Genomic DNA, 60,948 nt, shown 5'->3' on the forward strand with positions numbered 1-60,948 from the left:
TGGAATGATAGATGTGCAAAAGATGATGTGCAAATAGAGATACTGGGGTGCAAATTAGCAAAAATAAATAACAATATGGGGATGAGGTAGTTGGATGGGCTAATTACAGATGGGCTGTGTACAGGTGCAGTGATCGGTAAGCTGCTCTGACAACTGACGCCTAAAGTTAGTGAGGGAGATAAGATTCTCCAGCTTCAGAGATTTTTGCAGTTCGTTCCAGTCATTGTCAGTAGAGAACTGGAAGGAATGGTGGCCAAAGGAGGTGTTGGCTTTGGGGATGACCAGTGAGATATACCTGCTGGAGCGCAGACCACGGGTGGGTGTTGCTATGGTGACCAGTGAGCTAAGGTAAGACAGGGATTTGCCTAGCAGTGATTTATAGATGGCCTGGAGCCAGTGGGTTTGGCGACTAATATGTAGTGAGGACCAGCAAAACAAGAGCGTACAGGTCACAATGGTGGGTAGTATTTGGGGCTTTGGTGACAAAACGGATGGCACTGTGATAGACTACATCCAATTTGCTGAGTAGAGTGTTAGAGGCTATTTTTTAAATGACATCGCCGAAGTCAAGGATCGGTAGGATAGTCCGTTTTACGAGGGCATGTTTGGCAGCATGAGTGAAGGAGGCTTTGTTGCGAAATGGGAAGCCGATTCTAGATCTAACTTTTGATTGGAGATGCTTAATGTGAGTCTGGAAGGAGAGTTTACAGTCTAACCAGACACCTAGGTATTTGTAGTTGTCCACATACTCTAGGTCAGACCCGCCGAGAGTAGTGATTCTAGTCGGGTGGGCGGGTGCAAGCAGCGTTCGGTTGAAGAGCATGCATTTAGTTTTACTAGTGTTTAAGAGCAGTTGGAGGCTACGGAGTGTTGTATGGTGTTGAAGCTCGTTTGGAGGTTTGTTAACACAGTGTCCAATGAAGGGCCAGATGTATACAAAATGGTGTCGTCCGCATAGAGGTGGATCCGAGCGTCACCAGCAGCAAGAGCAACATCATTGATATACACAAAGAATAGAGTCGGCCCGAGAATTGAACCCTGTGGCACCCCCATAGAGACTGCCAGAGGTCCAGACAACAGGCCCTCCAATTTGACACATTGAACTCTATCTGAGAAGTAGTTGGTGAACCAAGCGAAGCAGTCATTTGAGAAACCAAGGCTATTTAGTCTGCCAATAAGAATGCGGTGGTTGACAGAGTCGAAAGCGGGGGGGGGAGGCGGGGTAGTGGTAGCCAGGTGGAAAGCATGGCCAGCCGTAGCAAAATGCTTGTTGAAATTCTCAATTATTGTAGATTTATCGGTGGTGACAGTGTTTCCTAGCCTCAGTCCAGTGGGCAGTTGGGAGGAGGTGCTCTTATTCTCCATGGACTTTACAGTGTCCCAAAACTTTTTGGAGTTAGTGCTACAGGATGCACATTTCTGTTTGAAAAAGCTAGCCTTTGCTTTCCTAACTGATTGTGTATATTGGTTCCTGACTTCCCTGAAAAGTCCTCTATCCATCTCTATGACAACAGTCATACCTCAGATATAAAGTAAATATTTTTTAAAGTTGCCGAAATGCCACTTGCGTCCAATTATATCAGTGCATTCATAACAACCTAACCATTAGGAAACTTCTATTCCATAAAAAAAGCCTCATGCAGCTAATTAGCAATTACTTTTTTTGTTGACCAAATTCTACTCTCTCTCATTAACCTCCATACAAAAAAATCCTCACTTCGTGGGATTATTTTCGTTGACAGATTTTGGGCTGAGTAAAACCTCTCGCTTCGCCTTTTCCTCTCTGGTGTCCATATAGAAAGCTGATGCAACTCTCGGGAAGCATTTCCCGGTTGCACACTTTTTATGAACTTGGGTTTCACAACTTCATCTAGCGCACCACTGAGATATACAGTATATTAAGGTCAGTGACTATACTAGACACTCTGGCTATCACACTCACAGAACCTATGTAGCCAAGCCTACTGACTGAAAATAATGAATTTACCTTACATGCAAGTGGATGCTATCCTATTGGAGGGTGGCAAAATATTTTGCAAAAACTTGTCTAATTGTTACTAATCTAATTTATTTTACTGTATTCAAAATGTGTGTATTGTAAAGAAAAACATTGGCATATGTGAGGTTGTGTAATCTATTCCAAGTAACCTTAGTTTAATTTCAAATTTCAAATTGTATTTGTCACATACACATGTTTAGCAGATGTTATTGCGGGTATAGCGAAATGATTGTGCTTCTAGCTCCGACAGCGCAGTAATATCTAACAAGTAATATCTAATCAATGTGGGCATCTGTGTTTTGTGGAACCTGAATCACCTGTTGGTCTAGTTTCATTTAATGTTGAGTTAGGCCTACTCTGGGGATTTCTCCTGGGTTTTTCTTCTACCCTGTAGCAAAAAAAAAGGAAAATCACTGAGATTTGTGCTCTGGAGTTTGGAGCATTGTGAAGAACATTAAAATCATTCAAAATACTTCACCAGAAAGCATGATTTAGCCACAGAGGATCATTAGCTTCTTTAAAAAAATAGCTTTGGATTGTTTCAATCACAAGCATATGCCTAGTTGGGAAGCACCTCAGTTTGGACAGCGCATGTAGCAATAGGCCTAGCTGATTATTGAGATGTGGTTGTCAGTGAAAAGCAATGCATCTAAAATATGTGTGAAGATAATGTGTCTTGAATATCATTTGAAATGTTGAGACAAGAAGAACGGGAGGGGTGTGTGGCGACGATATTGGTGCATCTCTCTCCAGAATGCGCTCAGCTCTCCAGAATGTGTTGAGCTGTCTCCCGCCAATTTTTGCGCATACCTTGTTTGTATTAATTGTTTGACAGAAATCATACCCATATGAGGCATTTGACATCATATGATTCAAAACGCAGCGTCATATGATGCAAAATGCATCATATGGGGATGATTTCTGTATTTTGAAAGTTACATATCTTGAAAACTTGAGCGCTGACAAGCAAAACATGTTGGGACTATGTCAGCAATGGACTAATGTGTCTGGTTGCCCATTTGGGGATGTCTGATTTCTGATTGTCTTAACTCACCACCACTAATAAGCTGAGTTTGTCAGTAATTTTTTCTTCAGCTCACAAAGTAAGTCAATTAAGTATATATATTTGTTTTACATCCATTGTGAATGATAATAGTTCCTCACAGTATTTGAAAAATCTTTCCAACACTCTCCCCCTAGATAATCACCAGGCCTCGGTGTGAAAGTGTTATGATTTAACTGGATAGAACCCAAATGCAGACAAGTACACCAAGCCAGAGAAGTTTTAACAGGTTTATTATAATGTTCAATAGTCCAGGTTTCCAATAAATGGGGAAGAGCAAGTCCAGGTTACAGGGAGGGTACAGATCCAGGTCAGGGCAGGTGTGGTACCGTAATGTCCTAGTGTCCGTGGTGAGTCCAAAGGAGAGGCCCGATAGTGGAGAGCAGGATGGTGGTGGCAGGAGTGAAGCGGAGGCAGGAGTCAGGTTCCAAATATATGGTTGTCTTGACTATGATCTGACGATGAGTGGAAAGTTTGACCGGGTCTTAAAGGCTGAGGTGATTATGGTGAATGAGCTGCAGCTGGAACCCTGACTCCCGCACACCAGACTTCACTCCTGCAATCAAGGACAGACAGAGGGGAGGGGAGAGCAGAGAGAGAGCTACCTAGCAGCAGTAGGCCTAACAGTACCCCCTCTACGGACGCCACCTGGCGGCCGACAGGGTTTATCAGGATGTAACCTATGAAACTCACGAACCAGAGCAGGATCCACAATGAAGCTCCTGGGCACCCAGGAACGTTCCTCAGGACCATAACCCTCCCAATCCACCAGGTACTGGAAACCACGACCCCGGCGGCGAACATCCAGAAGTCGCCGGACAGTGTAGACCGGACCCCACCCACGATCTTGGGCGGAGGAGGGGGACGAGAGGGCGGGCACAAAGGGCTAACCGACACAGGCTTAATCTGGGAAACATGAAAGGTGGAATGAACCCGTAGGGAGGCAGGAAGCTGTAGCTTAACCGCGCAGGGGTTAACAATAGACAGTATCTTGAACGGTCCTATAAAACGAGGCGCCATCTTCTTCGACTCCACCTTCAATGGAAGGTCCCGTGACTTCAGCCATACCTCTTGACCAGGAGAGTAACCGGGAGCCTGGGACCGGTGACGGTTGGCTTGCCTCTGCATGTACGCCGAAGCTCGGGACAGAGCTACCCTGGCCTTCCTCCAGACCTTGCAGCAGCGGCGCATGTGGGACTGCACCGAGGGTACCGCAAGTTCCCTCTCTTGGGAAGGGAATAGGGGAGGTTGATAACCCAGAGCACACAGAAAAGGAGACAAACCAGAGGAAGCGTTAGTCAAGGTGTTATGAGCATATTCCACCCAGGGGAGCATGGAGCTCCATGACCCAGGGTTAGACCCAGTGACACAGCGAAGTGCGGTCTCCATCTCCTGGTTCGCTCTCTCGGCTTGCCCGTTGGTCTGGGGGTGATATCCAGAGGACAGGCTGGATGTAATGCCCAAAGCTTTACAGAAAGCTTTCCACACCTGGGAGACAAACTGGGGACCCCTGTCAGAGACAATATCCGTGGGTAGACCATGAGAGCGGAACACATGTTCAACCAAAATATCAGCCGTCTCTCTGGCAGTGGGCAGTTTAGGTAGGGCCAAAAAATGAGCGAACTTAGAAAAACGATCAATCACCGTAAGAATGACAGTCTTACCAGATGAGGGGGAAGTCCAGTGACAAAATCCATAGCGATATGCGACCAGGGCCGGCTGGGTATAGGTAGAGGTCGTAGATGACCAGCGCTGGCCTGGGTGGAGTTTTTACTTCGTGCACATACCGTACAAGCAGCAATGAAGGTTCGAGTGTCCGCCTCCATCGTGGCCCACCAGAACTTCCGTCGCACAAAGTCAAGGGTCCGCGAAACTCCAGGGTGACAGGTAAGGGGAGACGAGTGAGCCCACTGAAGTACCTGGGAGCGAGCAGACTCAGGGACAAACATCCGGTTAGGAGGACCCCTCCCAGGGTCAGCTTGATGATGTTGAGCCTGTCTAACAATCCCCTCGATGTCACATGTGATGACTGCAATACTGCAGGTAGGAGGCAAAATGGGTTCAGGGTTACTACCAGTATCAACAGCCGAATGAACACGAGACAGGGCGTCAGGCTTGACGTTGCGTGACCCAGGACGGTAAGACAGAGAAAAATTGAATCTCCCAAAAATAGTGCCCACCTGGCTTGACGGGGGTTGAGCTGCTTCGCTGACTGGAGGTAAGCCAGATTCTTATGATCCGTCCAAACGATGAAGGGTTGTTCCGCCCCCTCCAACCAATGTCGCCACTCCTCGAGAGCCAGCTTAACGGCGAGCAGTTCACGATTTCCAACATCATAATTCCTCTCTGCCTGAGAAAGTTTCCTTGAGAGAAAAGCACAGGGATGCAGTTTGTTATCTTCAGGAGAACGTTGTGACAACACTGCACCTACCCCAGTGTCGGATGCATCCACCTCCACGACAAACTGGCGGTCGGGGTCCGGCTGCATCAGAATGGGAGCCGAGGCGAAGCGATGTTTCAGTTCTTCGAACGCTGATTCGGCCCCTTCATTCCAAGCGAACGGTCGTGAGATGGAGGTGAGAGCGGTGAGTGGCGCCGCAATGCGGCTGTAGTCCTTGATGAACCTCCTATAGAAGTTCGCAAACCCCAGGAATCGTTGAAGTTGTTTTGCGGGTAGAGGGAGCTGGCCAGTCCGTGACAGCAGAGATCTTAGCTGGGTCCATCCGCAGCTCCCCCTGAGCTATGATGTAACCCAAAAAAGAGGTCTCAGACACATGAAATTCACATTTCTCCATCTTCACAAACAGTTTGTTCTCCAACAACCTTTGCAACACCTGGCGCACATGCAGTTCATGTTCCTGGGAGGACTCTGAGAAAATCAAGATATCATCCAGATAGACAAAAACAAACCGATTCAACATGTCCCGAAGGACATCATTGACTAGTGCCTGAAAAACAGCAGGGGCATTAGACAACCCAAAAGGCATAACCCGATACTCAAAATGTCCCAAGGGTGTGTTGAAGGCAGTCTTCCATTCATCACCCTTACGAATGCGCACCAGGTGATACGCATTTCGTAGATCCAGTTTCGTAAAGATGGTAGCACCATGAAGGAGGGGAAAAGCAGAATTAATCAAAGGCAGAGAATACTTGTTCTTAATGGTGATGTTGTTAAGTCCACGGTAATCAATACAGGGTCTGAGGGTCTTATCCTTCTTAGCAACAAAAAGAATCCCGCTCCTACAGGTGACGAGGAAGGACGCATAATACCTGCCGCCAAGGAGTCCCGAATGTAGTTCTCCATAGCCTCCGTCTCCGGCCGGGAGAGATTGTACAGGCGACTGCTGGGGAGCGGGGCTCCTGGCTGGAGGTCAATGGCGCAGTCGTAAGGCCGGTGAGGAGGAAGAGAAGTAGCTCTGTGTTTGCAGAAAACGGATGCCAGGTCATGATACACGTCAGGAACAGCAGAAAGATCCATGGACTCCAGTGGAGGTTGAGGCACAGTACTGGCAGGAGTCTGAGCAGAACACAAACAATTCACATGACAAAATGTGCTCCATGAAACAATGCTACCTGTCACCCAATCAATGTGTGGATTGTGTTTTATGAGCCAGGGGATACCAAGGACCAGGGGAGTCTGTGGGCAGTCGATAATATGGAATTGAATGTTCTCCTGATGATTTCCCGACACTCTAAGACAAACAGGAACAGTCTGATGGGTAATGCGGGTCAACAATTGTCCATTTAGACCCTTAGCCTGCAGCGGACAGTCCATAGGAACAGTCTCCAAATCCATTTGTTGAGCCCACTCTCTATCCAAAAAGCTTTCGTCGGCACCAGAGTCAATCAGCGCACTAACAGAGAAATTCTGGGACTGCCACTGGAGGGATGCCTGGAGCAGAATGCGGGGAGAAGAGGAAGAATCCGCTGCTCGGCTCACCAAAACTTCTCCCATAAATGATGAGCCGGCCCTTTTCCCGGACGAACTGGGCAGGAAGGAACGAAATGACCAGCTTCTCCACAATACAGGCAGACCCGAGCCTGAATACGACGTGCACGCTCCTCTGAGGACAACCGTGCACGACCCACTTCCATGGCTTCGGGTTCAGTGCTCCTCGTATCGACTCGGGAAGACACGGCTCTCTCCGTAGGGACGATGCAGGGAGGAGTTTGTTGATGACAGACAGGTTGCTTGGAACTAACACTCCTCTCCCGGCGGCGCTCCCGAATCCGATTATCCAACCTGATAGTGAGTGAAATAAGATTATCCAGCGTAGGCGATTCATCATATGACACCAATTCATCTTTTAAAGTCTCCGACAAAGCATTGATGAACACTCCTTGTAATGCCTCGTCATTCCAACCACTCACTGCTGCTAAAGTCCGAAACTCCACTGCCATCTCCGCCACACTACGAGCCCCCTGCCGAAGAGAAAACAACCGTTTCGCAGCCTCCTTGCCTCGTGCGGGGTGGTCAAAAACCTTCCTCATCTCCGTGGTGAAGGCCACGTAAGCGTTGCAAATGTCCGACTGACTCTCCCAGACCGCGGATCCCCAGGCACGAGCGGAACCGCTAGTAGAGTTGATAAGGTAGGCAATACGGGCTCTTTCTGAGGCGTAGGTGAGGGGCTGTTGTTCAAACACTAACGAGCATTGAGTCAAAAAATCGCCACAGGTTCCCATGTTCCCGTCATAGCGCTCTGGAGCAGGAACAAAAGGCTCTCTGATCTGGGCTGAAGGGGTAGTAAGGGCAGACACTTGATTGGTGAGTAATTGAACCTGATTAAGCAGCACCTGACTGTCCTCAGCAATCGTCTTAAACAGGGTATCATGTTGGCCAAGTAGAATGCCCTGATTGGCTATGGCAGTCCAAATTTGAGTGCACTCTGGGGTGGTATCCGAGCTACTGTCTGCTGGGTTCATGTTGGTCAGATCATACTGTTATGATTTAACTGGATAGAACCCAAATGCAGACAAGTACACCAAGCCAGAGAAGTTTTAACAGGTTTATTATAATGTTCAATAGTCCAGGTTTCCAATAAATGGGGAAGAGCAAGTCCAGGTTACAGGGAGGGTACAGATCCAGGTCAGGGCAGGTGTGGTACCGTAATGTCCTAGTGTCCGTGGTGAGTCCAAAGGAGAGGCCCGATAGTGGAGAGCAGGATGGTGGTGGCAGGAGTGAAGCGGAGGCAGGAGTCAGGTTCCAAATATATGGTTGTCTTGACTATGATCTGACGATGAGTGGAAAGTTTGACCGGGTCTTAAAGGCTGAGGTGATTATGGTGAATGAGCTGCAGCTGGAACCCTGACTCCCGCACACCAGACTTCACTCCTGCAATCAAGGACAGACAGAGGGGAGGGGGAGAGCAGAGAGAGAGCTACCTAGCAGCAGTAGGCCTAACAGAAAGAGCAAAATGTCATGCTCTGAGGATCCCATATATCCAGTGGAAACGTCATAAAATACCTGAAGACCTTTCCCTTTGCCATAAACCGTTGTGTCTGTCCGGAGCTCACTGGAGCGGGAAACTGTAATGGCCCGGAATAGGCTAGTTGATTCAATGTTGCTAGTGACAGCTTTGGGCCAGACCTTTATTGGGCCGGACCCAGTTTATTGATTTGATGCAATGTTGCACTTCACTAGTGATAGCTAAAATCAAGACTGATAGAAAGGTTTATGTATTTTTACTTAGTTGACAATGTAAGTTATAGGCCTACAACTACATTGGCCTATAGGTTATCTCTTAGTTCCATGTGCTCATTTCTTTAGCTGCCAATGGCTCATGGTGAATCAATGTGTTCATATGGCAGAGGCTGGTGCTCTCCCATTGGTGGAATTTTAACTTAGATTTTTATCATTTTAATTCCGATTTGACAATGATTTTGAGAAACTAAAACGTTATTATTTAAATGAAACTGTTCCACGAAAATGTGCATATGAAAATCATAACTTGAATTCAGATCGGTAGAAATGGTAGGATAAATTGTAAGCTTCTCCAAACTTGAAACTCAAACTTGAAACTCACGCGCCGCCTAGGAATAGAACGTTGTGAACAGCGCGCACATTTGTTGTAGGCTACTGCATAATTACAAGGGGTGTGTGTGTGTGTGTGAGAGAGAGAGAGAGCGAGAGAGAGAGAGAGAGAGAGAGCGAGAGAGAGAGAGAGAGCGAGCGAGAGAGAGAGAGAGATAACGAGAAGGGGGTTGTAACTAAGATTGTGCCTAATAAAACTGAGCACAAATGGACAGCTATGCGATCCATCGCGGAGAAAAGCGCTCACCTCGATCCAGCACCAGCGGATGGAAAGCGCCACTTGCTGAGCGGCACCCAGCACCGTGTTGCTTGCTAGACTAGTTGGCTAGTACGCCTACGTGTTTGATATGGGCAGCAGCAGAGAATGCCATGTTCCTTATTTGATATCGTTCCCATTCCCTTTACGCCAAGTTTAGAATTGTTAAATTATAGAAAATAGAAGTGAAGAACTATTGCGAGCACTACTCCAGATTACATTTTAGTCATTTAGCAGACGCTCTTATCCAGAGCGACTTACAGTTAGTGAGTGCATACATATTTTCATACTGGCCCCCCGTAGGAATCGAACGCACAACCCTGGCGTCGCAAGCGCCATGCTCTACCAACTGAGCTACACGGAATCACTTGATATCCACCACAATGGGGAAAGACTAGAAGATGGAGAGTGGAGAGGGTCAGACCCGACTTAACTCAAACTGTCTATCCGACAGCAGAGCGTGTCCGACTCCAAACCAACCACACTGAATAGATAACAGCATATCATCATGAGCGCAAAGCTTACTAAACAGAGCTGAGAGCTCTCCATGCAGAATGGGGCCCATATATACATATCCCATATTTTTTTCCCTCTCCCCTACCACAATCCCATTATCATTTATATAAATAATGCAACGGAAAAATAGTTTAATTGTTTTTTATTGCAACAACACAAATTCTTGCAGCTTTACAATCTCACCACCAGGGGGTGCTGTAGCACCCCAAGCACCTCTACATCCCGTGGCTATGGTTAAAACAAGATTATTGGTTCAATAATCTCAAGCAGGATGGCAGTAGAACAGAACAGGTCCTGTTATTGGTCAGGTAGGCACTAGGCCCGGAGTGACAGGCCTGCTCATGGGACCTGGCTCTTGTAGCCATAGTTGAGTTCTGCACCTCCACTAAGCAGCAGGTCTATCCCAGTGCAGAACGTAGCATCAGCAGCCAGGTACAGAGCAGCCAACCCACTCTCAGCTTCTGTCCCCATTCGACCAAGCAGCTGTTGGAGATTAGGAAGAATGTTACAGATAAGGCATCAGGTTCATCAAGATGAGAGATGCAAGTGAAATTAGGAAGTCTCTACCAACCCTCCCTTTTCAATGCATTCTGAAATATGTCATTGTAACAGATCTTATATTTCATCTTATATCTTATCTTGTATGGCTCCTGTCCAGTGAGCACTTGCCTGAGCGTTCTCTCCCTCTTTAATGGTAGCCAAGGTATCTGCAGTCTGTCCAGCCAGCTCCTCCCACAGAGGTGTCATCACATTACCAGGGGAGATGCTAAAAGAGATTACACATTTAGACTGCAGCAAACAGAGCTAGAGATCAGAGAAAAAGTGGAAAAATACAAAAGTATTTTAAAAACAGGACAGACGGAGGGAAAGAGAAAAAAGGAAGTAGAAAATAATAAAAGTTTGTAAAAGGAGACAGATGCCAGTTCTACTCACCAGTTGACTCTCACTTGGTACCGACTCTCATCCACAGCCATGGCTTTTGTCATGGCAATGATCGCCCCCTTGTGGAGGAAAAGAGACACATCAACCCTGTTTGGCCTACTTCTCCAAGCCTGTGGGATAAAGTACTGATGCATACTGTTATCTAGACGTTTAGTTCACCTTTGTGGCTACATATGGTGCTGCATTTTTCTGACCAATGGAGCCCACCAGACTGGACAAGTTAATGATGTTCCCCTGGCGCTGTCGCAGGTGGCATATGTTACGGAGTCTAGTTGATAGGTAATCGACTAGTTGGACTGTTCCCCAGACTCCACGCGTAGGGATTTGTACAAGGCTTAACAAGGCTATTGAACTGAACATTGGTGTCTGTCTTTATTCCTTAATCCAACATATCATACAGAAACATGGTATCAGAAGTGGCTCGGAAAACACACGTTTGTTATTTTTGTAGCTAAATACAGTATAGGCGCAGTTACGTTCCATATGCGAACACAAGCCGTTTCCTACTCACAACACTGATCAACTCGTGTTAGCTGGCTAGCTAGCATCACTACCTACCTCCATGACTGAAGACAAAGAAATCTCCTATTCCATTGCTATGGCAGCGAACATTCCGCCACCAAATCACATGGTTCTCACAGGGGACTGGAATACTAATTGGGACAACTTCAGGGATGAATTCGAGGACTATGCGCTGGCGACCGGTCTACATGAGAAACCCAACGAGGTACAAGCGGCAACTCTGAGGAGTTTAATGGGCAGCGAATGCAGGCATATCTACCGGCACAATCTCACCCTCACGGCACGACAACAGTGTGATGCAAAGGCTATATTGGATGCATTGGGGAATTACTTCAAACCCGCCAGAAACGTAATTTACGAGCGGTTCGTTTGGAAGCTGCAAACAGGAAGAGGGTGAGTCAGTACACAACTTTGTAACCCGTTTGAGAGAGAAATCCGCCACTTGTGAATACGGGGGATTGAAAGATGAACTGATTCGTGACAAAATAGTACTGGGAATTGCAAATGAGAATACGCCGGCGTCTACTGAGAGAGAGAGGCTTAACATTAGTAACTGCCATCGAAATGTGCCGCACTGCTGAAGTCACTGACATGAGAATGAGAGCAATGGAAACGGAAACCCCACGCTCCGACGTTGATACTGTTCACGCTGTTGCTAGGCAGACATTCAGACAAAACCAATCGAGGCAGAGTAATTCACCACGAACGGTGAACACAGAGAGCCCCGTAGCATGTAAATACTGTGGGAATACACACACACGTGGCAAAGAGCACTGCCCGGCCTATGGAAAACCATGCAGAGCTTGTGGAACTAATAATCACTTTGCAAAAGTGTGTCTCAAAAGCAAAAGAAGGGTGAGTGAGGGCAAGATTCACTGTGTTGATGATGTTACTCAATGTTCAGAGCTGAACAGTGAAAGTGACATTTACATGCATGAATCCATTGGGGCTGTACACTCAAGAGGGAAGAAATGGTTTGTGACACTACGATTACACAACAAGCAACAACAATGTCAACTGGATTCGGGTGCTACATGCAACGTAATGAGCTACAAAGACAAAATCAATCTGGCACCTGACACACATCTATTTCCCAGCGATACTAGACTAAAGCTGTACTCAGGAGAACTAATGAGCTCTATGGGCACCTTTGAGACCGAATGTGTTATTCGGGGACGCAAACACAAGCTGGAGTTCGAGATTGTGAAAACCAGTCAAAATCCTCTCCTCTCAGGCTCTACATGCGAACGCCTGGGACTGATGCAGTTCACTGTACCAAATGACCTGCACATTGTGGATCATGTCCAGCATGGACCCCTGTCCAAAGAACAACTACTCAGCAGATATGACGATGTATTCAACATGCCCGTTGAATCAGTGCCTGGGGAGGTACACTTTGAAGTGGATGAGAGCATTACTCCAGTCCAGTGTGCTCCTCGCAATGTGCCCATTGCAATGAAAGTGGCTGTGAAGGCCCAGCTGGACAAGTACGAGGCCGATGGCCACATGACATCTGTGACTGAACCAACTGACTGGATCAGCAATATGGTCATAGTGAAAAAAACCAGAGAAGCTGAGGGTCTGCATCGACCCAAAGCATCTGAACCAAGCACTGAAACGATCCCACTACATCATGCCGACACTAGAGGATGTCCTCTATAAGCTTCCCAAGGCCAGGATTTTCACCTTGGTGGATGCCCGAGATGCATTCCTTCAATGCAAGCTGGACGAAGAAAGCAGCTTCATGACTACCTTCTGGACCCCCTGGGGTCGGAAACGCTGGCTCAAGCTCCCGTTTGGTGTCTCAGTGGCGCCTGAGGTATACCAACGCAAGCAGCACGAGTTACTGGCTGGGCTCAAGGGCATTGAACCCATCGCCGATGATATCCTGATCGTAGGCTGTGGTGAAACAGACGAAGAAGCAGAACGCGACCACGATGTGAAGCTCCTGGCACTGATGGAGCGCTGCCGATCAGTTAAGCTTCGTCTTGGCCTGAAGAAGCTGCAGTTCAAGGTGAAAGACGTCCACTTCCATGGCCACATTCTCTCGGCAAAAGGCCTGAAGCCGGACCCAGACAAGGTCCAAGCGATCCTCGACATGCCAAACCCGTCTGATGCAAAAGGAGTACAGCGTCTCATCGGCTTTGCAAACTATCTTGCAAAGTTCATGCCACACCTATCAGCAGTCTGTGAGCCTCTGCGCCGGTTGCTGGACAAAGACACACCATGGCACTGGCTACCCAAGCACGAGGCCGCAGTGCAGGAGATGAAATCTCTGGCTTCATCCATGCCAGTGTTGCGCTACTACGACGTCACGAAGCCTGTCACAATCCAGAGCGACTCTAGCCAAAGGGGACTTGGATGCTGCCTTATGCAGGAAGGCCAGCCCGTTGCGTTTGCCTCGAGAGCGCTCACCCCCACCGAACAAAACTATGCACAAATTGAGAAAGAGTGCCTCAGCATCGTCTTCTCCTGCCAGCGATTCCATCACTTCTTATATGGTCGAGAGCTGGTCACCGCTGAAACTGACCACAAACCACTCATTGCCATATTCAGTAAACCTCTCCTCAACGCGCCCAAGAGGCTTCAAAGTATGCTCCTGACTCTGCAAAACTACAGCCTGAAGGTCATTTACAAGCCAGGACCTGAGATGTACATCAGCGACACACTGAGCAGGGCAACAGCACAATGTACAGGTAGAGGCACTGCCTATCAGCGGCAGGCCATCTGCTCGCTACAGCAGGAACAACAAGATGTTCAACAGATCAATCAGGCAGACTACTTAAACGTGACAGATCACCGCCTAGCCCAGATCAGGCAACATACTGACAAGGACGAACACCTACAGTCACTGAAGTCCATGGCTCTAGCAGGTTGGCCATATCTGAAAGAGGAGACACCTTTCACAGTGAGAGAATACTGGACCTTTCGAGATGAGATCAGTGTGCAAAATGGCGTCTTGTTCAGAGGTCAGAAGGTCATTATTCCCAAATCACTACGTCCAGAGATGCTTACCCGCATACACTCCAGTCACGTCGGAGGTGACGCATGCTACCGTCAGGCTCGTGAAACATTATACTGGCCAAACATGCAAGCAGAAATTAAAGACTTTGTCAGCAACTGTACCACATGCAACGAGTACGCTCATGAACAGCAAAAGGAAACCATGATGTCACACGAACTGCCCACAAGGGCCTGGCAAATCATCAGCATGGACTTATTCAGCCACAGACAAAAGGACTATCTTCTCCTCGTTGATCATTACTCTGACTTTTGGGAAATTGAACTGCTCCCTGACTTGTCCGCAGAGACGGTCATAAAGCGCTGCAAGGCGCAGTTTGCAAGGCAAGGTCAGCCTGACAAGGTAATCACGGACAATGGCCCACAATTCACTGCACAGTTCAAGCGTTTCGCCTCAGAATGGGAGTTTGACCACGTGACCTCCTCTCCAAGACACCCAAAAGCAAATGGCAAGGCAGAATCAGCTGTCAAGATTGCAAAAAACCTGTTAAGCAGGGCCTTGCGCGACAGCAACGACCCATGGAAAGCGATCTTACAGTGGAGGAACACACCCACCGAAAACATGGACAGCAGCCCAGCACAACGCCTTCTGTCCAGACGTCTGAAGACTACTATCCCCGTAGCTAACAAGCTACTTGAGCCCTGCGTCATGGTTGGCGTCACAGACAAACTGCGTCACAGAAAGCAGCTCGCTAAGTGCTTCTACGACCGGACTGCTCGAGACCTACCAGAGCTGGAGGTGGGTGAAACTATAAGGATGAAACCGCTGCCGGGAGACCACACAGGACTTTGGAGGCTGGGCACATGCCTACAGAGAGTTGCACCACGTTCTTACCTGGTGGATGTTGGTGGCTCCCTCTATCGTCGCAATCGGGTGGATCTGCGCGTAGCAGAGCAGACAATCCAGAACATGCCATACACTCACTTAGATGAGCTGGATCACAGTCCAGGCCTAAGGGTAAGGGGTGCAGAATTGAGACATGAGCCAACTGAAGGTGAAGCTTCTACCCCACCAAACTCTCCAGCTCGTGGCCCTAATCCTACCCCTGTCAGAGCCAATACTTACTCACGGGTGGGTCGGCTGTGCAAGCCACCGGACAGGCTTACTCTGTAAGCAAGAGACTTAACTTGTTGTCTGTTAATTTAAAAAAAAATATTTCAAAAAATAAAATAAAATAAAAAAAATAAAATAAAAAAGGAAGATGACAGCTGAAGTAAAAAGAAAATGTCATGCTTTTCAATTGTTATGACTTGACTGTTAAGAACGCAATGTTATGCCGTTATGTTTGCACTTTCTATTGAAAAGGATGATGTTACGGAGTCTAGTTGATAGGTAATCGACTAGTTGGACTGTTCCCCAGACTCCACGCGTAGGGATTTGTACAAGGCTTAACAAGGCTATTGAACTGAACATTGGTGTCTGTCTTTATTCCTTAATCCAACATATCATACAGAAACAGCATACTGAGGAGGGGAGAGAGGTGAGGAGATCCCGTGATGAAACAAAACATATTATAAGCCATATAATAACACTTTATTAAGGCTCATACATGCTTATAACAAGTAATAAAGCATTATACCTGAAGGCTTTCAGTAAAGTCAATATAATGAGTGAATGATTTACTTTGGAGGCCAGGAAGTAACTAATGAGGTTAAGATTCAAAAGATCTCTGAACTCATCTGCAGTAGTGTCATCTGTGGGTTTATGAGGTGGGTCTGAGAGGGGATGAAAGAGAGGGAACTCAATTAATACAGCATAAACACTATCCAAATGGCTATGGAGTATGGGAATTGTGTGGTCCTCTGTAGCTCAGCTGGTAGAGCACGGCACTTGTAACGCCAAGGTAGTGGGTTCAATCCCCGGGACCACCCATACACAAAAATGTATGCATGCATGACTGTAAGTCGCTTTGGATAAAAGCGTCTGCTAAATGGTATATTATTATTAGAAGAGGGGGAAAAAAACATACATTTCATATACACAAAAAAGTGTTAAGTGGTTCAAAATCCACCTCCAGGAACTTATGCAGGTCTTAAAAAACGATGAAAACCAGTATAGCATTAAAAATACATCTGCGTTGCGGCTTGCCCCTTTGTCAGGATGTGATCGGTTTGATGGTGCAAGCTGCAACGCATATACACTGAGTGTACAGACCAGGTAAATACAAGTCCCCTGTAGCTCAGTTGGTAGAGCATGGCGCTTGCAACGCCAGGGTTGTGGGTTCGTTTCCCACGGGGGGCCAGTATGAAAATGTCTGCACTCACTAACTGTAAGTCGCTCTGGATAAGAGCGTCTGCTAAATGACGTAAATGTAAATACAGGTGAAAACTATGATCCCTTATTGATGTCACTTGTTAAATCTCCTTCAATCAGTGTGGATGAGACAGGTTAAAGAAGGACTTTTAAGCCCTGAGACATGGATTGTGTATGTGTGCCATTCAGAGGGTGAATGGGCAAGACAAAAGATGTAAGTGCCTTTGAACGGGGTATGGTAGTAGGTGCCAGGCGCACCGGTTTGTGTCAAGAACTGCAATGCTGCTGGGTTTTTCACCCTAAACAGTTTCCCGTGTGTATCAAGAATGGTACACCACCCAAAGGACATCCAGCCAACTTTGGGAAGCATTGGAGTCAACATGGACCAGCATTCCTGTGGAACGCTTTCGACACCTTGTAGAGTCCAGGCTGTTCTGAGGGCAAATGGGGGGGTGCAACTCAATATTAGGAAGGTGTTCTTAATGTTTTGTTCACTCAGTGTATGTGTTTTTAATGCTTGAATATGCCTGTTTAAATAACGGCTTGCCTTTTTAAGTGCCTGGACGTGGATTAGTATACCACCTATCACCTGATTTGTGGATATAGAATTTCCTTTCTTTCTTTCCTTAACAACATCAGTTCTCGTACAAAATTATAGCAGATACTCACGCCACCCAGCATTGTTGACCAGACAGTCTATTTTACCATAATGCTCCACTGTCACTGCAATCAACCTCTGCAGAGAGAATATCATACGTTGAGTTGACTGCACTCCGTCATTGACCACCACACTGTTGTAAGACATTTATAATTGCTATCTCCAGGTATGTGTACCTATGATCCCATTACCTATGTACCTACCTAACTTGCTACATAGAGCCTAAGCTGAAAAACCAGCTTGACACACCACTAAAATAACATACAAGCATACCCACGTCCCTCAGTCAAACACACAAAACAGGTTATAGCAATGTCACTATGATGATTGATGATTGGACGGGAGGCAAGCATAAAAAACATGGGAGGAAACCAGGGCACAGGAAACAAAGAGAGCTTCAAATAATGACCGACTGGGCCTTTAATAGTGATTTCTAAGCAGTTTATAAGCAGACCTTCAAATGAGGGACAAGGGGCTTGCTAGAGCTGTGAGTAAACTCAGTGGAGAAGAGTCCTTTCGCAGGCAGAGATAATCCAACAAAGACTAAAGATAGGTGGAGTGTAGATTACAATGCAAAACGTAATAGTAAGCGTTCTGATAAACCACAGGTCATGTGATCCATTGAGGAATGAGGATATAAACTCTGTTGAAATGGTGTGCATATGAGTGATAATTTGACTCTCATTTCACTGCTCTATAAGATCAATCATTGCCCAGAAGCCCTACCTTGATGTCCTCCTCTTTGGAGATGTCACAAGGGACAAATGTGCATGACCCTGGCCCTGCCCTGTTCAGCTCGGCCTCTAGAGCCTGTCCTTCTGCCACTATAAAAAAAAAAAAAGGAAATTCAAAAAAATAAGAATACAGTAAACTTATGAATATGCAATGTAAAGATGATGTAGAAAGGGATTTTATTATGATTAATAAAGTCTCCAACAATGGATTACTGATGAATGAAGATTCTGAGACACATTATTGATACCTGTGTGGTGATTCTGATGGTTTCTCGTAACTGATGGCTTCTACAGTTGTGGCTAGATGGAGCAGCATAAAGAAGTTACTTTATGTAGCGGGTTAGGATAACTAATGCAGCAGCTTAGGATAATTAACGTAGCAGGTTAGGATAATTAAAGTAGCAGGCTATGATAATTAACGTAGCAGGTTAGGAGAAAAGGGTTAGGCTTAGCTACAATACTACAGTTGTCACCGACGCAACTCGAACATGCAACTTTTGGTACATAGCTGTACTCCATCTAGCCACAACCGTAGAAGCCACCAGTTCCACCACACCTGAAAAGGTATACTTTAATCTGAGCAAAAAAAATCTAAGAAATGTGCAGACACTCACCCCCTCTTGCACAGAAGACAACTTTGGCTCCATTCTCCACTGAGAAAAAAACAACAGAATAGCAAATTATTGTTGCACCAGTACCTCACTCTGCTCAAATCCCAACAAACTAACTTCAAAAAGCAACTTTGATTCTTACCAAATACTTTGACAATCCCTCTACCAATCCCTTTAGACCCGCCGGTCACAATGACAACTTTTCGCCGTAACGCAATGTACTGCCTGACTTGTTCACTAGAGCCACTGAGTCTCGGGTGATGATTTCACTGATGATACTTTCGCAAAGAACCGCCACTACCTGATTGATTGTGTTAGTCGAATGCCACAAACAAAGTTACTTGCCCTCTTTCCAAGCTACACTTTTTTATTATATTTCTTTACATGTATCCATGCAGTAAAATATATAATTGTATCCCTCCCGTTGTCTTTTTGTCTTTTACATGTCTACGTTTACTTTCTCTTCATCCTCCAAGTTCCTCAAAAATCATGGGGTTTGTTGTCGTCTGTGAAGACTGGCGAGCGGCTTTGTGGGACTTGTAGTTTAAGCTCCTTGCAAATTCTAATGCACATTCTGGTGCTGCAACCTGCTGTGTCAACATGCATACCGGTATCTCAGTCTATGTATGAGGCATTTTCTGAAATGGAAAAAATAAGCAATTACATTCATCAATCAACCAAGAAGTAAATGGGATGGTTTTTGCAATTGTTTAATTAATATATATATTTTTTAAATACTTTAAATGCTTTAATGCTCACTTTCCTGTAGAATACACCTAATATCAGTGTTATAACTGTTATACATTTTAATTGGGATGTTTTTCCTAATTTGGCACATTTCTCTAAATAGTTAACTCAACCATCAACTCTTATTTTACATTTGAGTCATTTAGCAGACGCTCTTATCCATAGCAACTTACCGGAACAATTAGGGTTAAGTGCCTTGCTCAAGGGCACATCAACACATTTTTTACCTAGTCGACTAGGGGATTCGAACCAGCGAAGTTTCGGTTACTGGCCCAACGCTCTTAACGGCTAGGCTACCTACCGCCCCATGTAACTTTTTTCTAGCTCAGAAATAATGCTGTTGACATCTTACCTGTTGTTGTCACTATATGTCACTTTCATTTTTGTTGACACCACACCTGTGAGTCATTACCTGTCTGACATGTCTGCACCATACCCTATACTAAACCATACACTAAGCCAACTGAATAAAGGTTTCCGAAAGGATAATCACAAAAGGAGTGTCTTGGCTTTTTGTTGAAGGCTTTCAGTTTTACTGTTTGTTCTCATAACATGTATTAACATGTTTGTAAATGTGACTAGGGCCGTACATTTTTCCTGGCCACACCTCACCAGGAAATACATTGGCTCTGCTATATAACTTGTTTAGGGCCCAGAGTGTTTCCTGGCAAGGTTACATGGTCAGAAAAACACAGGGCCCTAGTCAGGAGCAATATAAATACTAAAGCCAGAATGGAACGCCAGAATATATTCTCACTGGGATTTCATGGGTGTTCATTTGGGTCTCGTGAGTACATTAGTACATGTGTTGAGGGTGGTGTGTGTGTGTGTTTGTGTGTGTGTGTGTGTTTATGACAGGGAGAGAGGAAGAATTTAAGACTTTAATAGAGGGGCAGGGGGCTGACATTTGGGGTTGGGGGTATGAGGAGGACGCTGTTCTGAGGTTGGAGAGAGAAGGCTGTGGATTGAATTTCGACCTGACAGCATTCTCCAGAGAACTAGTGGGCATGAGAGAGAGTAAAGGGGAGAGACTGAAGACCATGACCTACAAACAAGCTTAACTATCTTCACTTCACCCAGGGTTGGGAATCAGCAGACGGATTAACACTACCCCTGAAGGAGCCATGGTGCCCCCATATTCCCTTCCCTTCCCCCCCAGACCTGACACAGCTAGGGAGCTGGGAGATAGAGACTTACGGAGAGATCAAACAGGGGATAGACAGACAGAGAGACGGCCAGAGGGAGGGCCGGACAGACAGACAGCCAGACAGAGAGACGGCCAGAGGGAGGGCCAGACAGACAGACAGACAGACATACACCCCGTGGTGGAGGTGCAGTAGCGGAGGCACCGTGATTCTCTTGAGTAATTAGTCTCTATCAACAGTAGCTGACTGACAGAGGGGTAAGTGGGACAGTGCAGGCTGCTTCTCGTAAATAACACCAACAATATGGTTCTTACTTCACAGCAGCATGCTTGGGCATGGCTTGTAACTAGGATGTTTATGAGTAAGACTCTGTGTTATTCTAATAATGGCTGTGTTTACTTTAAAGACTAACCTTCTGATGAAAAAATAGTCATTCTGACCGAACATAAAGGTTAAAGGTTCTGATTGAAATAACACCTGTCTAGTCATGCTTTTATTTGTTATTCTGTACTGTAGTTGTAAAATGTGTCTTGCATATTTGCGGGTGAATTGGCGTAAATTACTTAGCATGTTACATTTCTGTTAAATAATTATGAGTATTAAAATTGCCAATAATGTGAGATGTTTCTCCTTCTACTTTTTTATCTGCCTTTTTCTTCTGCAGTACCTGATATGTCTCTTGATAACTTGAGCAACTTTGTGCATTTCTCTCCTCTAGAGAGAGGGACAAACTGTCCACACAAATAACTAAATAGAAGTAGAACGACAGACCAAGGAATGGAGAACCATGACAAGGGAGGAGGTGAAGGAGGAGGAGAAGGAGACAAGAAACATCTCCCAGAGGAGGTGAGCGAGAGCGACAAGCGGACCAAGGACCAGCGCAACAAGGCAGAGAAGGGAGAGAAGGAGACGGAGAACGACGGCAGTGAAAAGGAGAGTGTTGAGGGGAAGAGGGAAAGCTGTCGTCACTCAGGCTCCCTGTGGAGGGGGGGCTGGGCTCTGACGGAGCGGCTAGCCATCAACGTGTCGGGGATGCGCTACGAGACACAGCTCCGCACTCTGGCCCAGTTCCCTGACTCCCTCCTGGGGGATCCCCACCGCAGAATTCGCTACTTTGACCCACTGCGCAATGAGCTGTTCCTGGACCGGAACCGGAACTGCTTCGATGCCATCCTCTACTTCTACCAGTCTGGCGGGCGGCTGCGGCGGCCTGCCAACGTGCCCCTGGATGTTTTCTTGGATGAGCTGCGCTTCTATGAGCTTAGTGAGGAGATCATGGAACGCTTCAAGGAGGACGAGGGCTTCCCCAAGGAGGAGGTGCCTGCGCTGCCTGAGAACGAGATGCAGAGGAAGGTTTGGATGCTTTTTGAGCACCCAGAATCCTCCTCGGGCGCACGCATCATCGCCATCATCAGCGTCATGGTCATTGTGGTGTCCATCGCCATCTTCTGCCTGGAGACGCTGCCTGACTTCAGGAACGAGAAGGAGCTCAGAGAGGTGAGAGGGGGCCGTTGTGGGGCCAGGGCCCTGAGGGCCACACAGAAATAACATACAGGAGAGAGAGAGAATGAGAGAGAAACAGAGAAGACAAGAGAATGGTAGAAAAGGAAACGAACAAAGGGACCAGGAGAAAGGGGAAGCTGAGGGATAAAGCACAGATAGAGGAAGGAGAGGAATGAAGAGAGGATGAAAGAGGAAGGAATGCATCTTGACAGGGTGCTAAGAGAACAGAGGTTAGCACATTGGGAGACTGATGATGGGGTGATTGTCAACAGTTAGTGAAGGATAACAATTTGTGAAGGATGACAGTTAGTGAAGGATGACAATTAGTGAAGGATGACAGTAAAGGATGACAGTTAGTGAAGGATGACAGTTGGTGAAAGTCAATGACAGATGTCACCCTGTGGAACATAAACGCTACATGTGTGACCACACAGGCCCCTTACAGGATTAAACACAACATGCGACACCCACACACACACACACACACACACACACACACACACACACACACACACACACACACACACACACACACACACACGGGACAGAGACACGGGTTAGAGACACATGGAAAGGAGATGTGGAAGAGATAGTGGGAGAAGGAGAGAGGCGGCGGGTTATTGCTGAGATTATTTTAGTCATGTCGTTAAATCTGACACACTTAGATTGAGGGAAAAGAATGGGAAGAGTGGGGGGTGAGGAGAGGGGGAATGAAAGTACGGTGGGAAAACAAGAGAAATAGGTTGGAGGAGAGAGAGAATCAGAGTTAGGGAATTAGTGAAAGAGGGAGATTGCAGGTAAGAGCGAGAGAGAAAAAGGGATGGAACAGAGAGAGATGAGGGGCAGGAAGGGAGGGGTAAAGATGGACTGCACAAAGAACATTATGCTTTACTGAAGGTATCTCCAGAACACTGTCCATCTGTGTCTCACATTGACCGGTGCTCCAGGATCACTGCCAAGACAACTCTGTACGGGAATTGATGGAGTGGATAAGAACATATAAACTGAGAGAGAGAGTGAGAAAGAGAGAGAGAGAGAATAAGTGAAGGTGGAGTGCAAAGGAGGAGAGAGGAGAGGAGCGTGTCTCACGTTACTCCTTAGAGATCTAAAGGAGCTATATATAGCGTAAGGACAACCCTAAGAGCACATCAACACGTAAACACTGGTTCCTATTAATAAACACATTGACTCATACCCACTGAAAGAGGCATGGAAAGAGTAGTACAGAACACCTATTTGATGACTAGCACAAAATGAAATGAACCCCACACGCCTCGTGGCTTACCGACAAGGTTGGCTTAGCTGCCTTTGGATTTTGAGGGATCATGCAATAGCACAGAACACAAGGTACACGGTGGGTCTTACCGAAGCGCATATGCACACACCCGACCTCTCACACACACTCAGTCACACACACTCACACACACTCACATGATCAGAACATCTGACATAAGACACCCAGTGCTGTGTAGAGCCTGAAAATGGCAACATAGTTGAAGCAACTGAAAATAAATAATTGTCTTTTACAAGACGATCACCTCCCGCTGCAAAGGTAGCTCTAGCTCAGTGCATACAGTATTGAAAGACATGCATGTATGGTTCTGTGACCATTTGGAATGAGCGTCTAGTTGTTATACCTTCCTTATTGGGTGACAAAGAGTGAGAATGTCTGTTGGGGCAGTGTGATCATGGCTTTTGAACCTTATAAAGGTGAGGAGAAACTGAACTAAAGTGGGTGACAGATGTGAGGGCAAATGTCACTCTGTCATTTCAGTTGATAAAAGCATTCCAGGCCTCTACATAAAGACTAACATATGCAGTATATGCACAAACAAACAACTGCTATATATGTACCTCACACAGGCACTCTCACGCACGCACACGGACACGCTCTAACACACAAAAAGGGTATCATAGATTATTGCTTCACTATAGTTATATCATAGGCAATAAAAAGTCAGAGCCATTTGATTCCAATCCGTCTCACGGCTGGACATGCCATAAAACCTAAAGTTGACTGCCTTACTTTGAACCCCAAGACTGCTTCTTAGAAAACATTGTCAGGATGAAATGAAGTGTCAGATTCCTCGGTCAGTCCAGACGCTGTGCTGTAACATTAGCCTTTGTCACATGCAGTCATGCACTATAATGTTTTTCTTCTATTTAAACATAGAGAAACACATTTGTATCAAAGTCTGCAGAAAGAAAGAGAGAGAGTGCGATTGCACAAGTGAAGTTATGTTAACACAGTATTACAGTTCTCACAGTCTTAATCAGACCGTGATGACAGATGCATTTTCCACATGTGCTGATTAAAGACTTTGACACCTTTAAAATAATCAGCTCTCCTCCCTCTCTCCTCCCTCTCCTGTTTACTGTAGTCATCAGGGTTCTCCCCGACCTCTGTCTAACCTTCATTACCTTGTTTGTTATCTCTTGTCTAAACCACGGTCTATCCCCCTTCACTGTTCTACCTCCCCCTCAATCTCTCCTGCTTAATTTCTAACACCACTCACTTTCCCTCTCTCCCTCTCTCCCTACAGAAATTCACCTACCAGCCCCATCCTACCCTCCCCAACGTCACCATCCTGGTCCCTCCCACTGGCAGTGCTTTCCATGACCCCTTCTTCCAGGTGGAGACCATATGTATCTGCTGGTTCTCCTTTGAGCTCATTATGCGCTTAGCCAGCTCCCCCAGTAAGCTCCACTTCTTCAAGGATGTGATGAACACTATCGACTTCCTCGCCATCATCCCCTACTTCGTCACTCTGGGCACAGAGCTGGCCAGGGACAAAACCTCCAACAAGGACCCGGGCATGTCTTTGGCCATCATCAGGGTCATTAGGCTAGTCAGGGTGTTCAGGATCTTCAAGCTGTCGCGTCACTCCAAGGGCCTGCAGATCCTGGGCCAGACTCTGAAGGCCAGCCTGAGAGAGCTGGCCCTGCTCATCTTCTTCCTCTTCATCGGAGTCATCCTCTTCTCCAGCGCCGTCTACTTCGCTGAGGTGGACAGCCCCGACACAGTGTTCACCAGCATCCCCGAGGCCTTCTGGTGGGCTGTGGTCTCCATGACGACAGTGGGCTACGGGGACATGTACCCTACGACTCTGGGGGGCAAGCTGGTGGGCTCCATGTGTGCCATCGCTGGCGTGCTCACCATCTCACTGCCAGTCCCCGTCATTGTGTCCAACTTCAGCTACTTCTACCACCGAGAGACGGAGTGTCTCGAGAAAATCAGTGAGTACACCCACATCAGTACCTCTCTCTGGGAGGGTGAGGACGAGGAGGGGGACGAGGGGGAGGGAGATTACACTCCCCTGTATGTGGGTGATTGCAGGGGAATCTGTAACCCCCTCAATGGGACACTGCTGTCAGGACTGTGTGCAGGGCAGGACGGGGAGGAGAATAAAGGCAACGTGTACCTCAGGGAACCCCTGGTCACTCAGGTGTGAGACAGGATGGATGGATAGACAGAGGATCTGCTGAATACAACCCTGGTACACTGCCTCTAAGTTAAATAGAGAGAAAGAAAAAGGAGGATGTCAAAGTAAAGGAGAAAAAAATAAACTATATTACACAAGAACTTACTTGCACGCTTGCACCGTCAATGGCTTACACTGTTTACTACAAACAGAACTGATGAGACCATGGCAGAGATATTCAAGTCACACACAGTGTTCAAAGACCGACAGCTTGGACATCACTTTTATAAAGATTGCTTTTTGCTAATGTCACTGAGATACGAGTATGATGCCATCATATTGACAATAAAAACAGCTGAATGTATATTTATTTATTATATATTTACCAGATTGTAATAATTGTCTATACAGTACATAAAATTATAGCAATTGTAAATGTTGGTGTTTTTAAGACATGAGTGAATTGCAGTGCCATTTTATTCATTATTGTGTGCTAGCTAGCTAGATGCACAGGGCCGTTTTGAATGTGTAGAGGGGTTGACTAAGGGCGTTTTCACACTTGGTCCCTTTCAGACAAGTTTTGTGAACCCAGTGCAGTTAGCTAATTTTTTTGTGCAGTGTAAACACTCCCAAAGGAACTCAGACCCCCTCAGAAGAGCCCCCTAAGCGAACCGAACTGAGACCATCTCGAGAGGTGGTCTGAGTTCAGTTCGCTTGAATTCCGAGGTTCGGTTCCCTTTTTTAAGGCAATGTGAACACAAAGCTCCCCAGGTTCGCTTGTCATTATTCCTGCATGACACACTAGACTACTGCAACATTAGTTCCCCTGCCATAACCCCTCACATTGGTGCGACAAAAGAGAGAAGAGGATGTGCAGGTTTGTGGAAAAAAACGTGATGTTTGTCGATATTGATTAGCGAATGTCAAGAATCCACAGACATTTTTAGTTTTTAGTTCAGATTATTTGTTTGCCATATGTGATCTATTGGCTAAAATAGCTTCATAAACTGTTTATTCAATTGTGGGGTTTGAATAGTGTGAGAAGAAAACAACATATTTGGTGAGAATCACAACATAGGGTCCAAAATCAATTCTAGCTCTTAAAGGGGCAGTAGCCTACATTGGGTGTACAATTTTCAATTACAGCATTATTTAATCTGCAGTTATTCTTCTGCTATTTATTCTGTTACCAATAATATTTACATGCTAATAGTGTCTTCTGATTAAAATGATTATGTCTCCCCTTTTCTTAAACTAAATGCAGTCTATTAGCTTTCAAAATGTAAGTAGGTATATCTAGCTGTCCGATAACACGTTCTGATGGAATGGCTTGTCCTGCACTCTGTAAAAACCCAGAGTGCATTGAGTGAATATTGGAAAAAGATCTTGATTCCTTTCTAAACATGGCAATGTCAATGCAAAGAGGACTCGGACCACAAAATAGGTGAAGTGAACTGACAAAATAGTTGAGTCCTCATTCAAAGATCAGTTCTTTAAAAGAGGACTATATGTAAAAACACCCTGAATGCCCTGATGGGACTGGGCACCTGTCTATGAAAGCTATGGCAGAAATGGTCTGCAGTAATATTGTGTTGACATGGAACACAAAGAGATCAACATGGGGGCTGTGGTGCAGACAGAGAGCAGCCCTACGTGTTGGTCCTGGGCCAGTGGAGAGTTTTCAGCGTGTAATGGAGACAGCTAGGCTGGGCGGCAGGGAAATCTGATTCTGGACCTTATGAATCATGCTGCTGTCAGGCTTCCAGCTGACCCTTCCTCCCAATTGCTGTGCAAGGCTAACACTAGGAGACGCCACTGGCATAAATCCATACTCACCCCACTGGGTAGAACTACTTTACTGCAGTCCAAAGACAAATCCCGGCCCCTGTCCATATTACCATGGTGCCTCAATTACCTTGCCTAATTAGAATTTGTCTTAACAAAATGCTTTTCACAGTGTTCAGTGTTTATATTGTGGTTTATACAGTAAATATGTTCTTATGATGAGAGATTGTGAGCTACACAGATTGTATGAGAGAGTGGGTAGTGTGTGTGTATGTTTGTATGCACGTGTGTGTGGTTACCAGTATGTGTTCTATGACAGTGCGCCCTGTTTATATGTGTGTGAACCCTGTTTATATGTGTGTGAACCCTGTTTATATGTGTGTGAACCCTGTTTATATGTGTGTGAACCCTGTTTATATGTGTGTGAACCCTGTTTATATTTGCTGTATTTAATAAAGATGGTATTTTAGCAGTTATGTAAATGAGTCCCTGTTTTGTTAACAGAGGGGAGATGAGTCAGCAGATTTCCACTTCACCAGAAAACTATTTCATTATTTAAAAACCAACAACCAAAATGTCAAGTCTTTCAAAATGTTGTCATAATATGTTAAATGTATGATATTATTGGTAGATTTAGGTACCATCTGTTTAATTTGGTAAGGGAGCAGATTGGATCATTTGAGTTCCCAGTTCACACGCACCCCAAAGGATTGAGTTGATTTCCCTCCTTGCAGCTAACACTTTAGTCTCTAGATGTCACAGCACACAGTCCAAATCCTCCCAGCCATCCCAGCTCAGGGACATCATACTGAGGACTCTGTGGTTGCTTTCTTCTGAGCCATGAAGCCAGAAGAAACATTTACTGTGTATTTTGTAGCTTGAAATAATTATGTTAACAATAACAAATGATACAAACAACATTCATTTTATGGGACAACCATACAAAAAAATCCCGTAAGTACAGTGATTCATGTCTGTAATGCATTTCTATCTGCAACATACTTCACCATCCGCCCTACTGAAAAAGCCTAGGTGGCGGAAATGGTGAATTGTGCAAGTGGGATGAAATAAACATGCAATAAGTGTGACACTAATGTAATGATTACAATAACCATCCTCTACATAGAAATAACATCAACCAGTTCCAAGCCCTCTACTCTGCCAGGGGGGATTGAGGAAATTCAGTGACAGTGACTGTTGCTAAAAGAGAGAAGTAAAAGCTTCTAAATAAAAGTTTAAATGAGTTGACAGGTTTTCAGCAACACTGACGGCAGGGTTTGAGCAGATGAGGCTCTTCATACCCTCGCTGCTTGATGACTGTCCCAATGATTAAATTCCTGACCCCCCTCTCCCCCCGGGTTGGCTGACATCCCGATGTCATGTGTTGTGGGGAGAGGTTTCTAGTGTTACATATGGACAACTCATTTTGTGGTTTGGAGTGATTTATGCTTGTTTTTGGTTGCTATTCATTGAATTGACAAAGAATACAAGTGGCATTCTTGTTGTGTGAGGAATTCCTGTATGTGAACCGAAAAGATTCAGCTCACTACATATGAATAGAGAAATTAATCATACTCTGTCTGTTTTGTTGAATACCAGGCATGTCTGTCCCTGTTCACTAGGTGGTGGTGGCTGGTTGTGGCCTGAAGCTTTCCCTCATTCTCTACCTGTTTCTCTCATCCTCTCCTCCTCTCTCTGTGACGTGCAGGGTCCCAACACTAACGTCAGTCCTGTTTGCAATTACCCACAGTGCCCTATGCTGTCTGGGAAGAATGAGTACGATTGACGTCTTTCTGGCCATCTGCCGCTCTTCTATTCCTCTCCTCTCCCATCCCTCGCTCTTTCCCTCCCTCCTTCCCCATTCCCAACTCTTTTTTGAGAGGATTAAGTGTGTTCATATCTCTGTGTGTCTTTGTCTCATCAATGTGTGAATGTAATGATGTGTGTATGTGTGTGTGTGTGTGTGTGTGTGTGTGTGTGTGTGTGTGTGTGTGCAAGGAGTGGTGTGTCAGTTGCAACTCGAACATCCAATAATATCCTTGTCCACTGGATTTCATCACTGTCTTTAGTCACTAAATATTGCAGTGTGTCCCCTTTTTATAGTACAAATCTGTGCACAGTTTAATTTAAATACATCTCTAAGATTTTATTACATATAATATACACACAACCTGGATCTGCAAACCTGCATTAAGACTGGAGGATTTGGGTAGGCAGTAATGACCTTCAATGAAAGGCATTTCAGAGGGACAGAGGACAACAAATAAGTGTGACACAACCAATGAGAATATCTCTTACAACAATACATTAACCAATAAATAATTGAAGTACAAGAGTAATGAAACAACAAGTAAATTAATACATGAACCAAAATGAAAACTGACTGCTGTGCAACACAGACTGACAGACTGCTGTGTTGAACAAAACAACCACTAACAACCATCATTTCAGACACCAGACAATGACAAAAAAGTACAAACCATACATCAATTCTGAGTAATAACAATATTAACAACAATAACCGTATTATATTTGTCATTTCAGGACAAGTTGAGGTACAAGTTGAGGTAAAGTCAAGTGAAGTGTTGAGTTTGTAGAGGAGAAGACTAGGAAGAGAAGAGGGAGAGAGGAGGTAGAATAGTATAAAAAATAGTTTGTCTACAGTGTGTTTGTTCCCTTTAATTACATATAGTTGCTACACACAAGTTTATCATACATTTTAACTTACATATAAGTATAATTATTATTTATTTGTTGAATCATTCTATACTGTACTGCTGGAGATGGATGACGTTCTACAGATGACTTTTTGGAAGTTGAGAAGAGAACATTTATGATTGTGCGTTAACTGACACTGAACACAAATTGACAAGCCTCAACACCAAGATCTCAATACAGCATCTCTCTCAGCCACAATAGAGGGTAAAGGATAAGGTTGAGGAACTGGCTAGCTAAAATTATTAGAAAAATACAATGATTCTGAGAGAATAGAGCTGGGTTGACAGAGGACACAACACTAAGTTAAAGCTCCCTTCTGCAGCACACTGAAGTGCAAAAGTTAGGGCATGGACCCTTCTTTAACGATTATTAAAGGGTGTTGCCATAGCAACCGAAATATCATCATCACTCAAAGCAAGCTTATCGATCACTGATCATGTCAAACAAGACTCAAATCACACAAGAACACTCAAATCAGACAACTGCTAAATAGTAACTTGTAGAGCACTGCATCCACCAACCCAGACCTCTATCAAAAACACCACAGTGGAACTAGGTGGTAGTGCAGTAAATTGGGGGAAGTGTAGTAAAACTGTGGTAAAACAGAAGTGTTTTCATAGAGGCATCCCAATCAGGGCAGGTCGCAGGGCAGGATGGTGTTCCTGCGGTCGTAAGCGGTGTCGTCACTCTCTTCTCCTTCACTCCCTTCATCCAGCACCCTATCCCTCTCCTCCTCTTCCTCTGTCTCGCTCTGATACCGGTCGCTCTCTCGCCCCCGCAGTCTCTCCCTCTCTCTGTCTCTTCCTCTGTCACTTTCTCTTTCCCTGTCTCTTTCCCTGTCTCTTTCTCTGTCTCTTTCCCTGTCTCTTTCCCTTCTGTCTCTATCCCCTCTGTCTCTCTCTCTGTGGGAGCGAGGGAGTGTGGGGATCTGGGAAGACAAAGAGAAACAGAGTCAGAGAGAGGCCATCACAGGGCCATCCAACTCAAACTTTCACACAAATATTCCATTGATATCAATACATGATAAACAAGAAACCCACACATCTTAAGTTAGGATTGAGCCCTAGTTGTAGCTGTAACCATGCAGTAAATTAATGGGAAGCCAGCCTACCTGGTTGTCGTGGCTGGGCAGGGCGCAGTAGCCAGGCTCTTTTCTGCGGAGAATGCGTGGGGAGTGGGTACGGAAGGCAGAGGGCCGTGGGGAGTGGGAGTGGGAACAGTTGGAGCGCGGGGAGGGAGAGCGGACCGAACGGGGGGACGGAGAGCGGACGGAGCGGGGAGAGTTGGTGATGGAGTAGATCTGGGACAGGTTGGAGTGGCCGTGGTGGTTTAGTTTGGGCGGGCGGGGGGAGCGCGGGGGTAAATCGGGAGGTCTCATGGGGTCCACCAGGTCCATCTCAGTGAGGACAGGGGGCGGGGGGATGAACTCCTCATCCTCAGGGGAGAGGAGATCCGCGTCAATCTCAGCTAGCTCTGCCCTGGACAGGTGGTCCACAATCCCAGCCCCAAACGAGTCGCCCACCACGTTGATTGAGGTACGCATTCTGTCACTGACCCAACAGACAGACAATGCTGGAGTCAGCCATGACTGATCACTGTGTTACAGTTACACTACCAGACAGGAGCTCTCATGGATGAGTAGATGCCAACAACAGCAATGCCATCTACAGCTAAGTACCACTCTACCCTTTACAGTTTACAATATGTGTTGCATTTTGAAAGAGCTTGATGTACCCTAGTTTTCTTCCATTGAGATAATAAGCAACATTGAATCATGGTAGTCTAATGTCATCACATTGTTGAATAAAATACCAATATATTGTGTATGTGTGACTCACAGCAGCCAGTCGACAGCGATGAGCAGGCTGATGTCCTGGGTGGGCAGGCCCACAGCTGTAAGGATCAACAGCATGGTGACCAGGCCTGCACTGGGAATACTGGCCGCTCCCACACTGGCCAGGGTAGCTGTCATACTGGGAGGAGAGGAGGGGAAGGAGAGAGGGAGAGGATGTTACACACATGTTTCTCATTCCAAGACATTGTCACCACAGTGCATTAGCATGTGACTCAGAAAAGTCATCAGTAAGCAACCACAACTGATAGATACAGTAGGCCTACAGTTACATGACTATTTCAAGGTACAAAAAGCCATGGAGGAAGGGACATAGCTTTCTCTTACATACATACCGAGCATGACAGCCTTAAAACCATCACTGCACTTTAGTACTATATCTAAAAGCATAATATATTACACCCAGGTAACACACCTCAACACAAAAGTATCCTAAGAAACCCCCTGGGCCAGGGGTGTTAGTGGTAAAGAAGAGGCCTACCTGACAGTAACGATCTGTCCTGCGTCCAGGTTGATGTCATTCATCTGAGCGATGAAGATGGCTGCCACCGCCTCGTACAGGGCTGTACCGTCCATGTTGATGGTGGCTCCGATGGGCAGCACGAAACGCGTCACACGCTTATCGATCTTCAGATTCTCCTCCAGACAGCGAAACGTGACAGGTAACGTTCCCGCACTGAGGGAAGGACAGAGTGGGTAAGAAAGGGATAAAGACAGGTAGAGAGAGATAAAGGGAAGAAAATAAAAGTGGGGAGAGAGGGTATAAAGACATTATATAGAGAGAGAGGTATTGAGAAAGAAAATAATGACAGAAAGAGTGAGAGAGAGGGAGGGTGAGGGAGAGTGAGGGTGGGGGAGGGTGAGGGAAAGGGAGGGTGAGGGAGAGTGAGGGAGAGGGAGATTGAGGGAGAGAGAGAGAGGTTTAGGGAGGGTGAGGGAGGGAGGGAGGGTGAGTGAGGGAGTGGGAGGGTGAGGGGGGTGAGGGAGAAAGGGGGAGGGAGAGGGAGGGTGAGGGAGGGAGAATGTTAAAAAAGAAGGGGGGGGACAGAGAGGGTGAGAGGAGGGGTGAAATCTAACAGCATCATCATAACAGCAGGGGTATTTTACAATCCAATGAATGAATTGCAGGAATTTGATTTGAGCCCAAGCTAAGCCCAGGTCATAATATAATTAGAGAAAGTTGATAGGATTACTCTTATTCTCTAAAGCCTCCATAATGCGTCAAAATGACAGTTGGTTTGAGAAGCATGACAGATTCAGAAGCAGCGGAAACACGGCCAGTTTGGCCCATCCAACCTTTTCCAGAGCCCCAGACATTTACAACACAGGGTCTGTCAATCTGTCTGTCTGTCTGTGTGTCTGTCAGACAGAGCTGGTCTGGGATCACCCAGATTCATGCACAGTTGGCTCTGCAGCTCTAGTTTGTCAGCCCTCTTATTCTGGGTTAACCTAAATAGCCCAGCAACCAATACACAGTAACATAACACCCCTCCATCACATTTACTACGGTACCTGATGCCATACAGTATCATGCAGTGCTACTAAGGAAAATACACACCAGCACAAATTGGCTAAACATAGTATATACGCCCACCCTCCACACACACCCAACCCTCCCTAGAGTGTTCCTCCCTCCTCTACCTGCTGGCGGTGCCCAGGGCAGTGATCCAGGCCTGGAAGATCCCAGAGTAGAAGGTGAAGGGGCTCTTCCTTGTGATGGTGAAGAAGATGAGTGGCAGGATAATGCCCCCATGGATCATCAGGCCCACTATGACAGTCACCATGTACATGCCCAGCTGTCTGGCCACCACCTCCAGGTCCCCGATGGCTGCTATCTTCCCTGAGATCAGAGAGGCAATACCAACTGGAGAGTACCTGAAGACACAACATGGAGGGTCAACACACCACTGGTAATGAGGAGGGTTCTTCCAGAATATTGCAAGTGAAGGAAAATATATGGGGAGAGGAAACCACTTTAGACTATTGAGACACACCCCACCTATGGCATCAATACTAAACAGGCAGTGGGACTAGGTGCTAAGGAACCACAGCTGGGCAGGTCAAAGGTCATAGCAACACAAGCTTAGCATCTGAGGTGTAAGGGATGTACTGTGTTGATCTGTGAGGAAGATGGCATTTAGCCAGAGTTGTTTGGTAAAGTATGTAGTATACTGTGTATGACCAGTGTGTTTAGTGTACTGTGTATGACATGTTATTTGTATATATATGCTGGTTTGTTTGGCCAGCTCTGTAGGCCTAGTAGTGAGTAATGTGTTTAGTGTGTAAAATGGGTGGTTTACATTGGGTTTGTGGTATGGAGAACACAGTTTCTTTGGAAAATGTGCTGCGCATCAAGATGGCCCCTGAGTAGGTGCTTCTTTGTGGTGGAGAGAGATAGAGAGAGAGAGAGAGAGAGAGAGGGGGAGAGAGAGAGGGGGGATATGTTTTTCTCTCTCTCAGTGGTACTGGCCAGTGTCCTGTGAAGTCTCTCTGTCTCTCCCCCTTTCTCTCTCTTTTCCCTCGCTCTTTTAATGTAACTGGACTGTCTGCTACTGTCCTGCAAAGCATCAAGGCCTTCATCGCTCTCCAAGGACATGGATCTCACCAAGTACCTCTGTCCTGCCCTGCATCAGTCTGTCTGCGCTCTGATCTGTGCTGGCCTGCTGAGCAGCTAGTGGCTCCTTTCCTGTCTGTGGATTAATTACGTTCTGGACCTGTTCCACCCTCTCCCCCCTGGGAACCAGAAAGGCTTCTGCTCTGCTCCCACTCCTGCTAGTCCTCAGCATTCCACACACTGTCATGTCTTAGGGAATCCTTCTCCCTATATTTCTCCCCTTTCCAATCCTCTCTCTGCCCCTGGTCCCAGTTCCCACCATTTTTCTCATGTACGCAGTCCTCCCCTTATTCATGACTGTCAGTGGATTCATCACTGTCCATAGAATGTTTTTCAGCACTGCAGCCATTGTTCCACTGGAGGAAAAACAGACCCATACAGAGACACAGACAGGGACACAGACAGGGTCACAGACAGGGACACAGACAGGAAGACACCGACAGGGACACAGACAGGAAGACACAGACAGGGACACAGACAGGGTCACAGACAGGGACACAGACAGGAAGACATAGACAGGGGCACAGACAGGAAGACACAGACAGGGACAGAGACAGGGCAACACAGACAGGAAGACACAGACAGGAAGACACAGACAGGGACACAGACAGGAAGACACAGACAGGGACACATACAGGAAGACACAGACAGGGACACAGACAGGAAGAAACAGACAGGAAGACACAGATAGGGACACAGACAGGGACACAGACAGGAAGACACAGATAGGGACACCGAGAGAGACACAGACAAGGACACAGACAGGGACACAGACAGGAAGACACAGCCAGGAAGACACAAAGAGACACGTACCACATGATCATGCCCACCATCTTCATGATGATCTCGTTGAGGATGTTGAAGAACTCTGACATGAGCTTCCCCTTCTCTCCCATCTTCCCCATGCACATTCCAAATGTGATGAAGAACCCAATTAAACCTTCAGAAAACATCATTACAACATTAAATCTTCTGTTCATAAATAACCAATGTGCTCTCTCAATACGAATGATGAATATATCTAAACCAATGAAACAATAGGAAATAGACATAATAGTATTCCGTCCAATCAACAGAAAGATAGGGGAACCGAACAGGACATTGTTGCCCAATCAGTGAATAGAGAGGAAAGAACCATAGCATTCTCTCACCCAGAACATTCATGCCCCATTTGAACTCCAGTTTCTTCTTGCTGACTATGACAGGTTCTGTCTGGTTCGGGGGTATCACTGACACTTTCTTTGCTACTGTTTGAACCTGAAGAGAGAGGGGTGGGGAGAGAGAGAGAGAGAGAGAGAGAGAGAGCAACCACCAGAGAGATGAGAGAGATGTTTATGCAGACAGCGAAGAAGAGAGGGGGAGAGAGAGAGGGGGAGAGAGAGAGAGGTAGAGAGAGAGAGGTAAAGAGAAGATGAAAGATGGAAAAGGGGGCAGGGGATCGTCATGCAATTTCTTGGCTGATCTGCAAAAGTAATTACAATATCAATGAATCTCTGATGAGGACAAACGCAGTGATAGCACACAGCAAGAGAAAAGATCCCTATAAGCCCAGGGCTGAACAGCACACACACACACACACACACACACACACACACACACACATGCACATGCGCACACACGCACACACACACACACACACACACACACACAAACACACACTAGGCAGATGCCTTACTGTAGTAAATGAAGACAACCCAACGCAGCTGTAAAGAGATTAGCACCGACAGAAGGTCTGACCCTCACCCAGTATAACACAGAAAAGCATTTCTAATCATTCAGACACACACACATGAAAGAGAGAGAGAGATAGAGAGCTATAATGAGAGAGAGAGAAAAAACACAGGATTTGGACAAAAGAAGGCAACTGATGATCTGCCTGCTTGGATAAACAGCAGTCATATCTGCCAGGCAGCGTTGCTTTGTGAATCACAAAGAAAGAGTCTGTTCTGTCTTGTCCTACCCTATCATGTCCTGTAGTCTCCTGTCCTCTCCTGTTCTATCCTGTGGTCAGCCATCTGAGCACAGGATCATGTCCCCCTGATGCTAGGACAGCAGAGTCCCTGCCCATCTTCTGAAAACGTCTGAAAGCCTACCTCTTCAAAGATCTTAAATAAGACATCTTAGTCTCATTCCTCCTTCAAGACTATAGGAAAATAATTCCAGATGAAGCTGGTTGAGAGAATGCCAAGAGTGTGCAAAGCTGTCATCAAGGCAAAGGGTGGCTATTTTAAGAATATAAAATATCAAATATATTTTGATTTGTTTAACACTTTTTTGGTTACTACATGATTCCACATGTGTTATTTCATGGTTATTCTACAATGTAGAAAATAGTAAAAATAAAGAAAAACCCTTGAATGTGTCACGAACAGAAGAGGACCCAAGAGCGCAAGTTCAAATTCAGAGTTCTTTATTCAAGGTTACAGGCGGGAAGAGGAGTCCCAGGGGTGTCAGGGGTCTTTCAGGGTCCTCCTGTGGGTACCTGTGCTCCGGGGGTCACCAAATGTCCGGGGGTGTCCAGTCCAAGTGCTTAGTGTGTGTGTTCCCCAGTGATGGAGCGGCGTATCGGGCTGAGGGTGGTGAAACGTCTGGGCACGCTCATCTGGTGGTCGGAGACCTGGGGAACACACACACACAACAGCAATATGAATGGCAGGCAGAAGTACAGATCAGGGCTGGGCAAATATCGTGGTGAGAGACAGAAGGCAGAAACGAGTTACCGGAGGGGCTGAAGATCGGAGAGTAGTCGAGGTCCAGAAGGCAGGTTGGGATAGACGGGGCAGTAGAACAAGGAGGCAGTCAAGAAAGGATCGGTATCACAAACAGGAGTCAGAGCGCAGACAGGCAGGTTACTGGTCCGGGTTTGAAGACGATCTGACAGGGCTTGGCTGAAAACCAGGGCTTGATATACTGGGAGAGGTAGTGGGGAAATGCAGTTCAGCTGGCAGAGTAATTAGAACAGAGTGAGGCAAGGTGAGGATGGTGAGTGGGAAATGCAGTGCAGCTGGCCAGGTAACAAGAGCAGAGCAGGGCAGGTGGAGCTAGTTAGGCTGAGTAGAGAGAGGGAGGTGAGCAGAGTGGAAGATAATTGAATGCAATTAATGTTGCTACCAGGGAGAGAGAGTGCTCATGACAGGACCCCCCTCCAAGGGACGGCCCCAGAAGTCCCAAGAACAACATCATGCCGGGAGGGTGGAGGGGAGCAGGCGGCGGGTCAGAACTCCTCCGAGCGGTCCGAGTGAATCTCCTCATCCTCAGAAGGAGCTGGAGGGTCACGGTCGGGAGACAGGACAGGCACTGAGACAGGAGCAGGGCGGGCCGGACGGCTAGGAACCCTCTTGGACGGCCCCCTACGGATTGCAGGCTGATCAGGATGTAGTCGGTGGAAGTCAGTGATAAGGGTCCGGTCCACTATCCTCCTGGCCGGGATCCAGGTCCTCTCCTCTGGACCATATCCCTCCCAATCAACGAGGTACTGGAGACCCCTACCCCTTCGCCTAGAGCGGAGCAGCCGCCGGACGGTGAAGACAGGACCGCCATCTACGAGGCGCGGAGGAGGTGGCGCCGGAGCTGCAGGGACCAGGGGACTTTCATGGACCGGCTTGACCTTGGAGACGTGGAAGGTGGGGTGGACCCGCATGGAAGCGGGCAACTGAAGTCGGACCGCCGTTGGACTGATGACTTTCTGCACAGGAAAAGGACCAATGAAGCGAGGGGCCAGCTTTCGTGATACAACCCGCAGCGGCAGATCCCGGGCAGACAGCCAGACCTTCTGACCAACCCGGTAAGTAGGTGCTGGGGTCCTCCGTCGGTTGGCACCGACGGCGTAGCTGGTTCCAGACTTCAGGAGCACAGTGCGAGCCTGGGCCCAAGTGCGGCGGCAGCGGCGGGCATACGCAAGAGCAGACGGACAGGTGGCATCCGCCTCCTGGCTGGCAAACAGTGGAGGTTGATACCCGTAGACACACTGAAAGGGGGGAGAGCCCGGTGGAGGAACTGGTGAGTGAATTATGGGCATATTCCACCCAGAGCAGGTGTTGAGCCCAGGCCCGGGGATTTTGGGAAGCCACACACCTCAGTGCCTTCTCCAGCTCCTGGTTCATGCGTTCAGTCTGGCCGTTTGACTGCGGGTGGAATCCAGACGATAGGCTGGCGGTGGCCCCAAGGAGATGACAGAACTCCTTCCAAAAGGTTGCTGAGAATTGCGGGCCCCGGTCTGACACTATATCCTGGGGTAGGCCATGGATACGAAACACATGTTCCAGGACCACCTGGGAGGTCTCTTTAGCAGAGGGTAGTTTGGGAAGGGGGCACGAAGTGGGTCATCTTACTAAAGCGGTCAACAATGGTAAGGATGACTGTGTGTCCGTCAGAGGGCGGAAGGCCCGTAACAAAGTCCAGTGAAACGTGGGACCAGGGCCTCTTGGGTATGAGTAGGGGTTGCAGCAACCCAGCAGGAGGCTGGTTGGGAGTCTTGTTTCGGTTACAAGTGGGACAAGCTCGGATGAATTCTCGGACATCCCGTCTCATCCCCGCCACCAGAACCGCTGGCGGACCAGATGAAGGGTGCGAGTGATGCCGGGATGACAGGCCAGACGGGATTCGTGCCCCCACTGAATCACAGGTGACCTGAGATTTGCTGGAACAAACAGACGGTTGGGGGGCGCTGGTGCTTGGACCTGGCTGGTCCCGAAGAGCCTCCATGACCTGCTTCTCGATCTCCCAGGTGAGGGCCGCTACGACCAAGTGGCTGGGAAGAATGGGAGCTGTCATGGCGGTGGTCTCGTCCTTCTGAAACATCCGGGAAAGAGCATCAGGTTTGATGTTGCGAGATCCCGGGCGGTAGGAGAGCGTGAAATTGAAGCGCGTAAAGAACAGAGACCACCGCTGTTGACGGGAGTTCAGCCTCCTGGCTGTTTGGATATACTCCAGGTTCTTGTGGTCTGTCCACACTACGAATGGTTCCTTTGACCCTTCTAACCAGTGCCGCCATTCTTCAAGGGCGAGCTTGACAGCCAACAGCTCGCGGTTCCCAATGTCGTAGTTGCATTCGGCAGGGGTTAGCCGACGGGAGTAGAAGGCACAGGGGTGCATCTTGCCATCCTCAGCTGCTCTTTGAGAAAGCACTGCACCCACTCCCACGTCCGAAGCATCTACCTCCACCACAAACTGCCTTGCTGCATCTGGCATCTGGAGGATGGGAGCAGAAGTGAAACATGTCTTGAGGATATTGAAGGCCTTATCAGCAGCTGATGTCCATTGGTACGGTTGTTTAGTGCTGGTTAGCGCCGTGAGGGGTGCAGCCACTGTGCTATAGTTTCTGATGAATCTCCTATAAAAGTTGGCAAAGCCCAGGAACTGTTGCAACTTCTTCCGAGACTCAGGAACTGGCCAGGAAGTGACAGCCGACACCTTCGTGAGATCCATCTGAATGCTGCCCTCGGTCACCACATACCCCAGGAATGAAACGGTCTTGGCATGGAACTCGCACTTCTCTGCCTTCACGAAAAGAGAGTTCTCCAGCAGGCGGCGCAGGACCAACCGGACGTGGTGCGTGTGTTCTGACAGAGTCTTTGAGAATATTAAAATATCGTCAAGGTACACAAATACGAACGTATTTAGCATGTCCCTGAGGATATCATTCACTAGGGCTTGAAAAACTGCTGGGGCATTGGTGAGGCCGAAGGGCATGACGAGATATTCATAGTGGCCGGTTGGTGTGTTGAACGCTGTCTTCCATTCGTCTCCCTCCCTCATCCGCACCAGATGGTAGGCATTGCGAAGGTCCAGCTTAGTGAATACAGTGGCTCCCTGCAGCAGTTCGAAGGCAGACGAAAGTAAGGGCAGTGGGTAGCGATTCTTAACCGTGATGTCGTTCAGACCCCGGTAATCTATGCATGGACGAAGAGAACCGTCCTTCTTGCCGACAAAGAAGAATCCCGCTCCTGCGGGGGAAGACGACGGTCTAATTATCCCGGAGGCAAGAGAGTCATTAATGTAGTCCTCCATGGCCTTTCTTTCCGGGGCTGACAGTGAATACAGACGACCCTTGGGAGGTGCTGTGCCAGGCAGGAGATCAATCGCGCAGTCATAGGGTCTGTGGTGGGGGTAGAGATGTCGCCTTGGATTTGTTGAACACCTCTTTCAGGCTGTGGTAACAGGCCGGAACATTGGATATGTCGGAGGTAGCGCTAGATCCTTCCCGGTGAACGGGCAGGGTGGCCCCCCTTAAACAGGTCTGGTGACAACTCCTTCCCCACTCACGGACTGTTCCTGTCTCCCAGTCGATGTGGGGGTTGTGCTGACGGAGCCACGGGTATCCAAGAATGAGTGGTTGGCCAGGTGAGTGTAGGAGGTGAAACTGGATGGACTCCTGGTGGTTTCCTGACAGCAGGATTGTCACAGGGGCGGAGATATGAGTGACAGTGCCAAGATGATGCCCATCCAGGGCTCGTGCAGGAATGGGTTGTGTCAGTTGATGATGGTTCACGCCCAGTTGCTGTGCAAGCTCAGGGTCCATGATGTTTGCTTCGGCCCGGAATCCACAAGGGCGGCCAATGTATGAGTCTTGTCAGAAAGCTGAAGGCGGAGATGAAGCAGGGTCTTTCGGATGGAGGGAGACTGAAGGCTTGTTGAGCTCACCCGGATCTCCCCTACACCTGGTGAGCTGCGGCTTTTGCCGGACAAGTAGCGACACGGTGATTCTCGCCACCACAGTAGAGGCAAAGGTTGGAGCTTAGACGGCGCCGACGCTCCTCGGGAGTCAGAGAGGCACGGCCAATCTCCATGGGCTCAGGCTGATTGAGTTGGCTATGGGACTTGACAGGCAGGGGCTGGACAGAAGCGGTATCGACCCGAGTACGGATGGCAGGTTGACTGAGACGGCCCTTCTCCCTCCTCCGGGTCTGTATACGGCGGTCAATGCGAACGGCAAGGTCAATGGCGGCATCAAGCGTTGAGGGCGGGTCATGGGAAACAAGCTCGTCCTTGATATAGTCCGCCAGGCTATGGAGGAAGGCTTGCACCAGTGCCTCTGGGTTAAACGAGCTTTGACTGGCCAGGGTACGAAAGTCAATGGAGAAGTCTGCCACTGTCCGATTGCCCTGACGGATGGTGAGCAGAGCTTGTGACGCTTCGGCTGTTGGCGAGCCTAGGTCAAAGACCTTAACATCTCCTCCTCAAAGGCACTGAAGGAGGCACAGGCTGGGGTTTGCCGGTCGAATTTCGCCGTTCCCCCCACAACCGAGCTCGACCGGTGAGATGTGTGATGACATACCCCACCTTGGCTCCCTCTGTTGAGAAAGTCCTGGGCTGTAGTGCAAACTGGATTCGGCAGCTGCTCAAGAATGGTCTTACTTGCTTCTGGTTGCCATCAAAACGCTCCGGGTTCCCAATCCTTGGTTCAGGAGCGTGGGGATCTGGTGGCAGCACTGCCGGGCCTGCAGCATTGGGACCTCCAGCGGAGGGATGAAGGAGTATCGGTGGTACAGGAACAAAAGGACCAGGGGGGTGCAGGTGGAGTAGCCGGGCTTGAGAGTAGTTGCAGGGCTTGGGCTAGCTGTTGTTGCTGCAGTTGGAACTGTTGTTGCTGCTGGTTGAATAGCTGGAGAAGGGAAGCGATGTCGCCAGCCATCCGATTTATGTCTCCCTCAGAGCGTTCCAGTCGCTGTAGGGCAGTCCTCTCTGGCTCTTCCTCCATCGTGGTCAGGGAGTGCGCTGGGTCCATGATGGTCAGATCGTTCTGTCACGAACAGAAGAGGACCCAAGAGCGCAAGTTCAAATTCAGAGTTCTTTATTCAAGGTTACAGGCGGGAAGAGGAGTCCCAGGGGTGTCAGGGGTCTTTCAGGGTCCTCCTGTGGGTACCTGTGCTCCGGGGTCACCAAATGTCCGGGGGGTGTCCAGTCCAAGTGCTTAGTGTGTGTGTTCCCCAGTGATGGAGCGGCGTATCGGGCTGAGGGTGGTGAAACGTCTGGGCACGCTCATCTGGTGGTCGGAGACCTGGGGGAACACACACACACAACAGCAATATGAATGGCAGGCAGAAGTACAGATCAGGGCTGGGCAAATATCGTGGTGAGAGACAGAAGGCAGAAACGAGTTACCGGAGGGGCTGAAGATCGGAGAGTAGTCGAGGTCCAGAAGGCAGGTTGGGATAGACGGGGCAGTAGAACAAGGAGGCAGTCAAGAAAGGATCGGTATCACAAACAGGAGTCAGAGCGCAGACAGGCAGGTTACTGGTCCGGGTTTGAAGACGATCTGACAGGGCTTGGCTGAAAACCAGGGCTTGATATACTGGGAGAGGTAGTGGGGAAATGCAGTTCAGCTGGCAGAGTAATTAGAACAGAGTGAGGCAAGGTGAGGATGGTGAGTGGGAAATGCAGTGCAGCTGGCCAGGTAACAAGAGCAGAGCAGGGCAGGTGGAGCTAGTTAGGCTGAGTAGAGAGAGGGAGGTGAGCAGAGTGGAAGATAATTGAATGCAATTAATGTTGCTACCAGGGAGAGAGAGTGCTCATGACAGAATGAGTAGGTGTGTCCAAACTTTTGACTGGTACTGTATATAGTACTATAAATACCCCAATTCATGTTGTTAAGTTCAAAAGAATACAATGAAAAAATTGCTGACACCATTCAAACCAATGAGGGTTCTGAACTTTAAAGCCAATTATCTCAGAATCATATTTTTGCAGACAGCACCTTATAGTCCCAAGCTCTAGATATGCTGCTGACTAGATATGCACATCAGATAGAACGTATTCTCTACTCTAAAGCACAATTCTACTTCCATGATGACATAAGCCACTCCTTTATAGGAACTAGTCTGTGCATATACAGTCCCTTCAGAAAGTATTAGCTCTCCTTGACATTTTTTTATGTTACAGGCTAAATTTAAAATAGATTACATTTAGATTGTTTGTCACTGGCCTACACACAATACCCCATAATGTCAAAGTGGAATTATGAAATGTTTACAAATTAATTACAAATGAAAAGCTGAAATGTCTTGAGTCAATAAGTACTCAACCCCTTTGTTATGGCAATTCAAAAGTCAAAATTTGCTTAACAAGTCACATAATAAGTTGCATGGACTCACTCTGTGTGCAATAACAGGGTTTAACAATGACTACCTCATCTAAATAAATTATTAGTCATTTAGCAGACGCTCTTATCCAGAGCGACTTACAGGAGCAATTAAGGTTAAGCGCCTTGCTCAAGGGCACATCGACAGATTTTTCACCTAGTCGGCTCGGGGATTAGAACCAGCGACCTTTCGGTTACTGGCACAACGCTCTTAACCACTAAGCTACCTGCCGCCCCATCTCTGTACCCCACACATACAATTATCTGTAAGGTCCCTCAGTTGAGCAGTGAATTTCAAACACAGATTCAACCACAAAGACCAGGGAGGTTTTCCAATGCCTCGCAAAGAAGGGCACCTTTTTAAAACAGTTACAGAGTTTATTAGCTGTGATAGGAGAAAACTGAGTAGTTACTACACAATACTCCACAATACTAACCTAATTGACAGAGTGAAAAGAAGAAAGCCTGTACAGAATACAAATATTCCAAAACATGCATCCTGTTTGCAGTAAGGCACTAAAGTAAAACTGCAAAAAATGTGGCAAAGAAATGAACTTAATGTCCTGAATACAAAGTGTTATACATTTACATTTTTACATTTTAGTAATTTAGCAGACGCTCTTATCCAGAGCGACTTACAGGAGCAATTAGGGTTAAGTGCCTTGCTCAAGGGCACATTTACGTCATTTAGCAGACGCTCTTATCCAGAGCGACTACAAATTGGTGCATTCACCCTATAGCCAGTGGGATAACCACTTTCCAATTATATATTATTTTTTTTTGGGGGGTAGAAGGATTACTTTATCCTATCCCAGGTGTTCCTTAAAGAGGTGGGGTTTCAAATGTCTCCGGAAGGTGGTGAGTGACTCCGCTGTCCTGGCGTCGTGAGGGAACTGAGTATCACTCTTCATATTTGTCAAAGCGTGCTGTAGGTGCAGTGGTGGAATCAAACGCAGGACGCAGACGGATAATCCAACAGACTTTAGTAATGCCAAAACACGGCAAACGGACAACACTTGCCCGAAGGCGAAATACGCACGAAGGCGAAACGAAACAACAGCGCACAAAACAGGTGCGTAATAACTCCAGCGCAGTGGAGAGAAGCTCAACCGAGCGAAAATACACGACTGACAAAAACAATAACACACACCGGCCTGAGAAGGGACACATGGAACGAGGGGTTAATACTTTTATATTCAACAGGTAGCTGTAATTTATAACACACCTCGTTCAACCTTCCCAGGACTTTAAATGGCCCTACAAACCGCCGACCCAGTTTCCGACAGGGCAGGCGGAGGGGCAGGTTCCTGGTAGAGAGCCAGACTCGATCACCAGGTGCGTACACCGGTCCCTCACTGCGGTGGAGATCGGCGCTCGCCTTATGACGTCGGAGGGCCCGCTGCAGGTGGACGTGTGCAGCGTTTCATGTCTCCTCCGAGCGCCTCGCCCACTCATCCACCGCAGGAGCCTCGATCTGGCTCTGCTGCCAGGGTGCCAGAACCGGCTGGTAACCTAACACACATTGGAAAGGAGTTAGGTTAGTGGAGGAATGGCGTAGGGGAATTCTGGGCCATTTCGGCCCAGGGAACGTACCTTGCCCACTCCTCCGGCCGGTCCTGGCAGTATGTTCTAAGAAACCTGCCCACATCCTGGTTTACACGTTCCACCTGCCCATTACTCTCCGGGTGGTAACCCGAGGTGAGGCTCACCGAGACCCCCAACCGCTCCATAAAGGCCCTCCAGACTCTGGAGGTAAATTGGGGACCTCGATCAGACACAATATCCTCGGGTACCCCGTAGTGCCGGAACACATGGGTGAATAGGGCTTCGGCAGTTTGCAGGGCGGTAGGAAGGCCCGGCATGGGGAGCAAACGACAGGCCTTAGAAAACCGGTCCACAACGACCAGTATAGTGGTATTCCCCTGTGAAGGAGGAAGGTCAGTAAGGAAATCCACCGAGAGGTGGGACCATGGTCGTTGTGGCACGGGCAGGGGTAGTAACTTACCCCTAGGCAGATGTCTAGGCGCCTTACACTGGGCGCACACCGAGCAGGAGGAAACATAAACCCTCACATCCCTTGCCAACGTGGGCCACCAGTACTTGGCACTAAGACAGTGCACTGTCCGGCCGATACCCGGATGTCCAGAGGAGGGTGACGTGTGAGCCCAATAGATCAATCGATCCCGAACCTCGAGCGGAACGTACTTCCGACCCTCCGGGCACTGTGGTGGACTAGGGTCGGTGCGTAACGCCCGCTCCAGACACGACTCCGGCAGTATGGGAGTGGGCTCCACGGACCTCTCCTCCGTGTCATACCGCCGAGACAGCGCATCTGCCTTGCCGTTCTGTGACCCAGGGATGTACGTGATCTTAAAAGTAAACCTGGTCAAGAACATATTCCATCTTGCCTGGCGAGGGTTCAGCCTCCTCGCTGCCCGGATGTACTCCAGGTTACGGTGGTCCGTCAAAATGAGGAAAGGGTGTTGAGCCCCCTCAAGCCAGTGCCTCCACACCTTTAGGGCCTGTACCACGGCTAACAGCTCCCTGTCCCCTACGTCATAGTTCCGCTCCGCCAGACTGAGCTTCTTCGAATAAAAAGCACAGGGGCGGAGTTTAGGTGGCGCGCCAGACCGTTGTGAAAGCACGGCTCCTAGACCGGCCTCTGACGCGTCCACCTCTACCTGGAACGGCAAAGAGGGATCCGGATGCGCCAGCACCGGGGCCGAGGTAAACAGGTCCTTCAGCCTCCCAAACGCCCTGTCCGCCTCGGCCGACCACTGCAGACGCACCGGACCCCCCTTCAAAAGAGACGTGATGGGAGCTGCCACCTGTCCAAAACCCCGGATAAACCTCCGGTAGTAATTCGCAAACCCCAAAAACTGCTGCACCTCCTTCACAGTGGTTGGTGTTTGCCAATTACGCACGGCCGACACCCGGTCTACCTCCATCTTCACCCCTGACGCAGACAACTGATACCCCCAAAAAGGAGACCGACTCCTGGAAAAACAGACACTTCTCTGCCTTCACATACAGGTCGTGCTCCACCAGCCTCCGCAACACTCTACGCACCAGGGCCACATGCTCGACACGGGTAGGCGAGTACACGAGAATGTCATCTATGTACACAACCACCCCCTGCCCCTGCATGTCCCTGAAGATCTCATCCACGAATGATTGGAAAACTGACGGAGCGTTCATCAACCCGTATGGCATGACCAGATACTCGTAATGGCCCGAGGTGGTACTAAAGGCTGTCTTCCATTCATCGCCCTCCCTGATGCGCACCAAGTTGTACGCGCTCCTGAGATCTAATTTAGTGAAGAAACGCGCCCCATGCAACGACTCAGTCATGGTCGCAATCAGCGGGAGTGGATAACTGTACTTCACCGTAATCTGATTGAGACCACGGTAATCGATGCACGGGCGCAAACCACCATCCTTTTTCTTCACAAAAAAGAAACTCGAGGACGCAGGGGAAGTGGAAGGCCGTATGTATCCTTGTCTCAGAGATTCGTCTATGTAAGTCTCCATAGCTTTCTTCTCCTCTTGAGACAGAGGATACACATGGCTCCGTGGGAGCGCAGCTCCTGCCTGGAGGTCTATCGCACAATCTCCCTGCCTATGGGGCGGCAACTGCGTCGCCCTCGACTTACTAAACGCAATAGCCAAATCCCCATACTCAGGGGGGAACGTGCAATGCGGGCACCTGGTTTGGACTCTCCACCGAGGTAGCCCCTACGGAAACGCCTAAACATCTACCCACACACTGGGCAGACCACTCCATCAGAGCCCTCTCCTGCCACGAAATGGATGGGTTATGGGTACTCAACCAGGGCATGCCCAGCACCACCGGATACGCAGGAGAGTCAATCAGAAATAGCTGAATCATCTCCTGATGACCCCCCTGCGCGCACATCCTAAGTGGCGCAGTGACCTCCCTGATCAAGCCCGCACCCAACGGACGGCTATCTAGGGCATGAACGGGGAAAGGAACATCAACAGGAAGAAGGGGAATCCCTAAAGCTAAACAAAACTTCTTATCAATAAAATTCCCAGCCGCGCCTGAGTCTACCAGCGCCTTATGCTGGGAATGAGGTGCTACCTGTGGAAAACGCACAGGCATACAAAAATGTGCAACAGAGAGCTCTGGGTGAGTGGGGCGCCTACTCACCTGGAGGGAATCCCCAGTGCGGGACCTGTCGTCCTCTCCCCTAGGAGGCCATCCCCAGCACCTAGCCGCGGTGTGTCCTCCCCGACCACAGTTGGTGCAGGGGATGGACCCCCTAGTAAGCCGACCCCTCCTCTCTCTAGCGCCAGCGCCCCCGAGCTCCATGGGGCACGGCTCGAAAGCGCTGGAGGGTGAAATGGACGGACCCCCCTCGGAACGTCCGCGGGTAGCTAGTAGGTTATCCAGCCTGATGGACATGTCGACCAACTGGTCGAACGTGAGGCTGGTGTCCCTACAGGCCAGCTCCCGACGGACGTCCTCTCGCAGACTACACCTGTAGTGATCGACGAGGGCCCGATCATTCCACCCTGCATCTGCCGCTAGAGTACGGAATTCGAGGGCGAACTCCTGAGCACTCCTCCTCCCCTGCCGGAGGAAGACCAGACACTCCCCCGCCGCTTTCCCCTCCGGGGGATGGTCAAACACCGCCTTGAAGCGGCGGGAGAACTCGTCGTAAGTTATGGTGTCCGCGTCGATCCTCCTCCACTCCGCGTTGGCTCATTCCAACGCCTTCCCGGACAGGCAGGAGATCAGGGCGGACACGCTCTCATGTCCCGAGGGCGCCGGGTGCACGGTGGCCAGGTACAGCTCCACCTGGAGAAGGAAACCCTGGCACCCGGTCGCGGTCCCATCGTAAGCCCTCGGGAGCGAGAGTCGGACTCCTCGAGGTTCTGGTGCGGGAATAGGCTGACTGGCCGATGGTGCTGGCACGGAGGGTGGCGGTGGAGGCGTCCCCCAGCCTCGGATGGTGGTGATCACCTCCTGCAGTGCGGTCCCCATCTGCAGGATCTGGTCACCTTGTTCCCGGACCCTGTCCTCCAGAGTCGCCTGGGCTGCTGCGGCTCCTGCTGATTCCATTGTGGTGTGTTATTCTGTCAAAGCGTGCTGTAGGTGCAGTGGTGGAATCAAACGCAGGACGCAGACGGATAATCCAACAGACTTTAGTAATGCCAAAACACGGCAAACGGACAACACTTGCCTGAAGGCGAAATACGCACGAAGGCGAAACGAAACAACAGCGCACAAAACAGGTGCGTAATAACTCCAGCGCAGTGGAGAGAAGCTCAACCGAGCGAAAATACACGACTGACAAAAACAATAACACACAACACCTGACAAACACAACGAGAACTAAATAGGACACTAATGACACTAAATGAAAACAGGTGTGACAACAATCAGACAAAAGCAAACGAACATGAAACATACAACGGTGGCAGCTAGTATTCCGGAGACAACGAACGCCGAAGCCTGCCCGAACAAGGGAGAGAGGCAGCCTCGGCCGAAACCGTGACAATATTTTCAAGCATGGTGGTGGCTGCATCATGTTATGGGTATGTTTGTCATCGGCAAGGACTAGGGAGTTTTTTATGATAAAAAGAAACGGAATAGAGCTAAGCACCGGCAAAATCCTAATGAAAAACCTGGTTCAGTCTATTTTCCAACAGACACTGGGAGACAAATTCACCTTTCAGCAGGAAAATAAACTAAAACACAAGGCCAAATATACACTGGAGTTGCTCACCAAGACGACATTGAATGTTCCTAATTGGCCTAGTTACAGTTTTGACTTAAATTGGCTTGAAAATCTATGGCAAGACTTAGAAATAGCTGTCTAGCAATGATCAACAACCAACATGACAGAACTTGAAGAATTTTGTGCAAATATTGTACAATGCAGGTGTGCAAAGCTCTTAGAAACTTACCCAGAAAGACTGTAATCGCTGACAAAGGTGACTCTAACATGTATTGACTCAGGGGGTTGAATACTTATCTAATGAAGATATATTAGTGTTTTTTTATTAATTTTTTACAACTTTGACATTACAGAGTATTTTGTGTAGATCGTTGACAAAAACTATTACAATTAAATCCATTTTAATCCCACTTGGTAACACAACAAAATGTGGAAAAAGTAAAGTGATGTGAATACTTTCTGAAGGCACTGAGACAATCATTTGCGAATTAGACACAATTTCCCCATAAGCCACACATTCCCAATGCTGGTCATTAAAGTCAGGCTTTGATAGGATCCACATCTCACAATAACAACTGAACATCCATTGTTTGATGGGGTCTGGGTATAGTTCTGGGTATGGGTATGGGTCTAGTTCTGGGTCTGGGTCCTACCTGTTGGAAGCAGGCCTGCACCAGGTTTTCAGGGAACAGGTTCCTGATGAGGTCCAGGAAGGCGTCCAGACTGCTGACCTCTTGGTTCTTGGGGGCGGCGTTCTGCTCCTGACTGCTCCTGAGTTTGGGGTTTCCCGGGTGGATCCCCAGGACCAGGATGACCCCCAGGATGGCAGCGATGACTGTAGTGGACATGTAGTAGACCATGGCCCTGGAGCCCATCCTCCCACTGGAACGAGCATCCAGACCAGCCAGACCTGGGAGGGAGAGAGACAGGCTGATGAGCAGGGCACCTTCCACCTGCATGTGTGTGTGTGTGTGTGTGTGTGTGTGTGTGTGTGTGTGTGTGTGTGTGTGTGTGTGTGTGTGTGTGTGTGTGTGTGTGTGTGTGTGTGTGTGTGTGCAGGCACGTGTGTGCTGTGTACTACAATGGTGTACCTGTGATGAGGCTGGAGATGATGAGGGGCAAGATGAGCATCTTCAGCATCCTCATGAGGATGTCTCCAGGAAAGGACACCAGCATTAGGGTGTTGGGGTCTGTAATAGAAACATACCGCAGCAGCATCCCAAACAGCGACCCCGCTATTACACCTGTCACAGTGCACAGAGGAGAGGAGTTAGCACAACAGCCACACAATGGTTGCCTCTGTCACCCTTACAGCTTCTGTGAGAGCGCAGAGAGGAGAGATTCCAGTGAAATGCTTTAGAAGAGCATTTCGAGAGGGTTTATAATCACAGCGTCTAACTCATTGGGTTTCATTTCCATTCCAGGGGGAGTTACAGTAAGTGCACAGTGCATTCGGAAAGTATTCAGACCCCTTCACTTTTTCCCCACTTTGTTACGTTACAGCATTATTCTAAAATTGATTTTAAAAATGTTTTTCCTCATTCATCTACACACAATACCCCATAATGACAAAGCGAAAACAGGTTTTCAGATTTTTCTGCAAATGTATTTAAAATAAAAAACAGAAATACCTTATTTACATAAGTATTCAGACCCTTTACTATGAGACTCGAAATTGAGCTCAGGTACATCCTGTTTCCATTGATCATCCTTGAGATGTTTATACAACTTGATTGGTAAATTCAATTGATTGGACATGATTTGGAAAGGCACACACCTGTCTATATAAGGTCCCACAGTTGACAGTGCATGTCAGAGCAAAAACCAAGCCATGAGGTTGAAGGAATTCAAATCAAATCAAATCAAATGTTATTTGTCATATGTGCCGAATGCAACAGTTGTAGACCTTACAGTGAAATGCTTACTTACAAGCCCTTAATCAACAATCCAGTTTTAAGAAAAATAAGTGTTAAGTAAACAATAGATAAGTAAAAAATAAAAGCAGTAAAATAACAGTAAAAAGACAGAGTCAATGTGCAGGGGCACCGGTTAGTCGAGGTAATTGAGGTAATTTGTACATGTAGGTATAGTTAAAGTGACTTTGCATAGATAATAAACAGAGAGTAGCAGCAGTGTAAAAGAGGGGGGGCAATGCAAATAGTCTGGGTAGCAATTTGATTAGCTGTTCAGGAGTCTTACGGCTTGGGGGTAGAAGCTGTTAAGAAGCCTTTTGGACCTAGACTTGGTGCTCCGGAACCGCTTGCCGTGCGGTAGCAGAGAGAACAGTCTATGACTAGGGTGGTTGGAGTCTTTGACAATTTTTAGGGCCTTCCTCTGACACCGCCTGGTATAGAGGTCCTGGATGGCAGGAAGCTTGGCCCCAGTGATGTACTGGGCCGTACGCACTACCCTCTGTAGTGCCTTGTGGTTGGAGGCCGAGCAGTTGCCATACCAGGCAGTAATGCAACCAGTCAGGATGCTCTCAATGGTGCAACTGTAGAACTTTCTGAGGATCTGAGGACCCATGCCAAATCTTTTCAGTCCAGAACAGCTGATGCTCTCCTGAATGCTTCAGTGTTGCTTGCCTCGAAGTGAACATATAAGTGATTTAGCTCGTCTGGTAGGCTCGTGTCACTGGACAGCTCGCGGCTGTGCTTCCCTTTGTAGTCTGTAATAGATTGTAGTCTGTAATTGTCCGTAGAGCTCCGAGACAGGATTGTGTCGAGGCACAGATCTGGGGAAGGTTACCACATTTGTTTTGCAGCATTGAAGGTCCCCAAGAACACAGTGGCCTCTATTATTCTTAAATGGAAGAAGTTTGGAACCACAAAGACTCTTCCTAGGGCTGGCCGCCCGACCAAACTGAGCAATCGGGGGAGAGGGGCCTTGGTCAGGGAGGTGACCAAGAACCCAATGGTCACTCTGACAGAGCTCCGGAGTTCCTCTGTGGAGATGGGAGAACCTTCCAGAAGGACAACCATCTCTGCAGCACTCCACCAATCAGGCCTTTATGGTAGAGTGGCCAGACGGAAGCCACTGCTCAGTAAAAGGCACATGACAGCCTGCTTGGAGTTTGCCAAAAGGCACCTAAAGGACTCTCAGACCATAAGAAACAAGATTCTCTGGACTGATAAAACCAAGATTGAACTCTTTGGCCTGAATGCCAAGAGTCACATCTGGAGGAAACCTGGCACCGTCCCTACGGTGAAGCATAGTGGTGGCAGCATCATGCTGAGGGGATGTTTTTCAGTGGCAGGGACTGGGAGAATGAGGGAAAGATGAACGGAGCAAAGTACAGAGAGATCCTTGATGAAAACCTGCTCCAGAGCGCTCAGGACCTCAGACTGGGGCGAAGGTTCACCTTCCAACAGGACAACAATCCTAAGCACACAGTCAAGACAACGCAGGAGTGGCTTCAGGACAAGTCTTTGAATGTCCTTGAGTGGCCCAGCCAGAGCCAGGACTTGAACCCGATCAAACATCTCTGGAGAGACCTGAAAAGAGCTGTGCAGCGACGCCCACATCCAACCTGACAGAGCTTGAGATGATCTGCAGAGAAGAATGGGAGAAACGCACCAAATACAGGTGTGCAAAGCTTGTAGCGTCATACCCAAGAAGACTCGAGGCTGTAATCACTGCCAAAGGTGCTTCAACAAAGTACTGAATAAAGTATCTGAATACTTATTTAAATGTGATATTTAAGTTTTTTATTTTTTATACATTTGCAAAAATGTCTAAAAACCTGTTTTTGCTTTGTCATTATGGGGTATTGTGTGTATTGCCGTGAAGCGAGGTAGTCACCTACCCAGTATAGTGAGGGCCAGCAGTGAGTTTCGGATGAGGAAGCCACAGTAGGTTCCCAAGAAACTCTTGGGAAGTTTGGGCTCCAACAAGTCCAACACTCCAGCGCCAACAATGGGTGGCAGTGCCTCATCATAATGAGCCTTGTTAGACTGGTGGGCTGGCTGCTGATTCGTCATCCTGTCTGTGGTAGAGAGGGAGAGGGTGAGAGAGGGAGGTGTACTGTGAGAGCACACATCTGCCTGGTCAGAAAACAGCCCCATGCCTCTTCCTCTGGTGTAAGCATTTCAGTTAGCCTTTCTATTGGCTTGGGGAAACTTCCACCATATTGTTGCCTTTGGGTGCTGTTGATTAAGATGAGTAACATAGATCTGACAGATCAGTCAGGTTAAGGTCTGATAAATGTCATTACATTGAGAAGGAATGTACCCACAATCTGAATAATACAGGATATGGAGGTGGAGAAAGACGGATGGAAATAATTGGGAGAGAGACGGAGAGAGGCGGAGTAACAAAGCGCTCTGACAATCATCTGTGAGTCATGTCATGGGAATGATCAACGATAATCTGAAAATGTGAGTGAGGGTGCAGGATTCTATTCAAGTCACCCATCCATCACCACCTAAACCAAACCCCCACTTCTGTCAGAGAAGGAACATCCAGCCTAACATCAGATATCAGACTAGAGAGGATCAAACATAGTCAAAACTATAGGTAGGCGTACAATCCAAATAAGACCTTTACATAAAAGCACCAATATTATGCAAGCAATGTAAATCTGATCTGGTTTGATACATTAGAATAATATTCAACTAATTCCTACTCAGTCTGCTTAGTTTGTCTGTTCCAGTATTCCAATGCAGTGACCAGCAACACCAGTTCCAACAGAGTGTAGAGAGTGATGATGAATCCCCCTCCCACCAGAGATAAACACATCTGGAGAGCAACATGGCGGTGTGTGAAGTCAGCGTCTGGAACCTGAGTGGCACATTTACAAACAGACTGCCTCCGCTGGACAATCGCACATGATTATAATCCATCAGCCATGCAGAAGGCATTTCTACATAAGGAAGAATAGAGAAAACACTCAACAACATGCATGTAGACCAGTCTAGTCTAACCTCCTTTTATTACCTCTCTCCTTCCTTCTTTACCTCCTCCACTCTCTATGGACCTCACCCTTTGACCTCGCCTCTCTCCATCACGCTCTCTTTCCCTGCTCTGTTCATCAGCTTGTCTTCATCTCACGTATAAGTCCAACAACAGTTGCCGCCCGGGCATAAAGAGGGATTGCCGGCAAATGCAAAAAAAAATGGGGGGGAAGGAGAAACTCTTTCAAAACCAAGTTTCAATAGCAGAGAGATATAATCCCTTTTGAACTGGGCAGTGGGGAAGGGGAGGGGAGGAGGGGGCTCCCTGTTTCTGTTACTGCACCAATCCTCTTTGCAAAATTCATTGCATTCTTAACATTAAGAACAATGTTTACAAACATCCAGGAGACAATGTACTGTACTCCAATTAACCAGCAGTCCTATTGTTGGAGGGTGAGTCAGAAACCCCACCATGACCTGATGAACTGCACAATCACTGTACTATCAGAAAACACAGAACACACAGAGTGTTTATGTGCATCCCAAATAGCACTCTTTTCTCTATATAATGTACAGTTCACCAGGGCCCATAGGGGTCTGGCCAAAAGTAGTGCACTATAAAGGGAAAAGGGTACCATTTGGGACACAGATCTCAATGACAATACTTTGTGTTCAGTAGGATGGCAGTGCCAAAGACAGCCCAGGTCTACAGCTCTTAGGATGGGTATTAAGACCTTGGAGGAGGTCAGACAGAGGACCCGACCCCATAGAATTACATATACAGTAGGAATTTAATAAGATCTCTGTGGCTGACTCATTGTCCTACCAAACGACAGGATGCCTCCTGCATCATGTAATGAGGATATATCCTGAAGATTGAACAGCGCGTAAACTGCAGTGACATGCTAAACGACCTGTAGCCTGCTGTAGCCGTGTTACAAATCCATCTTCTTCCTAGGACTAAGGGATTATTTTCCGTCTCCAGGAAATGTAGGAACGGCCTGAAAAGTGGGAGTGGGAGCTATCCTCCAAGGCTCCAACAGACCGACAGGGAAGATAGTCCACATGTAACCCTGGACGAGAGCTAGCCTCCAATAGACTGACAGGGAAGATAATCCACATGTAGCCCTGGACCAGAGCTAGCCTCCAACAGACCGACAGAGAAGATAATCCACATGTAGCCCTGGACCGGAGCTAGACATAGGGACTAGTCATATTAGTTTATGTTACATCATATCACATTATATCACAGATGAGTAATATGCTTCGTTATACATTCATCATAATCTCAGCACCCAGAACAGTATCTTGCATGCAGGCTTGTTAGCTATATTAATGTCAGTCTATTACAAGAGACTATATACATAAAAGCAGACAGTCAATGGGTTTACACTGTTAAATCAGAGCCCTTACGGTAAATCCAGGATTTGGTCAAATGTGACAGAGGTATTACAACCTTGGCAGGTATGTTCAAAGGCCATGAACTCTCTGAGGAGAAAGCTACAGTATTCCTCAGGAAAAGGCTTTAGGGAAGCCCTCAGAACAGAAACATGTGTTAGGAATGAGCATAAAGCACCAGGGATGGAGGAGGATACTTCAAAGACAGCCAGGCTCAACGGGAGGAGAAGGCTGTAATCCTTACTGGCAGTGGTGTTCTTCTTTATGTGTCGTGCCATGTTGAGCTCTCCTGGATCAGCAACAAACCAGATTGAAACTAGTTCCATGCATCCAGATTCCAGAGATACTCACATCCCCGGAATGGTCATGCCAGGACAGCTGATCTCTCTCTCTTTGATCAGGAGGAGAGACTTACATCACTGTAGTATGTAATAAAATATCGCTGAGCTATCAATGCACATATTAACATTGGATTTGAAAACAAACTATCTATGTTATGATCTCTCTCACAATCACTATCAGTATCACTATCAGTATCACAATCACTATCAGCATCACGATCACTATCACTATGATATCAATATGACTATCACTGTCACTATGACGATCAGTATCTATCACTGTCACTATGACGATCAGTATCTATCACTGTGACTGTCACTATGATGATCAGTATCTACAGTGTCTTCAGAAAGTATTCACACCCCTTGACTTATTTCACATTTTGTTGTTACAGCCTGAATTCTTTTCTCAACCATCTACACACAATACCCCATAATGACAAAGTGAAAACATGTTTTTTGAAATTTTAGCAAATATATTGAAAATGAAAATGAAATATTTCATTTACATACAGTACCAGTCAAAAGTTTGGACACACCTACTCATTCAAGGGTTTTTCTTTATTTTTACTATTTTCTATCAAAACTATGAAATAACACATATGGAATCATGTATCACTCCTCATGAATCACTCCTCATTCGTCTTGAAGCTGGTTGAGAGAATGCCAAGAGTGTGCAAAGCTGTCATCAAGGCAAAGGGTGGCTACTTTGAAGAATCTCAAATATCAAATATATTTTAATTTGTTCAAAATTTTTTGGTTACTTCATGATTCCATGTGTGTTATTTAATAGTTATGATGTCTTCACTATTATTCTACAATGTAGAAAATAGTAAAAATAAAGAAAAACCCTTGAGTGAGTAGGTGTGTCCAAACTTTGGACTGGTACTGTAAGTATTCACACCCCTGGGTCAATACTTTCTAGAAGCACCTTTGGCAGTGATGAAAGCTGTGAGTCTTTTTGGGTAAGTCTCTAAGAGCTTTCCACACCTAGATTGTGCCACATTTCCCTATTATTATTTTCAAAATTCTTCAAACTCTGTCAAATTGGTTGTTGATCATTGCTAGACAACCATTTTCAGGTCTTGCCATAGATTTTCAAGTAGAATTAAGTCAGAACTGTAACTCGGCCACTCAGGAACATTCACTGTCTTATTGGTAAGCAACTCCAGTGTAGATTTGGCCTTGTGTTTTAGGTTCTTGTCCTGCTGAAAGGTGAATTCATCTCCCAGTGTCTGGTGGAAAGCAGACTGAACCAGGTTTTCCTCTAGGATTTTGCCTGTGCTTAGCTCCATTCCTTTTCTTTTTATCATAAAAAACTCCCTAATCCTTGTCGATCACAAGCATACCCATAACATGATGCAGTTTTGGAATATTTTTTATTCTGTGCAGACTTCCTTCTTTTCACTCTGTCAATTAGGTTAGTATTGTGGAGTAACTACAATGTTGTTGATCCATCCTCAGTTTTCTCCTATCACAGCCATAAAACTCTGTAACTGTCTTAAAGTCACTATTGGCCTCATGGTGAAATCCCTGAGCAGTTTCCTTCCTCTCCAGCAACTGAGTTTGGAAGGACGCCTGTATCTTTGTAGTGACTGGGTGTATTGATACACCATCCAACGTGTAATTAATGACTTCACCACGCTCAAAGGGATATTCAATGTCTGTTTTTTTTGTTTTTTTACCCATCTACCAATAGGTGCCTTCTTTGCGAGGCATTGGAAACTTCCCTGGTCTTTGTGGTTGAATCTGTGTTTGAAATTCACTGCTCGATTGAGGGACTGTACAGATAATTGTATGTATGGGGTACAGAGATGAGGTAGTCATTCAAAAATCATGTTAAACACTATTTTTCCATGCAACTTATTATGTGACTGGTTAAGCTCATTTGTACTCCTGAACTTATTTAGGCTTACCATAACAAAGGGATTTAATACTTATTGACTCAAGACATTTCAGCTTTTCCATTTGTATTATTATTATTTATTTTTTCGAAAAACATTGTTCTACTTTGACATTATGGGGTATTGTATGCAGGCCAGTGACACAAAATCTCAATTGAATCCATTTTAAATTCAAGCTGTAACACAACAAAACGTGGACAAAGTCAAGGGGAGTGAATACTTTCTGAAGAAACTGTATCAGTGGCTCTTTAATGATGGCCTTTAATGACAGTATTAACCAATGACGGGTATTTACCGACCCCAACCATGCAGAGACCCACGCATGCTCTCATCCAATCAGTGACAGTCCCTGCCTCTGACCAATCAGTGACGTGGGTTTAAGAGACTAAACAGCTGTGTGATGGCTAGCCCACCGCTAAACCCCCACCTCCTGTCTACAGCCCTATTAACTAACTGGACATGGGAGTTTATATGCATTTACATTGAGCTCTGTGTATGAGATTGTGTATGCATTTGTCTTTATCACGTGAGCATGTTGTGTGTGTGTGTGTGTGTGTGTGTGTGTGTGTGTGTGTGTGTGTGTGTGTGTGTGTGTGTGTGTGTGTGTGTGTGTGAGGGGGGGATTATTTCCTTTGGTTGACTGTTTGGCGTGATCTTTGCAGGGACAGAGATATAATCCCATATCCCCGTCCCTTCTTCCAGAGAGAACAAGGGAGGGGGTCATGACTACTACAACACTGCACTGATATGTATAGGTTAACAAGTCCATACATGTCCACCCCACATTCTGAAATTGCATTTTTGTCACCCCCAGTTTTCTAATTGGAATGTGATACAAAACTAGGCAACGGTGTGCTTTAGGACCATGCGGACGCCTCCGAGCGGTCGGATAGGCTGTTTGGAGTGTTTATCCAACTGGATAAAAAAAGTAATAATAATAATTATGTCCCCTCCCCCACTTCTAAAACCAAAGTTGCGCCCCTGATCAGATCTAATGCATTTGGTCATCGATCAGTAGAAAACCTCCCCTTTATCCCTCAGTCACAAGCTCTGGAGTCAATAGACCATCACAAAGAGAAAAAAGAGAGAGAAATAGAAAGAGAGAAAACATTTAAAAGAGGGAGCTTGTGCATTTGTCATTGATTGTTCATCAGTGTGTGCGCATCTGTGTGTGTGTATGCACGCGTGCACATGAATGTGTGTGTGTGTTAGATATACTGCACTGTCGGAGCTAGAAACACAGCGTTTTGCTACACCCGCAATAACATCTGCTAAACGCGTATGTGACCAATAAAATTGGATTTGATTTGTGTGTGCGTGAGAGAGTGTGTGTGTGGCAGGTACACACCCTCCCCTCCCCCTGCCCCTCCATTCCTCTCTTTCGGACTATAATCTGAGTGTATTAATCTGTTGTTTGAACTCCTTAAGCACAGACTGTCTATCACATCTGCTCTCTTCACCCTTCTAAAGCTCTGCTATTTATAAATCCTCCCTCATACTCTCCCTTTCCTCTTTCCTTTCGATCTGTCATTGGAATGCAATTCCTCCAGTAGAACCTAGTTTTATTCTTCCCAATCCTCCAGAACAGTATATCCATCCTCTCCTTTTGCCAAAAATATCCTTTGAATATTCTCCATGTTCTTTTTCCAAACGCAAACTCTGTCTTGGTTCTCTCTTGTTCTCACTCTGATTCTAAACACAACAATTTGAAACGCAACAGCTGGGAAAGCACTTCATTGGAATGTAAATAGTCATATGTCAGCTAATGCTGAAGTTCCATAGCACACTTAATATCAAATAATTACCACTGACTACACTCTAGTGAAAATCTATGAAAATAAAAATGATGGTACAGAACATTCCATAAAATAGAAAAGAGATGAACGATGTACACGCCCACCTACACCTATATACACACATCACCACAGACAGTCAATGTGCAGCACATTCTGACTGACAGAAACAGAGCGAAAGTGACATGAGCGCATGGACTCAAAATTCATAGCAATTCAGTGAATGAAAAATAGCACTGCCAATGGTAGTACAACTACACTTCTGATAAATCCTATGCACATGGGTGGGGGGAGGATTTGAGATGAACATGAAAGAAATGTCCAGAACATCATTCAGAAGATGAGAAAGTTCAGAGGGAGGATAGGTTAAGGGATAGAAGGAATGAAGAGAAGGGAGATAAAGCCAGTCCTACCTGCTGTGTGTCTTCTCCCATCCAACCAGAGCAAGGCATCGGGAGAGACACAATGAAGGGAGGAAGGGATGGAGAGATTGAGAGAGAGAAAGAATAGGCAAAATCACAGTCCTTGCGTCATCTGAGAAAATTGGCAGATTAATAAAACAGCTTGGATCTCTGAACCCCCTCGCTTGCTCCTTGCTCTCTCTCCCTCACTCTCTCTATTTCTAGGTCTCTTTCTGCTTCTTTTTGACTCTCAATTACTAAGTTGAGTTGTTCCTCAAGGTCAGTGTCTAGTGATAGACTACTAGCTCATGATCAGCTGTATAACAGACAGTAGCTTTTGTTTATAACTTTGGGCTGATAATACACAAGTACAAGTTGATTGTCACTATAATCATTACCATAGACAGTGAGAGTAGGTTGAGGAGGGAGACAGAGAGAGTGAGAGAGAGAGAGAGAGAGAGAGAGAGAGAGAGAGAGAGAGAGAGAGAGAGAGAGAGAGAGAGAGAGAGAGAGAGAGAGAGAGCGGAGAGAGAGAGAGAGAGAGAGAGAGAGAGAGAGAGAGAGAGAGAGAGAGAGATGAGCTAGCAGGAAGAGACAGTTGAAAGAGAGTGGGAGTGAGGTTGCGTCCCAATATTCTCTCCTTCCACCTGAAGTGTGCACTCGATCACTACTCCCCACAAATGTAAAAGCATTGGATTGGTGTAGGTATGACTAGAGGGAGTTTCCATATACCAGTCATTTTCTTTTAAATCTATGAAGGGACGTGAACAAGTGCACACTTCAGGAGGAAGGAGAGATTATTAAGATGCAGAGTTACCTCATACTCATTAGTCATGTCAATCAATGGCTAACGCTTGACTTCTGATGCATCCAGGTGTACCTCCACCCCTCCACTTGGGGGCGATAAAGGGCAGGGAAACATTGATTCTACTTTTGCTAGGATATATGTAGAAGATAGAACTTGCCCTTAGCCACAGATCTAGGATCAGTTACCCCATACTCCAATCATGAATAAAAGTGAGGTTTGCATTTGAGCATCAGA

The 60,948-nt window shown here is 47.1% G+C and overlaps 2 protein-coding genes and 1 pseudogene across 2 annotated transcripts; 1 reads left to right on the forward strand and 2 right to left on the reverse strand.

Moving 5' to 3' along the window:
- Window positions 1-9,992: 9,992 nt before the first annotated feature.
- Window positions 9,993-18,932, reverse strand: LOC121551370 (annotated as a pseudogene).
- A 1,566-nt stretch (window positions 18,933-20,498) lies between these two features.
- LOC121551369 (potassium voltage-gated channel subfamily A member 7-like) lies at window positions 20,499-26,516 on the forward strand. Its single transcript, XM_041863988.1, has 3 exons — window positions 20,499-20,756; window positions 21,218-21,996; window positions 24,546-26,516. The coding sequence occupies exons 2-3, from the start codon at window positions 21,277-21,279 to the stop codon at window positions 25,452-25,454; spliced, it is 1,629 nt and encodes a 542-aa protein (XP_041719922.1). The 5' UTR covers window positions 20,499-20,756; window positions 21,218-21,276; the 3' UTR covers window positions 25,455-26,516.
- A 3,365-nt stretch (window positions 26,517-29,881) lies between these two features.
- LOC121568914 (excitatory amino acid transporter 2-like) lies at window positions 29,882-60,046 on the reverse strand. Its single transcript, XM_045213437.1, has 11 exons — window positions 59,919-60,046; window positions 52,983-53,162; window positions 50,269-50,421; window positions 49,831-50,087; window positions 35,545-35,650; window positions 35,207-35,333; window positions 33,421-33,654; window positions 32,261-32,455; window positions 31,766-31,900; window positions 31,039-31,477; window positions 29,882-30,855 (listed from the first exon to the last, which is right to left on the reverse strand). The coding sequence occupies exons 2-11, from the start codon at window positions 53,155-53,157 to the stop codon at window positions 30,559-30,561; spliced, it is 2,118 nt and encodes a 705-aa protein (XP_045069372.1). The 5' UTR covers window positions 53,158-53,162; window positions 59,919-60,046; the 3' UTR covers window positions 29,882-30,558.
- Between the last annotated feature and the right edge of the window lie 902 nt (window positions 60,047-60,948).

This window comes from Coregonus clupeaformis, unplaced genomic scaffold (genome assembly GCF_020615455.1).
Source record: "Coregonus clupeaformis isolate EN_2021a unplaced genomic scaffold, ASM2061545v1 scaf0112, whole genome shotgun sequence".
NCBI classification, from domain to species: Eukaryota; Metazoa; Chordata; class Actinopteri; order Salmoniformes; family Salmonidae; genus Coregonus; species Coregonus clupeaformis.

Bases quoted from the DNA above. Each gene is read 5' to 3' on its own strand.
- LOC121551369 (XM_041863988.1), top strand. From the start codon at position 21,277: ATGGAGAACCATGACAAGGGAGGAGGTGAAGGAGGAGGAGAAGGAGAC. The intron at 21,997-24,545 runs GTGAGAGGGGGC...CTCTCCCTACAG, and splicing joins ACGAGAAGGAGCTCAGAGAG to AAATTCACCTACCAGCCCCA.
- LOC121568914 (XM_045213437.1), bottom strand. From the start codon at position 53,157: ATGACGAATCAGCAGCCAGCCCACCAGTCTAACAAGGCTCATTATGAT. The intron at 32,456-33,420 runs GTAGAGGAGGGA...TCCTTCCCTCAG, and splicing joins GCCCTGGGCACCGCCAGCAG to TGCGGGAACGTTACCTGTCA. The intron at 31,901-32,260 runs GTAGGCCTCTTC...CTCTCCTCCCAG, and splicing joins GGACAGATCGTTACTGTCAG to TATGACAGCTACCCTGGCCA.